Source organism: Electrona antarctica (assembly GCF_951216825.1).
Source record: "Electrona antarctica genome assembly, chromosome: 21".
In the NCBI taxonomy this organism is placed as follows: Eukaryota; Metazoa; Chordata; class Actinopteri; order Myctophiformes; family Myctophidae; genus Electrona; species Electrona antarctica.
The window spans coordinates 1,664,805-1,726,821 of record NC_136802.1 but is presented as its reverse complement, the minus strand read 5'-3'; the positions used below and the strand labels follow the sequence as shown (position 1 = coordinate 1,726,821).

The window sequence follows — 62,017 nt, the reverse complement described above, 5'->3', positions numbered from 1 at the left end:
TCACTATTATGGCTATATAGCTATATAGGCCGAAAATGCTTTTCTTTTTGCAATTTTCTGCCGAATATTTTCTGCAGCCGAATATTCAGTGCATCACTACATCGAACAGAACAGAACATCAACAGACCCATGAGGCTCAAATGATTCACAGAAAATCATGGGTACAAACATTCCTCATCAGATAAGACCGCAAATAAATATTGTATTTACGTATTACGACAAAATAAGTATATTTATTTGTGTAGTTCTTCCTTCTTCATCATGTATTTATTGTATATCGGTCATCAACTTGTGTGAAATAAACGTGTGACGAACGATTTGAATCCTCACGTGAGAATCAATGCGGTGAGAAACGTTATTGACAGAAGAGTTCATCTCCAGACAGAAAGACTGTTGTTGTTATTGTTGTTGTTATTGTTATTGTTATTGTTATTGTTATTGTTGTCCAAACATCTTCCATCTATTCTAAACTGTGTCTGCTTCTATACTACTCCAGCCAGGCCGAATGCCAGGTGTGTGTGTGTGTGTGTGTGTGTGTGTGTGTGTGTGTGTGTGTGTGTGTGTGTGTGTGTCTTGTAGCCTTGGAGCGCTCAGCTCTCTGAAATGAAACTGCAAATGAGCAGGTTCTCTCTCCACAACATGTGAATGTGAATCTAAATGTGCGTGTGCATGTGCGCGTGTGCATGTGCGCGTGTGCGCGTGTGTGCACAATCAGTGCAACCGTAGAAGGATTGAACAGTGTGTAGAACATTTTAGGCAAGAAATGTCCAAGATACAAGTGAGTCAACTAAATCTACAGTTGATTAAGTCTGCTGCCATTTTAAAATCTTTGAGAAATGACAGAGTTACCGTGTGGGGGTCCCCAGCTAGGGGGGGTCCCCGGAACACACCCGGGTGAGGGTCCCCAGCTAGGGGGGGGGGGGTCCCCGGAACACCGAGCCCCCCCTCCCAGGAACACGCCCGGGGTGCCGGCCCAGTTCGTGCCGGCCTTGGCGTGTCCGAAACGGTGGAGAGATGACAGAGTTAGCGCTCAAAAAGACCTCTTACACAAATATGTGATTACGTGACTAAGTGGGAACGTCGTGGCTTTCCAGAAACGTGTCGTAACTGTACGTGACTCTAGTCCAGACCCCCCCCCCCCCCCTCTATCCCCCCTTTACCGCCCCCCCTCCCCTTCCCTCTCTTATCTAATCTAGACTCTATATACGGTGAGTCACTCTGTCAAAAATGAGCTTTCTTTCCAAATAAGAGAATTCATTCATCTGGCCAACAATGTGACACGGTGAAACAGAATACAATGTGACACGGTGAAACACAATTCATTTTTTTATTCAGCAGCAGCACAAAAAAAATAACGTTTCGACATTGTGACTAACCGCAAAACGTTAGGAAATTATTCTTTCTGCTGCCGCTGAGTAGGAAGACAAAGTTCATGCAAGCCCGCTTTGCCCCACGAAAAGTAAATCCACCTCTCCGAGAACGGTGGATTAATTTTAAAATATCTCTTTGCACTTTTAGAATTTCCATTTTCTAATAAGCAGCGTGCTTTGAATTTGTGGGCGGTAAAGACGAGACAGACAGACAGACAGACAGACAGACAGACAGACAGACAGACAGACAGACAGACAGACAGACAGACAGACAGACAGACAACACAATTAAGAGAATGTAGAATAATTGTTATTTTGATCAACGTTTGCCTGTTATCTCTTCTAATGGTACCGACATCAATACAGCATGGTGGACCCAATCTTATCCACAACGACAACAACAATATTCTTTAGTTTTGTCTACTGTTTAACCCATTTCGGGCAGGAACCCCTTTGTGTTTTAAGCATTATGTTATACTTTAGCCATTGAAAAATAGCAGATCTACAAGTTAGATGGGATAGTGCGGCACCGAGTGCCGCGCTATGAACTTGTAGGTCTGCTATTTTTGAAAAATCGTGAAAATGTATTGCAAATCTTTGAATATATATTCTTTCACAGCCAAAGTTTTTAACTCAAATCTTTGCTTCTGGGGGGTCCCTGGAACAACATACTTTCAGTTGGGGGTCTGCGGCCAATTACATATATTTTTGGGCGTCCTTGACATGAAAATGTTTGAGAACGACTGACATAGAAACATGAGGTTGTTCAGAAAACTGTCAGGATTTAGAAGACATTATTTTGTAGAATGGTTCCCAGGTCTTCCGTGGCTCAAATGCAGAATAAAACTAGAAAAAGTGCCCTTCTGGGCACAGGTCTCCACCAGGAGGATAAGACTGTGTGAGATGTTTGGCAAAATGTTTAGGAGTAATATAAACATGTTTGCCTTTGATGACAATTGGATGACTTGAGGCATTTTGTTCCAAAAATGTGTTGTGCAAAAATCAACCTGTTGGTGGCGCTATAACAGGCCAATGTGAAAAGGGTGGGATATATTCCTCAGCCTAGTAAGAAAATGTGTGAAAGATTTCACGTAAATTGCATGCTGCGTTCATGATTTGAGGCTTTTGTTCAAAACGGGGCAATCTTGCAAACTGTGAAAGCCAATTATAGCCAATTAGGATGGAATATGAAATATCGGACAGATCCGACTTGAGCACATGACCATAGAGATACTGTGTAAGGATTTGTGGACAGAATCTGGAGGAGTAATATCAAAAAATGTGTTTTACAAAAGTCGGCCTCCTGGTGGCACTATAAAAGGCAGATGCGGAAAATGAAGGTCAAAGGTTTGTCCTTGGCCTCTAGGGAGTGTGCATGCAACGTTTCACGCAGATCGGTGCAGTTTTAGGTAAAAAATGTGAAAAGCTGCCTCATGGTGGCGCTATAACAGGCCGTTCTGGAAAATGCGGGGCAGAGGTTCATCGTTGGCATCCAGGGAGTGTGTGTGCAGAGTTTGGCATCGACCGGGTTAACGGTGCCGGAGATTAGCTGTACACAGACGGACGGAAGGAAGGACGGACACACACACACACGGACGGACGGACACACACACGGACGGAGTGCAAAACATACTCTCTCCCCATGCCTTCGGCCTGGTGGAGACAATAATGGATCTCATCTCAGTATAAAGACTCATTCTGATTCTCCCACAGAAAGACAAAGACAGAAAGACAGAAAGACAGAAGCACAAATAAAAAATGTCCAGCAGCTCATTTAGACGTTCTCCTCGCTGACCTCGTTAGTGTTGTGCTTCCCCCCCACCCCCCCCCTCTCCTCTCTACCCCCACCTCCCTCCCTCCCTCCCTCCCTCCCCACCACGCCACCGAGTGGCGCGCTACGAGCTTGTAGGTCTGCTATTTTTGAAAGATCGAAGAACAACTGACAGAAACATAGCTTGTTCAGAAAACTGTCAGGATGTAGAAGACATTTTTAGAATCTGATCTCAGGTCAAAATGGGTTAAAGCACCAAAAGGGGTTCTGGTTCTGAATGTGTTAAACCCACACAGTGGACAGAAGAATGCAGGCCTGTCACTCTGTTATTTCAGAGAGTGTCGCTTCGCTCTGTGACTTAATTCAATTCAATTTAGTAAAGTGAATCTTTTTGATACAGACGGACAGTCATGGAGGCAAGACTAACTGTCCAGGAGAGGAGAAAAAACGGATTTTCTTTTTTTTAATGTAAAATGAGTTAATAGTACAGGGCAGACTCTTCACATTCTAGAGCATGTCTGAAATAAGTGTCAGAGCTGAAATGGACATGTCCCTGGAGCAACATACTTTCAGTTGGGGGTCGTCGGCCAATTACAGATATTTTTGGGGTTCCTTGACATGAAAATGTTTGAGAACGACTGACATAGAAACATGAGGTTGTTCAGAAAACTGTCAGGATTTAGAAGACATTATTTTGTAGAATGGTTCCCAGGTCTTCCGCGGCTCAAATGCAGAATAAAATAATGGATCTCATCTCAGTATAAAAACTAAGGATTTAAAACCACACTTTTATTTATGTACGCTATTTATTATTTATCTTAAAATGTAAAGCTCTACAAGGGTCCATTTGGTTACCAACTCTCCATCATTTCGGGGACCACCACCTGGCTGGAAGTCCCCCGGGTGGTCCCCAGAGGTACCTCTGGTTGAAGTTTTCAACAGGGGTGTTCTAAGCATTATGTTATACTTTAGCTATTGAAAAAATAGCAGATCTACAAGCTCGCGGTACGAGCTTGTAGATCTGCTATTTTTGAAAATGTGGTGCAAATCTTTGAATATATATTCTTTCAGAGCGAACATTTTTACTCAAATCGTTGCTTCTGGGGGGGGGGCTGGACCAACATATTTTCAGATGGGGGTCGGAGGCCAAATACGTGTAATTTTTGGTGGTCCTTGACATGAAATATTGAGCACCATACTGACATAGAAACATGAGGTTTTTATTAAGTGGTGCAACCACTTCCTTAAGTGACTATGTGTGTGGGTGGGTCTCTGGCTGGCTGGGTATGTATGAGCACGAAAACAGCATGGTTGTTTTTCACCACCTGTGCGCAACCTAACACACACACAAACACACACGCACATATTAACTGTATATATGGTGATTGTGGGTGTGCCAGTACAGTACAGTACAGTACAGTACAGTACAGTACAGTACAGTACAGTACAGTACAGTACAGTACAGTACAGTACAGTACAGTACAGTACAGTACAGGGACCCCCACACGGTAACTCTGTCATTTCTCAACCGTTTCAGACGCGGGGCGGTTCGCCGGAATCGGGCCGGTAACCTGGGTGCGTCCCTGTGGGTCTGGAACTCCCTCCCCCCCCCCCCCCCCTGGGGAACCCCACACAGAGTTGCACCACTTACTTCACACGGGTGTGATTTTTCAGAATTCTGTCAGGATTTAGAAGCCTTTTTTTTTTTTTTTTAATCGGCCTCAGGTCTAAATGTGTTAACGATCCTTCACATACAGTAGAAGAACATGAAATGGAGCCTAATTCAGCAACTTAGTTCAAGTTAAATCAATTAGAGGCTGCGCTGCGATAAAGATGATTGTTATTTTTATTTTCCTTAACCGCGCGCACGCACACGCGCGCGGCGCGCCCTCTGGTATAATCATCAGAAGTATAAGCCACTCCGTGTCAACAAAGCCACGCCCCCCTGGCGCCCCGTGCTATTGGTCATTAGCAGAGGAATGGATTTAACACGTCGACTGGAGTTAAGAAGCTTTAACAACAAAAGATTGAGAAACAAAGAGAAATGTTAAACGCCTTTCTCGTCTCGTGCCCTTTACGGACCGCGACCATCGGCCGAGGCACGGACCTGCGGCCCGTGGGGGGGGGGAGCTCACGGTTTCAGGCGGTGTCTTTGCTCGTGGACACTTGGAGGAGGAGAAGCCGGGGAATCGACGCGTTGTGAGCTTGTAGATCGGCTATTTTCAGCATGCATTCTCCTCTAGTGAAAAACTGTAATTTGCGCGATGGCAGGCTCTCAAAAATCTGAGAATCGCGATCTCAATAATTTGTTGTGGAGGAAAAATCGAGCTTCACATTTTGAGCGAGAATCGTGGGTCAAATGAGAAACGAGTCAGGAATATCGTTCCACTGAACCAGAGCCATAGAGGAAGAGAGTTACGACAACTACGTTCACTTCATGGGGCTTCAGTCCAATGGAGGCTCTCCTACATAGACCTCTATTGGCTTCAGTCCAATGGAGGCTCTCCTACATAGACTTCTATTGGCTTCAGTCCAATGGAGGCTCTCCTACATAGACTTCTATTGGCTTCAGTCCAATGGAGGCTCTCCTACATAGACTTATATTGGCTTCAGTCCAATGGAGGCTCTCCTACATAGACTTCTATTGGCTTCAGTCCAATGGAGGCTCTCCTACATAGACTTCTATTGGCTTCAGTCCAATGGAGGCTCTCCTACATAGACTTCTATTGGCTTCAGTCCAATGGAGGCTCTCCTACATAGACTTCTATTGGCTTCAGTCCAATGGAGGCTCTCCTACATAGACTTCTATTGGCTTCAGTCCAATGGAGGCTCTCCTACATAGACTTCTATAGGCTTCAGCCCAATGGAGGCTCTCCTACATAGACTTCTATAGGCTTCAGTCCAATGGAGGCTCTCCTACATAGACTTCTATTGGCTTCAGTCCAATGGATGCTCTCCTACATAGACTTATATTGGCTTCAGCCCAATGGAGGCTCTCCTACATAGACTTCTATAGGCTTCAGTCCAATGGAGGCTCTCCTACATAGACTTCTATTGGCTTCAGCCCAATGGAGGCTCTCCTACATAGACTTCTATTGGCTTCAGTCCAATGGAGGCTCTCCTACATAGACTTCTATTGGCTTCAGTCCAATGGAGGCTCTCCTACATAGACTTCTATTGGCTTCAGTCCAATGGATGCTCTCCTACATAGACTTCTATTGGCTTCAGTCCAATGGAGGCTCTCCTACATAGACTTCTATTGGCTTCAGTCCAATGGAGGCTCTCCTACATAGACTTCTATTGGCTTCAGCCCAATGGAGACTCTCCTACATAGACTTCTATTGGCTTCAGTCCAATGGAGGCTCTCCTACATAGACTTCTATTGGCTTCAGCCCAATGGAGGCTCTCCTACATAGACTTCTATTGGCTTCAGTCCAATGGAGGCTCTCCTACGTAGACTTCTATTGGCTTCAGTCCAATGGAGGCTCTCCTACATAGACTTCTATTGGCTTCAGTCCAATGGAGGCTCTCCTACGTAGACTTCTATTGGCTTCAGTCCAATGGAGGCTCTTCTACTTATATTGGCGAAGAGTGACAAATAAGTCCTGGACCGGAAGTTGGCAGAATGCACTGGACTCAGGGCAACAGCCCAGCTTTAATGATCTTAAATCCCTTTATTTTAGATTGTTGATTGTAGATTGTTTTTAGTAATAGTACAACATAAACATTACAGAGACTTGTGTTGCACACATGCCTAAAAATGCTGACATTTGTTGAAAACAAATGTCGTTGAAGACAAAACAATGCATTTCCAACTCCATCTTGTCCCTCTCCAACTCCATCTTGTCCCTCTCCAACTCCATCTTGTCCCTCTCCAACTCCATCTTGTCCCTCTCCAACTCCATCTTGTCCCTCTCCATCTCCATCTTCTCTCCATCCAGGCTGCATGAACAGTGCTCGAGCGCTCAGTCTGTCGTAACTCTGTCTACTCTGTGGCTCTGAGCTATACTGGAGGGTCTGGTACTAAACTATACAAACTTCCTCTCTGTTATAACTTCAGTGTGTTTACCGTTCTGAAGCCCCTCGGGGGGGAAACAAGGTCTTTCCGCTTTGTGACGGACGGCGACTGAAGTCTTTTTGCAGCGACACTAAACATTACTTCCGGACGGACGGTGGAAAGAATGATGAGAATTCTTGTGTGTTTTTCCTCCAACGGGGGCCTCCAATTAGCAGCTCTGCAGACTAATTGGACCCCGTTCGTTAATAGGAGGTTCCCCCCGGCTAGCACAGCCGCACAATGAGCAGGTTTTTAGGTCCCCCCCCCCGGGAACGACGACGACAACAACAACACTGCATTCCGTCTGCCAATCAGCTTTTACTCTGCACTGAAACGTCTGTAAACATTCTTTATTTCAATTGTTTTGTCGGGTGACAAAAAACAAGAAAAGAGCATGATGTGCTACTAGCACTGAGAGGTAATATTCATGATGTGCTACTAGCACTGAGAGGTAATATTCATGATGTGCTACTAGCACTGAGAGGTAATATTCATGATGTGCTACTAGCACTGAGAGGTAATATTCATGATGTGCTACTAGCACTGAGAGGTAATATGCATGATGTGCTACTAGCACTGAGAGGTAATATTCATGATGTGCTACTAGCACTGAGAGGTAATATTCACAGCTGCATTAACTTAGAGAGAACAGTAGTAGCGTGCACACGCACACACACACACACACACACACACACACACACACACACACACACACACACACACACACACACACACACACACACACACACGCACAAGCACACACACACACACACACACACACACACACACACACACACACACACACACACACACACACACCAACGTGCGCAGCCTGATGACTGTAAGGTATGGAACTTAACGCCTCTTTGATAAACGCCTCCTTCTGTGTGTGTGTGTGTGTGTGTGTGTGTGTGTGTGTGTGTGTGTAGGAGTAATTGTTTCCAGGTCCTGCTAGACGTGCGTGTGTACGCACACGCGTGTGTGTGTATACGCGCGCGTGCGTGTGTGGAGGAGTAATTGTTTCCAGAAGTCCTGCTAGACAGACGTGCGTGCGTGCGTGCGTGCGTGCGTGCGTGGCTGTCATGGGGAGGGAGCAGGTTTTGAACCTTACATGTCATAGTCAGTGTTGCCAGGTTTTTTGCGAGAGAAACCAGCAATTGGGTCAATGAAAACAAACCCAATAGAATAGACTATGAGCACTGTATAAAATATGAATCTACATACACAATAACGGCTATTTGGAAAATAGCAGATCTACAATGCCTGCCTGCCTGCCTGCCTGCCTGCCTAACTGCCTGCCTGCCTGCCTGTCTGTCTGTCTGCCTGCCTGCCTAACTGCCTGCCTGCCTGCCTGCCTGCCTGCCTGCCTGTCTGTCTGTCTGCCTCGTAGTGTACTAGCTGTGACAGAGTTGCTTCCAGCAGACAGACAGGTTTGTCACTAGCCGCAATTTGCAACTCTAGATTTTTTTGTATAAAAAGGGATGACTCTAGAGTTGCAATACCCTCCATTGACTCCCCATTCATCCAATTTGCGTTTGCGATCTTCTTGTATTAAACAACGTTAAACTCACCAACATCTGCCAAGCTTTTGTTTCATAAAAATCCACCCTAGACATGTTGTTATGAGATACTATCTGTCAAGACATCCTCTGCAGGTGATTCTTTTTCTAAGTGTTGCAGTTTGGAAGCACTTGTTTTTATTAAGGGGTCGCGCTGCTGCCTCCTGCATTATGTGCAAATGTGAAACAGGTGGCACGCAGGGCCGTTCAGTGACTTACGACGAGTGCTTCAAAACTCCAGCACTTGAGAAAGAATCACTTGCACAGAATTTCTTGACAGAAAGTATCTCATAACAATCATGTCTACGGTGGATTTTTATAACACAAAAGCTCTGCAGATTGAAAGAGGATCATTCAAGCTTGGCCTAGAGCTGCAATGTTGGTGAGTCGTTTAATACAAGCAGATCGCAAACGCAGATTGGATGAGTGGGGAGTCAATGGAGGGGATTGGTGATGAGTGGGGAGTCAATGGAGGGGATTGGTGATGAGTGGGGAGTCAATGGAGGGGATTGGTGATGAGTGGGGAGTCAATGGAGGGGATTGGTGATGAGTGGGGAGTCAATGGAGGGGATTGGTGATGAGTGGGGAGTCAATGGAGGGGATTGGTGATGAGTGGGGAGTCAATGGAGGGGATTGGTGATGAGTGGGGAGTCAATGGAGGGGATTGGTGATGAGTGGGGAGTCAATGGAGGGGATTGGTGATGAGTGGGGAGTCAATGGAGGGGATTGGTGATGAGTGGGGAGTCAATGGAGGGGATTGGTGATGAGTGGGGAGTCAATGGAGGGGATTGGTGATGAGTGGGGAGTCAATGGAGGGGATTGGTGATGAGTGGGGAGTCAATGGAGGGGATTGGTGATGAGTGGGGAGTCAATGGAGGGGATTGGTGATGAGTGGGGAGTCAATGGAGGGGATTGGTGATGAGTGGGGAGTCAATGGAGGGGATTGGTGATGAGTGGGGAGTCAATGGAGGGGATTGGTGATGAGTGGGGAGTCAATGGAGGGGATTGGTGATGAGTGGGGAGTCAATGGAGGGGATTGGATGAGTGGGGAGTCAATGGAGGGGATTGGTGATGAGTGGGGAGTCAATGGAGGGGATTGGTGATGAGTGGGGAGTCAATGGAGGGGATTGGTGATGAGTGGGGAGTCAATGGAGGGGATTGGTGATGAGTGGGGAGTCAATGGAGGGGATTGGTGATGAGTGGGGAGTCAATGGAGGGGATTGGATGAGTGGGGAGTCAATGGAGGGGATTGGTGATGAGTGGGGAGTCAATGGAGGGGATTGGTGATGAGTGGGGAGTCAATGGAGGGGATTGGTGATGAGTGGGGAGTCAATGGAGGGGATTGGTGATGAGTGGGGAGTCAATGGAGGGGATTGGTGATGAGTGGGGAGTCAATGGAGGGGATTGGTGATGAGTGGGGAGTCAATGGAGGGGATTGGTGATGAGTGGGGAGTCAATGGAGGGGATTGGATGAGTGGGGAGTCAATGGAGGGGATTGGTGATGAGTGGGGAGTCAATGGAGGGGATTGGTGATGAGTGGGGAGTCAATGGAGGGGATTGGTGATGAGTGGGGAGTCAATGGAGGGGATTGGTGATGAGTGGGGAGTCAATGGAGGGGATTGGTGATGAGTGGGGAGTCAATGGAGGGGATTGGTGATGAGTGGGGAGTCAATGGAGGGGATTGGATGAGTGGGGAGTCAATGGAGGGGATGGGGTATGAGTGGGGAGTCAATGGAGGGGATTGGTGATGAGTGGGGAGTCAATGGAGGGGATTGGTGATGAGTGGGGAGTCAATGGAGGGGATTGGTGATGAGTGGGGAGTCAATGGAGGGGATTGGATGAGTGGGGAGTCAATGGAGGGGATGGGGTATGAGTGGGGAGTCAATGGAGGGGATGGGGTATGAGTGGGGAGTCAATGGAGGGGATGGGGTATGAGTGGGGAGTCAATGGAGGGGATGGGGTATGAGTGGGGAGTCAATGGAGGGGATGGGGTATGAGTGGGGAGTCAATGGAGGGGATGGGGTATGAGTGGGGAGTCAATGGAGGGGATGGGGTATGAGTGGGGAGTCAATGGAGGGGATGGGGTATGAGTGGGGAGTCAATGGAGGGGATGGGGTATGAGTGGGGAGTCAATGGAGGGGATGGGGTATGAGTGGGGAGTCAATGGAGGGGATTGGTGATGAGTGGGGAGTCAATGGAGGGGATTGGTGATGAGTGGGGAGTCAATGGAGGGGATTGGATGAGTGGGGAGTCAATGGAGGGGATTGGATGAATGGGGAGTCAATGGAGGGGATTGGTGATGAGTGGGGAGTCAATGGAGGGGATTGGTGATGAGTGGGGAGTCAATGGAGGGGATTGCAACTCTAGATTCATACCATTATTTAAAAACATCTAGTGTTGCAAATTGTGGCTAGTTTGCACTAGTAGTTACCTATAGTGAATTGTCATGATTTAGACTAATTGGCTTCTGATATCTCACTGATATCTCACTGATATCTCACTGATATCTCACTGATATCTCTCTGATATCTCACTGATATCTCACTGATATCTCATTGATATCTCACTGATTTCTCACTGATTTCTCACTGATATCTCACTGATTTCTCACACGCCATCAACTGATTCCATAGGATATTAGCAGGCCTGCCTATTGATTGATTTTTGCAGAATGGCTACATTAGGCCTGACGTCGAAATAAAAAATAAGTCCTACAAGTCCTTTGTAAGTCCTACAAAACAGACCTACAAGCTCTGTAGATCTGCTATTTTTCAATAGCTAAAGTATTACATGATGCTTAGTTAAAACACCAAAAGGGGTTCCCGCCCAGAATGGGTTAACTACATTATATCAGGGGTGGGCAACTGCAAGAAAGCACAACTCAATACAGAGGCTGTTAACTGTGGACGACACTGGTTTACTACACGGTCCACCATGTTCAATTCATCACAACATTTAGAGACGTACAAATATATACACTTCTAGCCCATATCACAAAACAAACAGGAAATCCTCATAAAAGGAGGTAAAGAGGGAAAAGATAATATACAGTGAGGGGGAAAGGGGTGGGGGGCGGGGGGGAGCTTATGATAATAAGCCACAAAGTATAACCAACACTGCGTGCACACACACGCACACACACTGAGCGTGCGTGTCTGTCTAGGCGCATTGTGCCAGGCGAACACACTGATCTGACATTGCAACACGTTCACGTGTGGCGTGGAGACAAAAGTCAGCTTCCACACACACACACACACACACACACACACACACACACACACACACACACACACACACACACACACACACACACACACACACACACACACACACACACACACACACACACACACACACACACACACACACACACACACACACACACACACACACACACACACACACACACACACACACACACACACACACACACACACACTCGTCTAAAAAATAAAATAGGCGCTCAATGTTGAGTCAGTTGTTCATCTCATTTGTACATTACATAAAACATATGTTCATTTTCAACGACAATATTGGAACAACCGATGTGTGTGTGTGTGTGTGTGCGCGCGCGTGTGCTGTTCTCACCGTCCATCGCCGGCTGTGGGACCATCACCTCCAGACTGTGCAGAAATCCCAGCAGGCAGAAGAAATGAAGTAGCAATCCGTGTAGTGTCGCCAGCGGCATGTTGTTGGCTCTACCGGCGACAAGCGACATCACCACCATCACCATAGATATCACACTGTCTGGTCTGTGTTCACACAGAGAGCAACGTACGCGAAATCAAATGCGGCGATGCATCAATCAATCTGTTCTCTGGTCCACCAGTCTGTGAATTAAAGAAACGCTGGAGGTTTTGCAGACACAATATGTGTTATCCTGGCGAGGATATGATGAGGATGATGATGGTGATGGTGGGGAAATAAATGCGTCTTTACGCTTTACGGTGCGCAACGAGCGAATTAAACTGCTGTAACGCTGTTGTAGTCCGAAATGAAGAAGGTTCTTCAGTTCTCAACCAAAGCAAGGCTCCTCCAGATCCACATCCAGACAAACCGTTCAGAGAGCGGTCAGTCCAGCTCTGCAGCCCCGGGGTTAGGTGCCTGCCTGGCGGCTAGTGCTGCCTCCCTTCTGCGGGGTTTAGGTGCCTGCCTGGCGGCCACTGGGTGTCTGCCTGGCGGCCACTGCTGCCTCCTCTCTGCGGGGTTTAGGTGTCTGCCTGGCGGCCACTGCTCCCTCCTCTCTGCGGGGGTTAGGTCTCTGCCTGGCGGCTAGTGCTGCCTCCTCTTTGCGGGGCTTGAGTGTCTGCCTGGCGGCCACTGCTCCCTCCTCTCTGCGGGGTTTAGGTGTCTGCCTGGCGGCCACTGCTCCCTCCTCTCTGCGGGGTTTAGGTGTCTGGCTGGCGGCCACTGCTCCCTCCTCTCTGCTGGGTTTAGGTGCCTGCCTGGCGGCCACTGCTCCCTCCTCTCTGCGGGGTTTAGGTATCTCCCTGGCGGCTTACTGCTCCGGGGTTTGGGTGCCTGCCTGGCGGCTTACTACTGCCTCCTCTCTCCGCTCTAGTGTGGATGATCCATGCATGTATGGAGCCTCAGTTTAGTTGTAGACCCTCCACGGTGTGTCTGCTGGCTGTTAGCGGCTCTAAACACAGCAGGCTGTTGGAGGAGAACAGCATCAAAGCTACGCTACTGTAGTGTTTGTTGCTGCTTCTTGTTCTAATCCTCCTCCTCCAGATTCTGGTGAAGGTTTGAAGAGAAGGAAAGCAGAGCAGGAGGGGAAAAAAACTGTCGCCTCGACGCTGTGTTTGTTTAGCGTTCTCTCACTGAGGGCTGAGGAAGGAATGAGAGAGAGAGAGAGAGAGAGAGAGAGAGAGAGAGAGAGAGAGAGAGAGAGAGAGAGAGAGAGAGAGAGAGAGACTCCCAGCCAGCCACAGCAGTCCTCCCACCTCTCTCTGTGTGTGTGTGTGTGTGTGTGTGTGTCGCACGCACATGATTGAAATGAACGGAGCAGAGGACTCACGCACGTGTAGCGCGCGCACACACACACACACACACACACACACACACACACACACACACACACACACACACACACACTCAGCTGGCTGCGCGTGACGTCGACAGCATCCCTCCCCCCTCTCTGCTAAAAGCATTGTTTCATAATTTAGCTTTTTATTTTTTTTATAGCAGTGGTTATCAAACTTTCTCCACCCCCCACCCCCCCCCCCCCCAGAAAGAGAAGGTTATTATTTGTTTTGTACAATTTGTACAAAATGTTTGATTTCAAAGCAGCGTTGATTTTGACAGTTTTAGTCAGTCTTTGGGATCACCTGGGATGTTTTAGTCGACTAAATGTCACAAGATTTTAGTCGACTAAATCTACAGTTGATTTTGTCAACTGAAATGTATTTTGGCGGGGCTTTGATGCCGTCGAAATGAATGATTTTACACTTGCTGAAAATAGCCGATCTACAAGCTCTACAAGCTCACAACGCGTTGCATATACTGGATCTCTTCATAGTCCCTTCCTAACATTGTAAGTCTAGTTTTCATGTGTTGACGAAATTGTCAATATAATCAGTCTTAGCTTTATAGTCATCATAGTTTTCATTTAGTTTTCGTCAGAGAAAAAAGGTAGTCCTCATAGTATTAGTCGACGAAATCAACACCGAGCGTCAGAATGCAGAGCTGTGCTTTAGTTTAGACCAGAGCTTCTAGGTACTAGTACCACTGGTGGTACTTCAGCCCCCTCTGGTGGTACACAGAGGAGTCGCCCAAAAAGGGAGGAAAGTGGAATGAAACATTTATATTACTACAGGTAGTTCTTCTGATCAATTAAGCGATTGGTTAAAATAGGCTCTCCAGCCGTGCTGAAATGAGCATGAAGGCACACCTAGCTGTTAATAGAAGATCTGAGAATTAATTACATTAGAAATATTATCAGTTGTGCTGATTAGTGATTAGACAGAGTTTTGTCAGAGCAGCAGCATTATTGGCTTATAGGAATGGAACACAATGGGCAGGTCTACGCTGCTGTATTTTAACATCAGTTATTATAGGAATGGAACACAAAGGGCAGGTCTATGCTGCTGTATTTTAACATCAGTTATTATAGGAATGGAACACAAAGGGCAGGTCTACGCTGCTGTATTTTAACATCAGTTATTATAGGAATGGAACACAAAGGGCAGGTCTACGCTGCTGTATTTTAACATCAGTTATGATAGGAATGGAACACAAAGGGCTGCAGGTCTACGCTGCTGTATTTTAACATCAGTTATTATAGGAATGGAACACAAAGGGCAGGTCTACGCTGCTGTATTTTAACATCAGTTATTATAGGAATGGAACACAAAGGGCAGGTCTATGCTGCTGTATTTTAACATCAGTTATTATAGGAATGGAACACAAAGGGCAGGTCTACGCTGCTGTATTTTAACATCAGTTATTATAGGAATGGAACACAAAGGGCAGGTCTACGCTGCTGTATTTTAACATCAGTTATGATAGGAATGGAACACAAAGGGCTGCAGGTCTACGCTGCTGTATTTTAACATCAGTTATTATAGGAATGGAACACAAAGGGCAGGTCTACGCTGCTGTATTTTAACATCAGTTATTATAGGAATGGAACACAAAGGGCAGGTCTACGCTGCTGTATTTTAACATCAGTTATTATAGGAATGGAACACAAAGGGCAGGTCTACGCTGCTGTATTTTAACATCAGTTATTATAGGAATGGAACACAAAGGGCAGGTCTACGCTGCTGTATTTTAACATCAGTTATTATATGAATGGAACACAAAGGGCAGGTCTACGCTGCTGTATTTTAACATCAGTTATTATATGAATGGAACACAAAGGGCAGGTCTACGCTGCTGTATTTTAACATCAGTTATTATATGAATGGAACACAAAGGGCAGGTCTACGCTGCTGTATTTTAACATCAGTTATTATATGAATGGAACACAAAGGGCAGGTCTACGCTGCTGTATTTTAACATCAGTTATTATAGGAATGGAACACAAAGGGCAGGTCTACACTCCTGTACTTTAACCAGTGGTGGAAAAAGTACTCAATTGTTTTACTTAAAGGGATAGTTAAGATTGTTTTAACTTACGCTGTATGAAATACTTGCCATTAATATAGTGGTTGCTACTGTATTAATTGATTGCCCGAGTCCTGTGGTGGGAGTTCTGCTCTAGTTCCGGTCATTTTGTGGGGGGCACTGGGTAAAAGTAAATTAATTCACAAAACTAACGTAATTTGTATTGTTGACCTATTTCTAAAATATTAGCGCAACTTTCGTTCAACTTTGACCCCTCTATCACATTTGGGCGTAGTGATATGGACACAACAAACATAGTTCCGTGTGATAGAGGGGTCAAAAATGAACTCCCACCACGGGACTCGGGCAATCAATTAATACAGTAGCAACCACTATATTAAAGGTAAGTATTTCATACAGCTTAAGTTAAACAAACTTAAAAAATCCCTTTAAGTAAAAGTACCAATACTGCAATTTAGAAGTACTTCTGTAAACTGTAAACTGTACTTCTGTAAACTGTAAACTGTTAGTAAATATATTTCAATCAAACAATCAATCTCCGGTTTTTATTTCTTTTTAATGTATTTCGGGTTCCAAAATGCTTTTATACCATGTCTTTTTTGATTGAATTGATTGAAATATTTATTAACAGTTTGCAGAATAACAGTTTGCAGAATTACAGGGTCCACCTTGTTCAATTCATCAAAACATTTAGAGACGTACAAATAGACACTTCTATATAGCCAAAGAACAGAACAGGAATTCATCATAAAGGAGGTAAAAAGGGAAAAGAAACATATACAGTGAGGGGGAAAAAGGGGGGGGGGGATTCCGATTTTACGGGGGCCGCAGCCGTCCGTAGGTGCCCTTTGAGAGCGGTTTTGAAGGAGTCAAGGGATTCACATGTCTTAATGACTGTTGGTAGGGCGTTCCACATTTTGGTGGCATAGGAGCGAAAATAATTTAGTCCCTTGTTTGTGCCGAATCTGGGTTGTTGCACTATCTGGGTATCTGGGTTTGTTGCACTCCCTCTGGTGTTGTGGGTGTGGATTCAAGAGGTTCATGGGTATCTTGGTGGTGTATCGAATCTTGTGGACCAGACCCATTGCAAGATGCTGTACTCTGTCGTCGACCCTAAGCCATTCCAGCCTGTAAAAGTGGGCAGGGGTGAGGTGGGTTCGGGGGGTGAGGCCAAGTAGGAGCCTGACCAGTTTGTTTTGGGAGGTCTGGAGCCTTGTTTTAAGGGCCTTTGAGGTGCTGTGGTACCAAGAGGTGCATGCATAGTCGAAGAAACCTTGTATGAGGGCTCCTGTTAAGGTCTTCAAGGTGTTTTTGTTGACCAGTGAGGAGATCCTGTAAAGGAATCTTGTTCTTTGATTAACTTTTTTGATTACGTTGGTGGCCATTTTATCACCGGAAAGATTAGCCTCCAGGATGGAACCTAGGTACGTAATTTCATCTTTTCGTGTGATAATATTGTCACCCACTCTAACCAAGAAGCCATCTATCTGCCTTGCTGAGATTACTATTTGATCCGAAGAGAATGGATTCAGTTTTTCCCAGGTGTAAGGATAGTTTGTTATCAGCGAGCCAGGTGCAGATTCTACTGAGTTCCGTTCACCTCCACCATCTGTTCTCTCCCCTCCAGGTAGGATTGCATCCAGCTCACTGATGTGCTATCAAAACCAATTGCTTTTAGCTTGTTAACCAGTATATGGAGTGGTTCACGGTGTCAAAAGCCTTTTGGCGGTCCAGCATGACCATGCTGCAGTATTTGCCAGCATCCACCTCATGTTTGATGTGGTCGCTCAAATAGAGGAGGTGTCAGTGGAGTGGGATGTTCTGAAACCAGATTGGAACTCGTACATTCATGCATTAGTGGCAAGATACTTTTCAACCTGTTCATAGACTATATTTTCCATCACTTTCAAGATGGAGCTTAGAATAGAAATAGGGCGGTAGTTGCCGGGTTCTAATGTGTCAAAGTGAAATAAATAGTGTTGGGTCTTATAGCTGAGGTTGTTTTGAAAAAAATTATAACAAGCATTGTTAGGTAAACACTTTGTGAATATTTAGATTTTTCCTTTATAAATCACAATTACAAATGGACAAATCAATCAAGTTCAATCAGGTCAATCACGGTCTTACCTTAGCTCTGGCGTTGTTCGTCAAATTCTCATGCACAGAAAAGGTCCAGTATAATCCATTGTCTTTTCAAAACCAGCTCATATCAAAGCAAGAATTACCTAAATTGGAATATTTAGTGTTGGATGATGTCATGATGACTAGCGTCTCTCCATAACTGCTGCATCATGCCGCATGTTACCCAACATGTTACCCAGCTGGCCCTGGACGTCAGTATAACATTAGAACATGTTACCCAGCTGGCCCTGGACGTCAGTATAACATTATATAACATGTTACCCAGCTGGCCCTGGACGTCAGTATAACATTAGAACATGTTACCCAGCTGGCCCTGGACGTCAGTATAACATTATATAACATGTTACCCAGCTGGCCCTGGACGTCAGTATAACATTATATAACATGTTACCCAGCTGGCCCTGGACGTCAGTATAACATTAGAACATGTTACCCAGCTGGCCCTGGACGTCAGTATAACATTATATAACATGTTACCCAGCTGGCCCTGGACGTCAGTATAACATTATATAACATGTTACCCAGCTGGCCCTGGACGTCAGTAGAACATTATATAACATGTTACCCAGCTGGCCCTGGACGTCAGTAGAACATTATATAACATGTTACCCAGCTGGCCCTGGACGTCAGTAGAACATTATATAACATGTTACCCAGCTGGCCCTGGACGTCAGTAGAACATTATATAACATGTTACCCAGCTGGCCCTGGACGTCAGTAGAACATTATATAACATGTTACCCAGCTGGCCCTGGACGTCAGTAGAACATTATATAACATGTTACCCAGCTGGCCCTGGACGTCAGTATAACATTAGAACATGTTACCCAGCTGGCACTGGACGTCAGTATAACATTATATAACATGTTACCCAGCTGGCACTGGACGTCAGTATAATGTTATATAACATGTTACCCAGCTGGCCCTGGACGTCAGTAGAACATTATATAACATGTTACCCAGCTGGCCCTGGACATCAGTATAACATTAGAACATGTTACCCAGCTGGCCCTGGACGTCAGTATAACATTAGAACATGTTACCCAGCTGGCCCTGGACGTCAGTAGAACATTAGAACATGTTACCCAGCTGGCACTGGACGTCAGTATAACATTAGAACATGTTACCCAGCTGGCCCTGGACATCAGTATAACATTATATAACATGTTACCCAGCTGGCACTGGACGTCAGTATAACATTATATAACATGTTACCCAGCTGGCCCTGGACGTCAGTATAACATTAGAACATGTTACCCAGCTGGCACTGGACGTCAGTATAACATTATATAACATGTTACCCAGCTGGCCCTGGACGTCAGTATAACATTAGAACATGTTACCCAGCTGGCACTGGACGTCAGTATAACATGTTACCCAGCTGGCCCTGGACGTCAGTATAACATTATATAACATGTTACCCAGCTGGCACTGGACGTCAGTATAACATTAGAACATGTTACCCAGCTGGCCCTGGACGTCAGTATAACATTAGAACAACGTTGAACTCTAACGTTGGATATAAATTGTATTTTGGTTGAAAGTAAAAGTTTGATTAGTTATTATCCAACGTTGTCCTGATGTTAATCAGTGATGTTATGTAGACATTGTTAATCAGTGATGTTATGTAGACATTGTTAATCAGTGATGTTATGTAGACATTGAATTAATGTTGGGCTCCAACATTGGATACAAGTTGTAATTTAGTTGAAAATAAAAATCTGATTGACGTCATTACCAAACATTGGCTTGACGTTAATCTTGGTTGGGCTCAAACGTTGAATACACATTATATTTTAGTTGAACATTAAAAATGGGTTGACATCATAACCCAGCATTGGCTTGATGTCAACCTACGTTAGATGCTGAGTTTTGGTTGGCCTCTTAACGTTATAGGCCACATTGTGTTTCAGTTGAGAATGAAATGTCAATCCAATGTTGGCATGATGTCGTTTCCCAGTGGGCACAGGACATCTGGAGGACAGATTAACATTTGTTTTACAAAGTTTTAACATGGTGAAAATACAATAGCACACAATATTATTTGACAAAGTTTAATAGAACATTATTAAATATTTCTTTAAACATGTAATTGGCACATTGGAATAAGTATGCAGGTAATAGTCAAATTGTTGTCCAAAGAGTTACAGGTTTCGTTAATAGGTTCATAGCCCAAATTGCATTTGTAGGAAAACCAATTATTCAATTTGTGAAACTTTATTATTAAACAATACGAATGGATAAAAACAATATAGTGGCATGTAGCAGTGGCATTGAGGCATGTAGCAGTGGCATTGAGGCATGTAGCAGTGGCATTGAGGCATGTAGCAGTGGCATTGAGGCATGTAGCATGTAGCAGTGGCATTGAGGCATGTAGCAGTGGCATTGAGGCATGTAGCAGTGGCATTGAGGCATGTAGCAGTGGCATTGAGGCATGTAGCAGTGGCATTGAGGCATGTAGCATGTAGCAGTGGCATTGAGGCATGTAGCAGTGGCATTGAGGCATGTAGCAGTGGCATTGAGGCATGTCTATCAAATATGTACCAAAGGCAAAAACGTCAACGCCAATTTCCTATCCATCAGGTTCTTGAGCTCTGCAGTGTTGTCAGCCAAGCTGTCGCACCGCAGCACGTCTACATAGGTGGTATGCTTCTTTCCCCTCCTGGCTTTGCCCTGGGTTGGCTCCCATAGGGTCAATTTACTTGCCCCAAGTTCTGGGTGCCTGACGCAGTGCCCTGCCAGCCAGCCTCATCCTTCTCTCTCTGACTTTGTCCGTGCACCAAACCGTGCAGAACAACAACCAGGAACCATATGCAGATGGAAGGCAAGGACTGTCTAAAAAGCATGAGACGCGAAGACCGTACGGGTGACGCCATGTTGCTCCATGGAAGGAAAGAAACATGCGCAGTCTAGACCAGGAAGTTGTACATGCCCAGATTTGTGCATGTACAACTTCCTGGTCTAGACTACGCATGTTTCTTATATGATATGAGGCCACTAGAGGAGCGATATGTGGCTGTATGAGGCCTCTAGAGGAGTGATATGTGGCTGTATGAGGCCACTAGAGGAGCGATATGTGGCTGTATGAGGCCACTAGAGGAGCGATATGCGGCTGTATGAGGCCGCTAGAGGAGCGATATGTGGCTGTATGAGGCCGCTAGAGGAGCGATATGTGGCTGTATGGGGCCTCTAGAGTGATATGTGGCTGTATGAGGCCTCTAGAGGAGCGATATGAGGCTGTATGAGGCCTCTAGAGGAGCGATATGCGGCTGTATGGGGCCGCTAGAGGAGCGATATGTGGCTGTATGAGGCCCCTAGAGGAGCGATAAGCGGCTGTATGGGGCCGCTAGAGGAGCGATATGTGGCTGTATGAGGCCCCTAGAGGAGTGATATGAGGCTGTGAGGCCCCTAAAGGAGTGATATGTGGCTGTATGAGGCCGCTAGAGGAGTGATATGTGGCTGTATGAGGCCCCTAGAGGAGCGATAAGCGGCTGTATGGGGCCGCTAGAGGAGCGATATGTGGCTGTATGAGGCCCCTAGAGGAGCGATAAGCGGCTGTATGGGGCCGCTAGAGGAGCGATATGTGGCTGTATGAGGCCCCTAGAGGAGCGATATGTGGCTGTATGAGGCCCCTAGAGGAGCGATAAGCGGCTGTATGGGGCCGCTAGAGAAGCGATATGTGGCTGTATGAGGCCACTAGAGTGATATGAGGCTGTATGAGGCCACTAGAGTGATATGAGGCTGTATGGGGCCGCTAGAGGAGCGATATGTGGCTGTATGAGGCCCCTAGAGGAGCGATATGTGGCTGTATGAGGCCGCTAGAGGAGCGATATGTGGCTGTATGAGGCCCCTAGAGGAGCGATATGTGGCTGTATGAGGCCGCTAGAGGAGCGATATGTGGCTGTATGAGGCCCCTAGAGGAGTGATATGTGGCTGTATGAGGCCCCTAGAGGAGTGATATGCGGCTGTATGAGGCCCCTAGAGGAGTGATATGCGGCTGTATGAGGCCTCTAGAGGAGCGATATGTGGCTGTATGAGGCCTCTAGAGGAGCGATATGTGGCTGTATGAGGCCCCTAGAGGAGTGATATGTGGCTGTATGAGGCCCCTAGAGGAGTGATATGCGGCTGTATGAGGCCTCTAGAGGAGTGATATGTGGCTGTATGAGGCCTCTAGAGGAGCGATATGTGGCTGTATGAGGCCCCTAGAGGAGTGATATGTGGCTGTATGAGGCCTCTAGAGGAGCGATATGTGGCTGTATGAGGCCCCTAGAGGAGTGATATGAGGCTGTATGAGGCCTCTAGAGGAGCGATATGAGGCTGTATGAGGCCTCTAGAGGAGCGATATGAGGCTGTATGGGGCCCCTAGAGGAGTGATATGAGGCTGTATGAGGCCTCTAGAGGAGCGATATGAGGCTGTATGAGGCCTCTAGAGGAGCGATATGAGGCTGTATGGGGCCCCTAGAGGAGCGATATGAGGCTGTATGAGGCCCCTAGAGGAGCGATATGAGTGGCTGTATGAGAGTGATCAACGCAAGACTTACGACATATTGAAGCTGTGCCACAGCGCAATGTAAACACAACCTAACAAGACTACAACTCGAAATTATTATGGAGATATCATATTTTTGTCCCGCTGCTTCCGGGTTCATGGTTTCTGCCTGAGAGATCCCAGATGCAGGCAGGAGGAGAGAACTGGTGAACTCAGTACTGAGAGATCCCAGATGCAGGCAGGAGGAGAGAACTGGTGAACTCAGTACTGAGAGATCCCAGATGCAGGCAGGAGGAGAGAACTGGTGAACTCAGTACTGAGAGATCCCAGATGCAGGCAGGAGGAGAGAACTGGTGAACTCAGTACTGAGAGATCCCAGATGCAGGCAGGAGGAGAGAACTGGTGAACTCAGTACTGAGAGATCCCAGATGCAGGCAGGAGGAGAGAACTGGTGAACTCAGTACTGAGAGATCCCAGATGCAGGCAGGAGGAGAGAACTGGTGAACTCAGTACTGAGAGATCCCAGATGCAGGCAGGAGGAGAGAACTGGTGAACTCAGTACTGAGAGATCCCAGATGCAGGCAGGAGGAGAGAACTGGTGAACTCAGTACTGAGAGATCCCAGATGCAGGCAGGAGGAGAGAACTGGTGAACTCAGTACTGAGAGATCCCAGATGCAGGCAGGAGGAGAGAACTGGTGAACTCAGTACTGCCGCAATGTGGCGGAGTCAGGAGAAGCATGAACATGCTTGAGTATATCTGACTGAACTAACTCTGCAAGCTGCAAATCATTCCTTGCGGTCTTGTTTCCATTCAGGCCCAAATTAATGCAATCAATTCATAGACATGAAGAAGAACAAAAGTCACACTTGTGGTAAGGTCTTATCATCATACATCACATTCCATGCTCAGCCAATCAAATCATCAAAAATGTCATTCCGGCCAATCACTTTTGGCGTCATCATATGTCCACCAGCCAATCAAATCATCACTATGGGGTGATGATCAGCCAATCAAATCATCATGTTTGTGTTCACACAAAGACAAAGCCCAGTAGGAGGAGCTAGCGCCCCTCAACAAAAAATCAATATCATCAAAAACAACAACAAAATATATCATTACAGTAAATAATACAACACTAAATGTACAGAGTGGGAGAAAGTTAGGAGGGGGCGTGGTCACCTGTTTAAAGGAGAAGTGATCATTTCCTCTTCATATGTATATGAAGAGGAAATAAGTCACTTATATGTAAGTGACTTAGGTCACACCGTCTACAGTGTTATGTATTGTCCTGTGAGAACTGTGTGGCTCAGGAGGTAGAGCAGGTCATCCAATGATCCATGGGTCGGCGGTTAGAATCCCGGCTCCTCCTTTCTACATGTCGAAGTGTCCTTGGGCAAGACACTGAACCCCAAATGGCTCCCGATGTGCTGGTTGTACCTTGCATGGCTTCCGCCGCAATCGGTGTTTGAATGGGTGAATGGAATGCACAATCTATGTAAAGTGCCTTGGATAAAGGCGCTATATTGACATTTTACTGTGGATACGAAGGTGTCTCTTCAGATGACTTGAACGGTTGAAACTCTTGTCACAATGTTTACATCGGAAAGGTTTTTCTCCAGTGTGGACACGAAGGTGCTTCTTCAGGGAACCTTTCTCACTGAAACTCTTGTCACAATGTTTACATCGGAAAGGTTTTTCTCCTGTGTGGACACGAAGGTGTCTCTTCAGATGACTTGAACATTTGAAACTCTTGTCACAATGTTTACATCGGAAAGGTTTTTCTCCAGTGTGGACACGAAGGTGTCTATTCACACTACCTGAATCCATGAAACTCTTGTCACAATGTTTACATCGGAAAGGTTTTTCTCCAGTGTGGACACGAAGGTGTCTATTCACACTACCTGAATCCATGAAACTCTTGTCACAATGTTTACATCGGAAAGGTTTTTCTCCTGTGTGGACACGAAGGTGTCTCTTCAGATTACTTGAAATGTTGAAACTCTTGTCACAATGTTTACAGTGGAAAGGTTTTTCTCCAGTGTGGACACGAAGGTGTCGCTTCAGGAGAGATGAGTGACTGAAACTCTTGTCACAATGTTCACAGTTAAAAGGTTTTTCTCCAGTGTGGACACGCTGGTGCTTCTTCAGGGAACCTGAGTCCCTGAAACTCTTGTCACGCCGTTCGTCATCATCGTCTTCACTGGTCTCCTCCCAATCATCACTGTCTTCAGTGACTTCAGTGTCAGATTCAAGTTCAACATCAACCTCAGAGCAGTGGGAAGATATGTCTTCTTCTTCATCATCATAATTTTCTTCTTCACCTTTCACTGCTAGTAATGTCAACGTTGACCCAACAGGTTCCTCTGGTCTTTGAAGTAGCTCCTCCTGTTCATCTTTAAGCTCCTCCTGTTCCTCTTTAATGTGTGTAGACTCTGGTTCCTCCTGGAGCAGACTGGGGCTCCTCTCCTGTTCAGGAGAAACCGCCTCTTTACACACAACCATGTGCAGGATGTCTAGGAGCAGAAACATAACATGATGGTCAACACTGGATTCCTAAAATGTAAATCCATTCTTCTTCCATGTTTCATGTACAAAATGAGCTATTACCTACCAAGATAGGATTGACTAAACTGTTACTAACTACAGGTTATTACTGTTCTGAAAGATTTTTGCAAAATACAAAAATAAGTAGTGTGAAATAATATATTTAGTTACTTTGACAGTACACCAAAAACCAAAATGAATAATAATGTTACAGCAAATATTTAATTTGAATCATGAAATTCTAAAACAAAATTTAAAACATGTTACTAGCTCTGATTTGGTAGTAAATTAGTCATGCCACTCAGTGCATGACGTTATGAAACAGAAGCACTTCTGACAATGAAAGCTTGAAATGTGGAGCAATGGTAGCTTAACAATCTATATAAAAGATTTCTACTGCGTAGCTCTGTACGTCTGGAAATGTGTCTGTACGTCTGTAAATGTGTCTGTGAGTCTGTGAATCTGTACGTCTGTAAATGTGTCTGTGAGTCTGTGCGTCTGTAAATGTGTCTGTGAGTCTGTACGTCTGTAAATGTGTCTGTGAGTCTGTGAATCTGTACGTCTGGAAATGTGTCTGTGAGTCTGTGCGTCTGTAAATGGGTCTGGGCTAAGCTTGCAAATACTTGTTTGAAAGTTGCTAACCACTTAAAACACTCTATACTTAGTGAACCAACCCTCTGTACTTAAACATTCTATACTACTCTGTACTTAAACACTATACTTAGTGAACTAACCCTCTGTAATTCAGGAACTAATACTTCGGGGATGTATGTATGGTCAACCATCAGCTATGCAAGCAGGTGTGTAAATGATGACAATTAGGAGAATGGAAACAGGTGTTCCCAATCTGATTAGCCGGAGGAGGCAAATCTACATCCACACACAACACACAGACAAGAGATACCAAGGTGCTACGCTTCTTTCCCCTCCTGGCTTTGCCCAGGGTTGGCTCCCATAGAGTTAATTTACTTGCCTTCAAGTTATGTGTGCCTGACGCCCTACAGAACAGAAAATGATTAACCCATTTAGACAGAGAACGCATCTGTGTCACCGTAGCTTTTAACCGTTATTTTAAAACTATTCGTTTTTCTTTTCTTTCTTTTTTTTAACTGAAATCTTTGCTTCTGGGGGTCCCTTGGAACAAAATGTTTTCAGATGTTCAAAAGACTGTCATGATCTAGAAGACATTTGTAGAATCTGGTCTCAGGTCTTAATGGGTTAAAGAAAGGAAGAGAACATGAAACTTACTGAGGTGTGGCTGGTCTTCAGCTTCCTGTTTAATAGAAACGTCTTCAGCTTCCTGTTTAATAGAAACGTCTTCAGCTTCCTGTTTAATAGAAACGTCTTCAGCTTCCTGTTTAATAGAAACGTCTTCAGCTTCCTGTTTAATAGAAACGTCTTCAGCTTCCCGTTTAATAGAAACGTCTTCAGCTTCCTGTTTAATAGAAACGTCTTCAGCTTCCTGTTTAATAGAAACGTCCCTGGCTGAGTCTGGAGAGTTCATCTTCACCTGGGAGTGATGCATCATGGGTATTGTAGTTCTTATGAGTCTGGAGAGTTCGTCTTCACCTGCAGTCTGGACTCCGGTCTGAAATCAAGAGAATAAGGAAGGACTTTAACCATTTAGGAAGGAAATACATCTGTGTCGCTTTAGCGTTTAACCACTATTTTAAACTTTGGCCTCTGAAAAATAGCAGATCTACAAGCTCGTATCGCGGCACAGAGTGCCGTGCTAGTAGCTGGAATTGTATTTTATTTCATTTAATCATTGATTAGTCACCTTTACAATGTCAGATTTTGGTTATATTTTGTATTCTTTAAAACAGTTTGACGGCCGCTATTTGTTTAATGCGTTTAATTCGCTGTTTTAAAATAATTAAAAAGAAACAGCGGATTTATCCGGGAGCTGATGACGAGGCCGTCGCGCTATGATGACGAAACCGGAAATCAAGTCATCATCTGGGCTGCTAGGGCTTCTGGGAAATTGAGCTCAATGTAAGTGGACATGGGGTTTGTTTGGACTACAATGCCTCATAGAGGCGGACCCTGTACCGCATTGTAATGGCCGCTGGTGTGGATGATCATAACATGCCGACGGACCATTCTTGGCCGGATTTTCGCGGATCAAAAGCCCAAATACTTCAGCGTATGCTCTAAAGGTAATAAAACAATCTCGGCAGCGTAGAATATTTGATTAAAATGCGGGTAACGCGTGATAAGCACTAGAACTCTTAATGTATAATGTGCTGAACTTGGGTTTCCAATGTATTTGACCACAGAAGTAGTTAATTCAGGTGATTTCCGGTAGATTGGCCATATATGATGGTGTCTTGGTAGATGCTCACTAGCGCAGAGCACATCCGTGAGAGGGATGTTTGTAAGCCAGGTGGTGAAGCTGGCAAGGTATAGTTGATTCTGACACACGTGCGATCTCATTTCTAAATGATGGCGATTCTATGACGTCATGCTGAATGTGTGTATTGTTTTTATCATTAGTTTTGCTTCTGAATAACAACTTGCTATGTCAATCATACTTAAACGATGTAAGGCAAAAATAGGCTATTATTGGAGCATTAAACTAACATGATGGCTTTAGTGTCCCGTATGTCTCCTCATGCCGCTGATATGCCAGGAACACCGTTGCTACGGTAACCCCACATTGAACTGACTGCAACAAGTGTGGGTGGGGCTAGCAGCAGGACGTTTACAGTCAGGAGGTGGATTAGCATTAGCAGCAGACGAGCGGTGGAGTAGAGTGGCGATAAGAACAAGAGAGAGAAAGAAGTACAACAATAAAACAAAGATGAGCGACAACGAGGTGCAACTTCCTTAAAGAGGAACAGGAGGAGGAGGAACTCACTGCTGCCACCAGCTGGTGGAGTCAGGTTACAGTTGGCTGTCCAGTGTCCAATTCATTTTATTGTGTTTTTGCTACAAGATACTTTTTAAAATTTTATCCCACGATTTTGTAACCCATTCTTTCACCCAGTGTCAATTATCTGGGGGGCAGCGGACTTGACCTCATGGTAAATGGTAAATGGTGCATTTATATAGCGCCTTCATAGATTGTGCATTACATTCACCCATTTACACACACATTCATACACCGATTGCAGCGGAGGCCATGCAAGGTACCAACCAGCACACCGGGAGCAATTTGGGGTTCAGTGTCTTGTCCAAGGACACTTCGACATGTAGACAGGAGGAGGAGCCGGGATTCGAACCGCCGACCCATGGATCATTGGACAACCTGCTCTACCTCCTGAGCCACAGTCGCGCTTCCTTCTATGCATGAGGAGTCCAAGATGCTTCTTTTCACCTGACAGAGTTTCCCCGGCCTGACGTAGCGCGTGGAAGGAACACGTTATTCCGACTAGTTCCTTTCCCCTCCATCAGGCACCCCGGCTGGCCAGGGGGAGGTAGTTTAGAGACCAGGATTACTGCATGTTTTTGTGAGGGTACCTACCCTAGGGGACACGGGGAGAACCATGTGAGGGTACCTACCCTAGGGGACACGGGGAGAACATGCAACCAATCTCCACACAGAAAGGCCCTTTCGCCATCCCCGCCTCGGGTATGGGCACTGATGACGCGGAGGAGGGAACACGCCCCCAGCGCCCCCAGCGGGAATCGAACCCAGGACCTTCTAGCTGTGAGGCGACAGCACTACCGACTGTGCCACCGTGACTGTGCCAAGAGACTTTAAGAAGTTTAAATCAAGCAATTTGTTTAAAGACACAGTAGTACACTGTCCAATTATTTCATTTTAGTTACTCTTAGTCTTGTGTTTTTGCAACAAGAGAGATTATTAAGAGAGAAGTCAAGCACTTTGATGTTGTCTCACATGTCCAGTTTAGTGTTTAAAGCCTAGTTGCTCCAGGGGCCACATTGTGAATCTTTTACAGGCTAAAAACAATAAATATTTTCATTGGAAAAATGAGAATCGTGTGAGAATCGAGATCTCAATTCTTATGGAGGAAAACTGAGGTTCACATGAACCGTGCACCCTTGAAGCTGATCACCAGGCTGTGCAGATTGGCTATTTTAATAAGCTAGTTAATTGACAGTTGACTTTTACGTCTTTTGCAGTGCAGTGGCATGATGTCATTAATAGAATACACCTGTGTATTCTATAAACATTTTAAATGGCTTTCATATACTTTTAATAGGCTATATTTCTTTTTTGTTTTGGCAATTTTCTGGTGTTAATTTAACCGAATTAATACGTTAATCAAGAACACTTTAACAAGATAAAATACAATGTAGATCGGGTGATTTTTAACTGTTAAATCTGTTAATTGAAAATAGCTGATCTGCAAGCTCACTACTAGTTTGTAGATAGATTACAATTATATATTATTATAAATAAAATCGTAGAAGTTAGACACCCAATCATGACCAGCTAGACACCCAATTAAAATCTCATAGATTATATAAATGTGTATGTGGCTTAATTAAATGACGAGTGCTTGGCTGTAGTCTGTTATGCATCCACGGTTCTGTGCGCCGTCAGTGCACATTTGCTCGATACTTTGTTTTGATTGTTTTGACTTTGATTGTTTTGATAGAAAGTTCAGACAATACAATCCTTCCTTCTAAAGTCCTTCTGTTATGGGTTATGGCACAAGTATGAACTGAGCAAATCTGCACCATTCTAAGTGAATAAAGTAGTATGTAATGCCATGGAAAAGTCACTGTTTACAAGCTCGTCATGTCACACAACAGGGCTCCCAAATGACAAATGTTAACGCCCTCCCCCCATATTCTGCTGGACCCTCTTGTAAACAAGTGTAAGGCTATATTATGGTGTCGTCCACAGTTTTTGCTTTGAGTTACTGTGCTTGAAATGTACCTATTCTGCATACAGTTAATAAACACTTCAATCAATCAAAAGCATCTCGGTAGCTTAATGCTAGCTGACCACACGTCCAGTGTGTCGGTTTGTAATTAAATCAGATTAACTTGAAATGGCGCCATCCGCCGCCGTAGAAACGAGCAGATGTTCTAACGGCGACAGGATGCGTAGCTGTCCTCGCAAATGGCACTTTTTTTCTGTCACAATGCCAAAACATACCCAATCCGATCCGATCCTTGGGCAGACGGACACTCACATTGCATTGTGGATGTGGACCTTAGCCTATGTTTTGTCGGGGGTGCATACTTAGTATAGACTAGTCATTGGTTAGACATGTGTTAAGGTTAGGTTTAGGTGTGCTGCCCCGTGGGAGGGTTAGGTTTCTGGTTTAAGGACTTCAGTGTTTTGTACCAAACTATTGTATGAGTACCGAACAAAGAATGTTTGCTTTCGCCATCTTGGTTGAAGAAGAGTCTGGGCAATTAAGTTTTAGTCTTAAAAAATGTCTCAATCTTATATTTAGTTTTAGTCCGGCTTAATCTAGTCGTATACCTCTGAGGTCAACGATTAAAGTGTTGATTGATGATTCAACCTTGATGATTAAACCTTTGAGGGGATTAAGTCCACCCATCAAGCCCATTAGTGTCAACCTCAGACCAAGATGGTCTGATTTTGAATCTGAATGGCTTTGTGTTACTGCTATTGTCCTGGCCTGCTCTAATTAAGAGCCATTTAGGAGTTTAGCATTTAAGGGTTTGTTTACTATCCTGTTCCCTGTAGGCCTATTGGATTGGTATTGTTTAAACCGTGTGGAAATTTGGTGTTTAATTTTAAAATCCACTGCTTCTCTGCATATCTCCTTTCCCCCTCTGTCCAGGTTTGATTAGATTCTAATCCACAAACCTCCAAGGCACTAATCCCATGGGTCATGAAATGTTGAACAATTAATAAAGTTGTTTCTTTTGCATTATTTATATTATATCTATGTTGGTTTAGTCTATCTGCTATTGTGTTTCTAGTTTCACCCACATATTGTAGGTTGCATTTGTTGCATGTAATTAGATAGACACAGTTACTAGTATTAGCCTGTATGATTTGATTTATTCCCACCATTCTCATTGTGGTTCTATTTTTCACTTGTTGTTTAGGTCTGAAGTAATCCGGTTTCTTGCGTATCGGTCTGTCTGTCTCCTTTAGTTTGCTATGTACAAGGTAATCTTTCAAGTTTTTGTTCTTCCTATATGCTGGTATAATTTTGTATCCGTTAAGTAGGTCATCCGTCCTATTTGCAAAATTCCTCTTTATTTTCATGTTTGTTAATCTGTTTAGGGTCGAATAGGTTTGAGATAGGTTGTAGTTGTAGGACTAATGACTGGTCTAACCCAATGACTAGTCTAAACCAGGTAGATAGGTTGTAGGACTAATGACTGGTCTAAGCCAATGACTAGTCTAAACCAGGTAGATAGGTTGTAGTTGTAGGACTAATGACTGGTCTAAGCCAATGACTAGTCTAAACCAGGTAGATAGGTTGTAGTTGTAGGACTAATGACTGGTCTAACCAATGACTAGTCTAAACCAGGTAGATAGGTTGTAGTTGTAGGACTAATGACTGGTCTAACCCAATGACTAGTCTAAACTAAGTACTGTCTAAACTAAGTACTGCACCCGTGGTTATTAAACAGGAAGACAACCCCGTCTTCCTGTGACTGTATCTCCAACAGAAATGCAACCATCACCATTGGAGTATACAGTATACAGTATGCAGCCCATGTAATGCATCAAAATAAACGTATCGATGAATGAATGAATAAATAAAAAAACGGATTCGAACCCCTCCGTTTGTCAGCATAAAGTTTACGAGACACGGAGCGTACTCCAGCACGCCATTCCTAGCGACGATGTTGTGCAATCATAATCAAATCATCTAAACCGTGCAGCCATGGAAACAAAATGGACATGGGGACCTAGATTAAGTTGAGATCTCATTAACATCAGGAACATTTATTTCCTGTTTAATACAGATTAGTTGCCAACATCTCCAACCATCATCATCATCACATAAATTCACCATTATTTATAAACAGGCTACTCAGAAATAGTAAATATGACGATAGGTTAGATTTGTTTTACAAACATGAGACTAAATAGGCTATGCATGGAAAAGTGTCTGAAATGCCAATGTGCTACAAATGATTGAATATTGACCAAATTATTGAAGGTAATGTTAAATTTGTTCTTTGATTAATAATATTTGTAGGCCTATTACAAGTCAGGCACAAAATCTGTGTCAATTCACATCTGCATGACTGCACACACAGTATCACGTCAATACAAGGTACACACGACAACTTTCCATCACCAACACAGGGTCGTTATTCTTGCCCATCCTATAAATGTTTTGTTTTTATAAACATTGACCCTACAAACAGTCCATAGACTTTGGCTGGGATGGGACATTTATAATTAGGCTCTTGACAAACATTTAAAATCCATACACTTGGCTGGCCTATGATGTAATTTCAGAAAGCCAGGCCTTGGAGCGTCCATCAGAAAGTGAGAACAAATAAAATATAAAAAACGTTGTAGCCTATAATCTTGCTTTTTGAAAACAAAGAATGATGCCAAAGACCAAATAGAAATAGAGAAGGAAAGGCAGACAGAGGAGAAGAGAGAGAGCCACAGGGGCCTCAATCATTCAGTGGTGAATGACATCTCAAGTTAATCTAGGTCCCATGTCTGTTGTTTTGAGTTGTGATGGCTTGCTTTTATACTATATATTTGATTAAGATTACACAGTGTCGTGGTCACAATGGCGCACTGTAGTCGATCCATGACTGGGAAACTTTATGCTGACAAACGGAGGAGTTTGAATAACGTCCGAAACAAACGTTAATTTATTTACAGTGTATTTATGCGTGTATTGACGCATTACATGGGCTGAATAGTTAATGTGACACATATGTTTACTCAGAGTTGCATTTATAAAACGTATTGTTGTACATATGTCACAGGAATTATTTTCGCTCCTATGCCACCAAAATGTGAAACACCCTACCAACAGTCATTAAGACATGCAAATCCCTCGACTCCTTCAAAACCGCTCTCAAAGGGCACCTACGGACGGCTGCAATTCGAAACTGGCCTCCGTAAAATCTGAATCCCCCCCCCCCCCACGCCTTTTCCCCCTCACTGTATATGTTTCTTTTCCCTTTTTACCTCCCTTATGATGAATTCCTGTTCTGTTCTTTGACTATATATAGAAGTGTCTATTTGTACGTCTCTAAATGTTTTTGATGAATTGAACAAGGTGGACCCTCTTGTAAACAAGTGTAATGCTTAATTGGGTTGTCCACTCACTCACAGTTAACAGTCTTTGTATTGAGTTTGTGCTTGAAATGTACTGTAATTCTGCAAACTGTTAATAAATAGTTCAATCAATCAATCAAGGAAGAAGGCGAATTGTCTTCCTGTTTCTCAACAACATCAGATCGGTATGTTTTGTTTAATTTGACATTGACGACGACAGCTACGCAGTGTAGGGTCCGTGTAGGACCATGGTGGAACATCTGCAGTTACTAGGACGATGGAGACGCCATTTCAAGTTAATCTGTTTTCATTACAAACCGACACACCAGACCCTTGTTAGCTAACGTAGCATTTCCAAACCACTCCATATTCGGTCAGAATGTTAATCTGAACACAAACAAGATATCATAACAATGCGTTCAACCATTCAGGAGCATCAATACTCATTTTGTACCTGAAAAGTGTAGATTTCAATGAAGCTTCTGGAACACCGTCTCTTAGAGCTGAATTCCAAAGCCACTCGGTCAGTCCAGCATGGCGGTGTGACGTCACGGTGATATTGGTGACCTGCTGAAATGTGTGACCAGCGTCTCTAGACGTCACGTGACGTCAGTGTCCGAACGTAAACCACTGCGGTTTGTTTATCAGCCGAGTTCAACCTAGCGGTATTTAGGCAGGCTCGTATTTAAAGATCACCATGTGAGTTATTTATTATGTCAAGTCCACAAGACGGTCACATATTTCGTCGGGTCACCAAGTTCACCGTAACACCTCTCTCTGCGGGCCTGACCGATCATTGGATCAACAAGACCTAACGAGCAGATCACAGATTCACTGATATTTCTCTCCGTTGATCCTTTTCTAGATGTTTTAAACTCTTTCATGGGACTTCTGTTCTGTAAATAGTTCTCTCTCACACACCTTTTAGTTGTAGTTTTATTATTAAAGTGTTTTCAAACCACACTGCTAACAGCTGTGTGTGAACACACATAGAGGGTTGTGCACATGCGCACCAGCCCTGCTGCAGCCTGGAGCACGCACCATAAACGGTCACTAGGGGGAGCCATGGTACAGTGTAATACAGTGGGGAACAGCTAGACAGGGCTGCACACAACTTTTTTGGTCTAGTACTCAGAGGAGCACCAGGAGAAGTTACTTGGTACTTCAAAATGCGGCGACCCGTCTCGCCGGATGGATAAAAGAGGGATGCATGAATAACTTATAGAAAAACTATATTTATTGGATAGGTGGGGACTGGTGAGTCAATGGAGGGTATTGCAACTCTAGATTCATACCATTATAAAAAAGAATCTAGAGTTGGAAATTGCAGCTAGGTCCATGTGTGGTCCAGCCCTAAATGCATATTCTAATAAAAACAACTTAATACTTCCTAAGGATAATATGTGCATCAAAGCAATATTTAGGTACTTTAAAAAAAATATATATATATATATTTAAATAGCCGATCTACTAGCTCACAACGTGTTGCGGAGGCGACACGTTGTGAGCTTGCAGATCAGCTATTTGTTTAACATACACGTCGTACGGCGAAGCATACGTCAGGCTTCCCTTTTGTTTTTACCGAGGCAACGTACAGTCAGACTCAGACAGTCAGACACACATGGCTCCTCGGTGCAAAAATAAACAGTGTACACTACCCGACTACGATAATAAGGGACAGTATGTCGGGACACGGTGTTGTCATGTTGATAAGCTTCATGTTGTGCAGGCTGCAGCAGCAGTGCCAGTCCGCAATGCTTTGCACTCTTCCCACTGTCGGAACTAAAACCTGTACCCGTAAAAAGTCAGTGGCCAGTGCCTATAAGCCAGACCGAATCACGACAGTGTGATTTGAGTCTGGCTTATTAGCCAGGCTACGGTGCCTAGGCTGTGAGAGACGGCATCGCACACGAGCAACTTGCTCCAGCACCCGGAAAACAAACATAAGCACAGCGGCGAATGGGAAGAGTGCAAAGCATCCAAAGCGTCGCCTTTTACAACTTTTACTTTTTAGTTTGCTCCACATCTGAAACGGAGAAGCCGAACCATTTGTGTCAGGATTTCTCAGTAGTAAACTCCTGTCAACCGAACCGCCCTCCTCCCAGCAGCGAGCAGCGAGCAGCTTGGAAATGAAAATGGATCCTCCCTCGTTTGAGTAAGGACGCGCTGTGATTGGCCACAATGGCCAGTGCACTTGTGCAAGACGTACTTTGATTGGCAGTCGGTGGGAAATGCTCTCGCTACAGATTTTACTAGTATTCTGGCCATAATAATCATTCTAGGCGGCCCCAGCAGGCGGTACGCAGAAGCGCTTCCCGGCGCTTGATTGACAGCGCAGAATTCATTTTGACGACGCATGCGCACTGGCCTGTGTGCAGCCCTGGCTATAGAGCTGAAAACTCTCCCATAGAGATTTACTAAAATATTTATTTAAATTATTCTGAGCCTAGAATCAGTCCATCCAGGATCAGAGTCATGACCATAACACCTCTGATTCTGTGAGAAAACAAACAAACAACAAGATTGCATATTTAATTATATGATTTACTACATTTAATAAATGCTCTTTGTTTAGCGTTTTTCATTTATTCACAGAATCAGAGTTTTTATGGTCATGATTCACCAGGATCCTGGAAGGCTTGATTCCAGGCTTAAAATAATGCATATAAATATTGTAATACATTTAAATATAAACATTTTTAAATACACTTTGTGTAAATATTTGTGTAAATCTCTATGAAAAAAAAATGAATGGCCGATTTTTTTCAGTGGGTCCAGAATAATAATCAGCCCTCTGGAACTATAGTGGCCCTCTGGTAATTTTAAATATAAACATAGAACCATTTGATGAATCAAATCGAACAATTCAATGTCAGTCTCTTCCACAAACACTACACATACACTTTACATTTCTAATAACATGTATTTTTACTTTTTCATTTATACTGTGTATCCATTGTTGAATTATTTATGTGGGTGGCTGTTGCTCAGGAGGTAGAGCGGGTCATCCAATGATCCCTGGGTCGGCGGTTCGAATCCCGGCTCCTCCTCCTGTCGAAGTGTCCTTGGGCAAGACACACTGAACCCTACATTGAGTAGGTCGGTGTGAGCTCGCCACCATTGGTGTGTGAATGTGGGAAGTGAGGACGCTGGCGTCGACTGTTCGCCGCTTCACCTCCCAATGTATGAATGAATGAACCATTGTAAAGCACTTTGAGCACTTGGAAAAGCGCTATAAAAATGCAATTCATTCATTATGTTCACAATATGTTGTTGTTCCAATTTGTGTTGTTTTAAAATGTGCGAATAAAAAAATAAAAAGAATCCTATGCATCATAGGAATTGTATTATAGCGAATACATTACACCAATATTCCCTTTATTCTAACTCCAGCTAATCCATCTCTTTGCATTCCGTCCTTTCTTCTGTATACTTACAGTACAGAAGCATACAGATTTCTTGATGAATTGAAAATGGAGTAAGCATGGAGAGTAAGCATGTTTATTTGTAGATTTCAACAAGGAAGGCAGTGTGCTTTACAAACAAAACATTAAGAGCAATGTAAAGTGTTGATGTATTCACAATAAAGAGACTTTTGAAAACAATCAAAACTATTGGTTTAGAATAGAAAAATAATAATAAAATAAAAAGCAAACTAAATACAGACCCATAAACCTCAGTAAAAGGCAGCAGTAAACAGAAATGTCTTGGGCTCCTTTGACAGGAGTTGGGTTAGGTAGAGGTTCAGCCAGACTGTTGAACACTCAACATTGTGACAGGAGTTGGGTTAGGTAGAGGTTCAGCCAGACTGTTGAACACTCAACATTGTGACAGGAGTTGGGTTAGGTAGAGGTTCAGCCAGACTGTTGAACACTCAACATTGTGACAGGAGTTGGGTTAGGTAGAGGTTCAGCCAGACTGTTGAACACTCAACATTGTTGAACAACATTGTTTTACTTACTTTATTTTTTAATTCAAGACATTTTACCACACATTGTTAAAAATGAATTTTCAAAACTTCCACCAAAGTATTTTATCTAGGGATGGACAATAAATCGGTCATCAAATCGGTATGGGCCGATATTGGCCTTATGCAATCAATTTAAAATAGCAGAACAACAAAAATCACACGGTGTGAAGTGAGGGGCGCTCTTATCACATCATACATCACATTCCATGTCAGAAGCGTTTATATGGCGGCAGCGTCGTGGTAGAAAGGCACAAATTAAACCGAAATGGTCAGCGATCCAAGAATCCGAGTTATGGCGGTTTGAAAATCCTCCTTTCAACTGCTTTGCACTGTGAATATATTTGCAATCCCATAGTTGGAACGGAGGGGCGTTGCTATAGGAACCGGACCAATGTTAAAGGCTTCCGTAGGCCTCGACCATTATATAGACGGAGTATACATTGGGGTACGTATATATACGGACCTGGGATATGACGCCACCTAGAGTCAACGTACGTATATACAGACTTGTGGGGGGAAGGGTTAAAAGATGTAGGTGATCTGCATTTTTGAGGGAAGGGGTCAGGGCATTCCAAGCCTGGGTGGCCGTGCTGTAGAAGAATTTACCCATATTTGTTTTGAAATATAGGAGCAGGATAATCATCCATAATATTGTCCTTGTCTATCGACCTCCCTACGAACATACAGCTGTTTAATTTGATCCACCCAGCGAGCTCATTTATAGTGGAATCTTGTGAAGGCAATGGTGTCCTAGAAAGTGACCCGAGTTATTTAAACTTTGGTCACACCGTTTACAATGGACATCTTTTTATGTCCTGTGAAAACTGTGGACACGATGGTGGTGTCTCTTCAGATTACTTGAATCACTGAAACTCTTGTCACAATGTTTACAGTGGAAAGGTTTTTCTCCAGTGTGGACACGAAGGTGCTTCTTCAGGGAACCTGACTCATTGAAACTCTTGTCACAATGTTTACAGTGAAAAGGTTTTTCTCCTGTGTGGACAAAAACGTGTGATTTCAAATTACCTAACTGACTGAAACTCTTGTCACAATGTTTACATTGGAAAGGTTTTTCTCCAGTATGGACACACTGGTGCTTCGTCAGGTCACCTGACTCATTGAAACTCTTGTCACAATGTTTACAGTGGAAAGGCTTTTCTCCAGGGTGGACACGAAGGTGCTTCTTCAGGGAACCTTTATCACTGAAACTCTTGTCACAATGTTTACATTTTAAATGTTTTTCTCCAGTGTGGACACGCTGGTGTGTTTTCAGGGAAGATGATACTGTAAAACTCTTGTTACAATGTTTACAGTGAAAAGGTTTTTCTCCTGTGTGGACACGAAGGTGTGTCTTCAAATTACTTGAATCACCGAAACTCTTGTCACAATGTTTACAGTGGAAAGGTTTTTCTCCTGTGTGGACATAAAGGTGTGCCTTCAAATGACTTGACTGTCTGAAACACTTGTCACAATGTTCACAGTTAAAAGGTTTTTCTCCAGTGTGGATACGCTGGTGTGTTGTCAGGGGAGATGAGTCTCTGAAACTCTTGTCACAATGTTTACATTGGAAAGGTTTTTCTCCAGTGTGGACACGAAGGTGTCGCTTCAGGACAGATGATTTACTGAAACTCTTGTCACAATGTTCACAGTTAAAAGGAGGTTTTTCTCCAAGGTGGATACGCTGGTGCTTCTTCAGGGAACCTGAGTCACTGAAACTCTTGTCACGCCATTCGTCATCATCGTCTTCACTGGTCTCCTCCCAATCATCACTGTCTTCAGTGACTTCAGTGTCAGATTCAAGTTCAACTTCAACCTCAGAGCAGTGGGAAGATATGTCTTCTTCTTCATCATCATAATTTTCTTCTTCACCTTTCACTGCTAGTAATGTCAACGTTGACCCAACAGGTTCCTCTGGTCTTTGAAGTAGCTCCTCCTGTTCATCTTTAAGCTCCTCCTGTTCCTCTTTAATGTGTGTAGACTCTGGTTCCTCCTGGAGCAGACTGGGGCTCCTCTCCTGTTCAGGAGAAACCGCCTCTTTACACACAACCATGTGCAGGATGTCTAGGAGCAGAAACATAACATGATGGTCAACACTGGATTCCTAAAATGTAAATCCATTCTTCTTCCATGTTCCATGTACAAAATGAGCTATTACCTACCAAGATAGGATTGACTAAACTGTTACTAACTACAGGTTATTACTGTTCTGAAAGATTTTTGCAAAATACAAAAATAAGTAGTGTGAAATAATATATTTAGTTACTTTGACAGTACACCAAAAACCAAAATGAATAATAATGTTACAGCAAATATTTAATTTGAATCATGAAATTCTAAAACAAAATTTAAAACATGTTACTAGCTCTGATTTGGAAGTAAATTAGTCCTGCCACTCAGAGCATGACGTTATGAAACAGAAGCACTTCTGACAATGAAAGCTTGAAATGTGGACCGATGGTAGCTTAGCAATCTATATAAAAGATTTCTACTGCGTAGCTCTGTACGTCTGTGAATGTGTCTGTACGTCTGTAAATGTGTCTGTACGTCTGGAAATGTGTCTGTGCGTCTGTAAATGTGTCTGTGCGTCTGTAAATGTGTCTGTACGTCTGTAAATGTGTCTGTGAGTCTGTACGTCTGTAAATGTGTCTGTGAGTCTGTACGTCTGTAAATGTGTCTGTGAGTCTGTACGTCTGTAAATGTGTCTGTACGTCTGTAAATGTGGCTGTGCGTCTGTAAATGTGTCTGTACGTCTGTAAATGTGTCTGTGAGTCTGTACGTCTGTAAATGTGTCTGTGAGTCTGTACGTCTGTAAATGTGTCTGTGAGTCTGTACGTCTGTAAATGTGTCTGTACGTCTGTAAATGTGTCTGTACGTCTGTAAATGTGTCTGTACGTCTGTAAATGTGTCTGTACGTCTGTACGTCTGTAAGTCTGTGAATCTGTACGTCTGGAAATGTGTCTGTGAGTCTGTACGTCTGTAAATGGGTCTGTGAGTCTGTACGTCTGGAAATGTGTCTGTGAGTCTGTACGTCTGTAAATGGGTCTGTGAGTCTGTACGTCTGTAAATGTGTCTGTGAGTCTGTACGTCTGTAAATGGGTCTGTGAGTCTGTACGTCTGTAAATGGGTCTGTGAGTCTGTACGTCTGTAAATGGGTCTGTGAGTCTGTACGTCTGTAAATGTGTCTGTAAGTCTGTGCGTCTGTAAATGTGTCTGTGAGTCTGTACGTCTGTAAATGTGTCTGTGAGTCTGTGCGTCTGTAAATGTGTCTGTGAGTCTGTACGTCTGTAAATGGGTCTGTGAGTCTGTACGTCTGTAAATGGGTCTGTGAGTCTGTACGTCTGTAAATGGGTCTGTGAGTCTGTACGTCTGTAAATGGGTCTGTGAGTCTGTACGTCTGTAAATGGGTCTGTGAGTCTGTACGTCTGTAAATGGGTCTGTGAGTCTGTACGTCTGTAAATGGGTCTGTGAGTCTGTACGTCTGTAAATGTGTCTGTGAGTCTGTGCGTCTGTAAATGTGTCTGTGAGTCTGTACGTCTGTAAATGTGTCTGTGAGTCTGTGCGTCTGTAAATGTGTCTGTGAGTCTGTACGTCTGTAAATGTGTCTGTGAGTCTGTACGTCTGTAAATGTGTCTGTGAGTCTGTACGTCTGTAAATGTGTCTGTAAGTCTGTGCGTCTGTAAATGTGTCTGTGAGTCTGTACGTCTGTAAATGTGTCTGTGAGTCTGTACGTCTGTAAATGTGTCTGAGTCTGTACGTCTGTAAATGTGTCTGTGAGTCTGTACGTCTGTAAATGTGTCTGTGAGTCTGTACGTCTGTAAATGTGTCTGTAAGTCTGTGCGTCTGTAAATGTGTCTGTGAGTCTGTACGTCTGTAAATGTGTCTGTGAGTCTGTAAATGTGTCTGTGAGTCTGTACGTCTGTAAATGTGTCTGTGAGTCTGTACGTCTGTAAATGTGTCTGTGAGTCTGTACGTCTGTAAATGGGTCTGGGCTAAGCTTGCAAATACTTGTTTGAAAGTTGCTAACCACTTAAAACACTCTATACTTAGTGAACCAACCCTCTGTACTTAAACATTCTATACTACTCTGTACTTAAACACTATACTTAGTGAACTAACCCTCTGTAATTCAGGAACTAATACTTCGGGGATGTATGTATGGTCAACCATCAGCTATGCAAGCAGGTGTGTAACTGATGACAATTAGGAGAATGGAAACAGGTGTTACCAATCTGATTAGCCGGAGGAGGCAAATCTACATCCACACACAACACACAGACAAGAGATACCAAGGTGCTACGCTTCTTTCCCCTCCTGGCTTTGCCCAGGGTTGGCTCCCATAGAGTTAATTTACTTGCCTTCAAGTTATGTGTGCCTGACGCCCTACAGAACAGAAAATGATTAACCCATTTAGACAGAGAACGCATCTGTGTCACCGTAGCTTTTAACTGTTATTTTAAAACTATTCGTTTTTCTTTTCTTTCTTTTTTTTAACTGAAATCTTTGCTTCTGGGGGTCCCTGGAACAAAATGTTTTCAGATGTTCAAAAGACTGTCATGATCTAGAAGACATTTGTAGAATCTGGTCTCAGGTCTTAATGGGTTAAAGAAAGGAAGAGAACATGAAACTTACTGAGGTGTGGCTGGTCTTCAACTTCCTGTTTAATAGAAACGTCTTCAGCTTCCTGTTTAATAGAAACGTCTTCAGCTTCCTGTTTAATAGAAACGTCTTCAGCTTCCTGTTTAATAGAAACGTCTTCAGTTTCCTGTTTAATAGAAACGTCCCTGGCTGAGTCTGGAGAGTTCATCTTCACCTGGGAGTGATGCATCATGGGTATTGTAGTTTTTATGAGTCTGGAGAGTTCGTCTTCACCTGCAGTCTGGACTCCGGTCTGAAATCAAGAGAATAAGGAAGGACTTTAACCATTTAGGAAGGAAATACATCTGTGTCGCTTTAGCGTTTAACCACTATTTTAAACTTTGGCCTCTGAAAAATAGCAGATCTACAAGCTCGTATCGCGGCACAGAGTGCCGTGCTAGTAGCTGGAATTGTATTTTATTTCATTTAATCATTGATTAGTCACCTTTACAATGTCAGATTTTGGTTATATTTTGTATTCTTTAAAACAGTTTGACGGCCGCTATTTGTTTAATGCGTTTAATTCGCTGTTTTAAAATAATTAAAAAGAAACAGCGGATTTATCCGGGAGCTGATGACGAGGCCGTCGCGCTATGATGACGAAACCGGAAATCAAGTCATCATCTGGGCTGCTAGGGCTTCTGGGAAATTGAGCTCAATGTAAGTGGACAGGGGGTTTGTTTGGACTACAATGCCTCATAGAGGCGGACCCTGTACCGCATTGTAATGGCCGCTGGTGTGGATGATCATAACATGCCGACGGACCATTCTTGGCCGGATTTTCGCGGATCAAAAGCCCAAATACTTCAGCGTATGCTCTAAAGGTAATAAAACAATCTCGGCAGCGTAGAATATTTGATTAAAATGCGGGTAACGCGTGATAAGCACTAGAACTCTTAATGTATAATGTGCTGAACTTGGGTTTCCAATGTATTTGACCACAGAAGTAGTTAATTCAGGTGATTTCCGGTAGATTGGCCATATATGATGGTGTCTTGGTAGATGCTCACTAGCGCAGAGCACATCCGTGAGAGGGATGTTTGTAAGCCAGGTGGTGAAGCTGGCAAGGTATAGTTGATTCTGACACACGTGCGATCTCATTTCTAAATGATGGCGATTCTATGATGTCATGCTGAATGTGTGTATTGTTTTTATCATTAGTTTTGCTTCTGAATAACAACTTGCTATGTCAATCATACTTAAACGATGTAAGGCAAAAATAGGCTATTATTGGAGCATTAAACTAACATGATGGCATGCCGTATGTCTCCTCATGCCGCTGATATGCCAGGAACACCGTTGCTACGGTAACCCCACATTGAACTGACTGCAACAAGTGTGGGTGGGGCTAGCAGCAGGACGTTTACAGTCAGGAGGTGGATTAGCATTAGCATTAGCAGCAGACGAGCGGTGGAGTAGAGTGGCGATAAGAACAAGAGAGAGAAAGAAGTACAACAATAAAACAAAGATGAGCGACAACGAGGTGCAACTTCCTTAAAGAGGAACAGGAGGAGGAGGAACTCACTGCTGCCACCAGCTGGTGGAGTCAGGTTACAGTTGGCTGTCCAGTGTCCAATTCATTTTATTGTGTTTTTGCTACAAGATACTTTTTTTAATTTTATCCCACGATTTTGTAACCCATTCTTTCACCCAGTGTCAATTATCGAATGTAATCCTGGGCGCTACACTTCCTCTGCCAAACTGGGGGGCAGCGGACTTGACCTCATGGTAAATGGTGCATTTATATAGCGCCTTTATCCAAGGCGCTTTACATAGATTGTGCATTACATTCACCCATTCACACACACATTCATACACCGATTGCAGCGGAGGCCATGCAAGGTACCAACCAGCACACCGGGAGCAATTTGGGGTTCAGTGTCTTGCCCAAGGACACTTCGACATGTAGACAGGAGGAGGAGCAGGGATTCGAACCGCCGACCCATGGATCATTGGACGACCTGCTCTACCTCCTGAGCCACAGTCGCGCTTCCTTCTATGCATGAGGAGTCCAAGATGCTTCTTTTCACCTGACAGAGTTTCCCCGGCCTGACGTAGCGCGTGGAAGGAACACGTTATTCCAACCAGTTCCTTTCCCCTCCATCAGGCACCCCGGCTGGCCAGGGGGAGGTAGTTTAGAAACCAGGATTACTGCATGTTTTTGTGAGGGTACCTACCCTAGGGGACACGGGGAGAACATGCAACCAATCTCCACACAGAAAGGCCCTTTCGCCATCCCCGCCTCGGGTATGGGCACTGATGACGCGGAGGAGGGAACACGCCCCCAGCGCCCCCAGCGGGAATCGAACCCAGGACCTTCTAGCTGTGAGGCGACAGCACTACCGACTGTGCCACCGTGACTGTGCCAAGAGACTTTAAGAAGTTTAAATCAAGCAATTTGTTTAAAGACACAGTAGTACACTGTCCAATTATTTCATTTTAGTTACTCTTAGTCTTGTGTTTTTGCAACAAGAGAGATTATTAAGAGAGAAGTCAAGCACTTTGATGTTGTCTCACATGTCCAGTTTAGTGTTTAAAGCCTAGTTGCTCCAGGGGCCACATTGTGAATCTTTTACAGGCTAAAAACAATACATATTTTCATTGGAAAAATGAGAATCGTGTGAGAATCGAGATCTCAATTCTTATGGAGGAAAACTGAGGTTCACATGAACCGTGCACCCTTGAAGCTGATCACCAGGCTGTGCAGATTGGCTATTTTAATAAGCTAGTTAATTGACAGTTGACTTTTACGTTTTTTGCAGTGCAGTGGCATGATGTCATTAATAGAATACACCTGTGTATTCTATAAACATTTTAAATGGCTTTCATACTTTTAATAGGCTATATTTCTTTTTTGTTTTGGCAATTTTCTGGGTGTTAATTTAACCGAATTAATACGTTGATCAAGAACACTTTAACAAGATAAAATACAATGTAGATCGGGTGATTTTTAACTGTTAAATCTGTTAATTGAAAATAGCTGATCTGCAAGCTCACTACTAGTTTGTAGATAGATTACAATTATATATTATTATAAATAAAATCGTAGAAGTTAGACACCCAATCATGACCAGCTAGACACCCAATTAAAATCTCATAGATAATATAAATGTGTATGTGGCTTAATTAAATGACGAGTGCTTGGCTGTTATGCATCCACGGTTCTGTGCGCCGTCAGTGCACATTTGCTCGATACTTTGTTTTGATTGTTTTGACTTTGATTGTTTTGATAGAAAGTTCAGACAATACAATCCTTCCTTCTAAAGTCCTTCTGTTATGGGTTATGGCACAAGTATGAACTGAGCAAATCTGCACCATTCTAAGTGAATAAAGTAGTATGTAATGCCATGGAAAAGTCACTGTTTACAAGCTCGTCATGTCACACAACAGGGCTCCCAAATGACAAATGTTAACGCCCTCCCCCCATATTCTGCTGGACCCTCTTGTAAACAAGTGTAAGGCTATATTATGGTGTCGTCCACAGTTTTTGCTTTGAGTTACTGTGCTTGAAATGTACCTATTCTGCATACAGTTAATAAACACTTCAATCAATCAAAAGCATCTCGGTAGCTTAATGCTAGCTGACCACACGTCCAGTGTGTCGGTTTGTAATTAAATCAGATTAACTTGAAATGGCGCCATCCGCCGCCGTAGAAACGAGCAGATGTTCTAACGGCGACAGGATGCGTAGCTGTCCTCGCAAATGGCACTTTTTTTCTGTCACAATGCCAAAACATACCCAATCCGATCCGATCCTTGGGCAGACGGACACTCACATTGCATTGTGGATGTGGACCTTAGCCTATGTTTTGTCGGGGGTGCATACTTAGTATAGACTAGTCATTGGTTAGACATGTGTTAAGGTTAGGTTTAGGTGTGCTGCCCCGTGGGAGGGTTAGGTTTCTGGTTTAAGGACTTCAGTGTTTTGTACCAAACTATTGTATGAGTACCGAACAAAGAATGTTTGCTTTCGCCATCTTGGTTGAAGAAGAGTCTGGGCAATTAAGTTTTAGTCTTAAAAAATGTCTCAATCTTATATTTAGTTTTAGTCCGGCTTAATCTAGTCGTATACCTCTGAGGTCAACGATTAAAGTGTTGATTGATGATTCAACCTTGATGATTAAACCTTTGAGGGGATTAAGTCCACCCATCAAGCCCATTAGTGTCAACCTCAGACCAAGATGGTCTGATTTTGAATCTGAATGGCTTTGTGTTACTGCTATTGTCCTGGCCTGCTCTAATTAAGAGCCATTTAGGAGTTTAGCATTTAAGGGTTTGTTTACTATCCTGTTCCCTGTAGGCCTATTGGATTGGTATTGTTTAAACCGTGTGGAAATTTGGTGTTTAATTTTAAAATCCACTGCTTCTCTGCATATCTCCTTTCCCCCTCTGTCCAGGTTTGATTAGATTCTAATCCACAAACCTCCAAGGCACTAATCCCATGGGTCATGAAATGTTGAACAATTAATAAAGTTGTTTCTTTTGCATTATTTATATTATATCTATGTTGGTTTAGTCTATCTGCTATTGTGTTTCTAGTTTCACCCACATATTGTAGGTTGCATTTGTTGCATGTAATTAGATAGACACAGTTACTAGTATTAGCCTGTATGATTTGATTTATTCCCACCATTCTCATTGTGGTTCTATTTTTCACTTGTTGTTTAGGTCTGAAGTAATCCGGTTTCTTGCGTATCGGTCTGTCTGTCTCCTTTAGTTTGCTATGTACAAGGTAATCTTTCAAGTTTTTGTTCTTCCTATATGCTGGTATAATTTTGTATCCGTTAAGTAGGTCATCCGTCCTATTTGCAAAATTCCTCTTTATTTTCATGTTTGTTAATCTGCTTAGGGTCGAATAGGTTTGAGATAGGTTGTAGTTGTAGGACTAATGACTGGTCTAACCCAATGACTAGTCTAAACCAGGTAGATAGGTTGTAGGACTAATGACTGGTCTAAGCCAATGACTAGTCTAAACCAGGTAGATAGGTTGTAGTTGTAGGACTAATGACTGGTCTAAGCCAATGACTAGTCTAAACCAGGTAGATAGGTTGTAGTTGTAGGACTAATGACTGGTCTAACCAATGACTAGTCTAAACCAGGTAGATAGGTTGTAGTTGTAGGACTAATGACTGGTCTAACCCAATGACTAGTCTAAACTAAGTACTGTCTAAACTAAGTACTGCACCCGTGGTTATTAAACAGGAAGACAACCCCGTCTTCCTGTGACTGTATCTCCAACAGAAATGCAACCATCACCATTGGAGTATACAGTATACAGTATGCAGCCCATGTAATGCATCAAAATAAACGTATCGATGAATGAATGAATAAATAAACGTCTGTTTCTGACGGGATTCGAACCCCTCCGTTTGTCAGCATAAAGTTTACGAGACACGGAGCGTACTCCAGCACGCCATTCCTAGCGACGATGTTGTGCAATCATAATCAAATCATCTAAACCGTGCAGCCATGGAAACAAAATGGACATGGGGACCTAGATTAAGTTGAGATCTCATTAACATCAGGAACATTTATTTCCTGTTTAATACAGATTAGTTGCCAACATCTCCAACCATCATCATCACATAAATTCACCATTATTTATAAACAGGCTACTCAGAAATAGTAAATATGACGATAGGTTAGATTTGTTTTACAAACATGAGACTAAATAGGCTATGCATGGAAAAGTGTCTGAAATGCCAATGTGCTACAAATGATTGAATATTGACCAAATTATTGAAGGTAATGTTAAATTTGTTCTTTGATTAATAATATTTGTAGGCCTATTACAAGTCAGGCACAAAATCTGTGTCAATTCACATCTGCATGACTGCACACACAGTATCACGTCAATACAAGGTACACACGACAACTTTCCATCACCAACACAGGGTCGTTATTCTTGCCCATCCTATAAATGTTTTGTTTTTATAAACATTGACCCTACAAACAGTCCATAGACTTTGGCTGGGATGGGACATTTATAATTAGGCTCTTGACAAACATTTAAAATCCATACACTTGGCTGGCCTATGATGTAATTTCAGAAAGCCAGGCCTTGGAGCGTCCATCAGAAAGTGAGAACAAATAAAATGTAAAAAACGTTGTAGCCTATAATCTTGCTTTTTGAAAACAAAGAATGATGCCAAAGACCAAATAGAAATAGAGAAGGAAAGGCAGACAGAGGAGAAGAGAGAGAGCCACAGGGGCCTCAATCATTCAGTGGTGAATGACATCTCAAGTTAATCTAGGTCCCATGTCTGTTGTTTTGAGTTGTGATGGCTTGCTTTTATACTATATATTTGATTAAGATTACACAGTGTCGTGGTCACAATGGCGCACTGTAGTCGATCCATGACTGGGAAACTTTATGCTGACAAACGGAGGAGTTTGAATAACGTCCGAAACAAACGTTAATTTATTTACAGTGTATTTATGCGTGTATTGACGCATTACATGGGCTGAATAGTTAATGTGACACATATGTTTACTCAGAGTTGCATTTATAAAACGTATTGTTGTACATATGTCACAGGAATTATTTTCGCTCCTATGCCACCAAAATGTGAAACACCCTACCAACAGTCATTAAGACATGCAAATCCCTCGACTCCTTCAAAACCGCTCTCAAAGGGCACCTACGGACGGCTGCAATTCGAAACTGGCCTCCGTAAAATCTGAATCCCCCCCCCCCACTGCCCACGCCTTTTCCCCCTCACTGTATATGTTTCTTTTCCCTTTTTCCCTCCCTTATGATGAATTCCTGTTCTGTTCTTTGACTATATATATAGAAGTGTCTATTTGTACGTCTCTAAATGTTTTTGATGAATTGAACAAGGTGGACCCTCTTGTAAACAAGTGTAATGCTTAATTGGGTTGTCCACTCACTCACAGTTAACAGTCTTTGTATTGAGTTTGTGCTTGAAATGTACTGTAATTCTGCAAACTGTTAATAAATAGTTCAATCAATCAATCAAGGAAGAAGGTGAATTGTCTTCCTGTTTCTCAACAACATCAGATCGGTATGTTTTGTTTAATTTGACATTGACGACGACAGCTACGCAGTGTAGGGTCCGTGTAGGACCATGGTGGAACATCTGCAGTTACTAGGACGATGGAGACGCCATTTCAAGTTAATCTGTTTTCATTACAAACCGACACACCAGACCCTTGTTAGCTAACGTAGCATTTCCAAACCACTCCATATTCGGTCAGAATGTTAATCTGAATACAAACAAGATATCATAACAATGCGTTCAACCATTCAGGAGCATCAATACTCATTTTGTACCTGAAAAGTGTAGATTTCCATGAAGCTTCTGGAACACCGTCTCTTAGAGCTGAATTCCAAAGACACTCGGTCAGTCCAGCATGGCGGTGTGACGTCACGGTGATATTGGTGACCTGCTGAAATGTGTGACCAGCGTCTCTAGACGTCACGTGACGTCAGTGTCCGAACGTAAACCACTGCGGTTTGTTTATCAGCCGAGTTCAACCTAGCGGTATTTAGGCAGGCTCGTATTTAAAGATCACCATGTGAGTTATTTATTATGTCAAGTCCACAAGACGGTCACATATTTCGTCGGGTCACCAAGTTCACCGTAACACCTCTCTCTGCGGGCCTGACCGATCATTGGATCAACAAGACCTAACGAGCAGATCACAGATTCACTGATATTTCTCTCCGTTGATCCTTTTCTAGATGTTTTAAACTCTTTCATGGGACTTCTGTTCTGTAAATAGTTCTCTCTCACACACCTTTTAGTTGTAGTTTTATTATTAAAGTGTTTTCAAACCACACTGCTAACAGCTGTGTGTGAACACACATAGAGGGTTGTGCACATGCGCACCAGCCCTGCTGCAGCCTGGAGCACGCACCATAAACGGTCACTAGGGGGAGCCATGGTACAGTGTAATACAGTGGGGAACAGCTAGACAGGGCTGCACACAACTTTTTTGGTCTAGTACTCAGAGGAGCACCTGGAGAAGTTACTTGGTACTTCAAAATGCGGCGACCCGTCTCGCCGGATGGATAAAAGAGGGATGCATGAATAACTTATATTATTATTTATTTATTGGATAGGTGGGGACTGGTGAGTCAATGGAGGGTATTGCAACTCTAGATTCATACCATTATAAAAAAGAATCTAGAGTTGGAAATTGCAGCTAGGTCCATGTGTGGTCCAGCCCTAAATGCATATTCTAATAAAAACAACTTAATACTTCCTAAGGATAATATGAGCATCAAAGCAATATTTAGGTACTTTAAAAAAAAAATATATATATATATATTTAAATAGCCGATCTACTAGCTCACAACGTGTTGCTGAGGCGACACGTTGTGAACTTGCACATCAGCTATTTGTTTAACATACACGTCGTACGGAGAAGCATACGTCAGGCTTCCCTTTTGTTTTTACCGAGGCAACGTACAGTCAGTCTCAGACAGTCAGACACACATGGCTCCTCGGTGCAAAAATAAACAGTGTACACTACCCGACTACGATAATAAGGGACAGTATGTCGGGACACGGTGTTGTCATGTTGATAAGCTTCATGTTGTGCAGGCTGCAGCAGCAGTGCCAGTCCGCAATGCTTTGCACTCTTCCCACTGTCGGAACTAAAACCTGTACCCGTAAAAAGTCAGTGGCCAGTTTTACTTTTTAGTTTGCTCCACATCTGAAACGGAGAAGCCGAACCATTTGTGTCAGGATTTCTCAGTAGTAAACTCCTGTCAACCGAACCGCCCTCCTCCCAGCAGCGAGCAGCATGGAAATGGAAATGGATCCTCCCTAGCCTCGGTCCCAGGCTCACTTAACTGCGAAAAAGAAGAGCCTGGTCACAACCTAAGGCAGAAAAGCTATCGAAAGCCCCCCCCGGAAGTTAACGTTTTGACCAATCGCAGCGTTGTGTTCCCGAAAATGTATTCCCGCTGAAATGATCATTGGGTGGGGACTAGTAAACACAGCCGCACCGCGTGACGTAGTTATCTTACACGCAACACTTCCGCCACTTCCGCTGATAGTCTTTTCAGGGTAGGTCTTGCCCAGGGTGGATCCTCCCTCGTTTGAGTAAGGACGCGCTGTGATTGGCCACAATGGCCAGTGCACTTGTGCAAGACGTACTTTGATTGGCAGTCGGTGGGAAATGCTCTCGCTACAGATTTTACTAGTATTCTGGCCATAATAATCATTCTAGGCGGCCCCAGCAGCCCCACCAGAATTAATTTTGACGACGCATGCGCACTGGCTGAAAACTCTCCCATAGAGATTTACTAAAATATTTATTTAAATTATTCTGAGCCTAGAATCAGTCCATCCAGGATCAGAGTCATGACCATAACACCTCTGATTATGTGAGAAAATAACAACAAGATTGCATATTTAATTATATGATTTACTACATTTAATAAATGCTCTTTGTTTTTAGCGTTTTTCATTTATTCACAGAATCAGAGTTTTTATGGTCATGATTCACCAGGATCCTGGAAGGCTTGATTCCAGGCTTAAAATAATGCATATAAATATTTTAATACATTTAAATATAAACATTTTTAAATACACTTTGTGTAAATATTTGTGTAAATCTCTATGAAAAAAAAATGAATGGCCGATTTTTTTCAGTGGGTCCAGAATAATAATCAGCCCTCTGGAACTATAGTGGCCCTCTGGTAATTTTAAATATAAACATAGAACCATTTGATGAATCAAATCGAACAATTCAATGTCAGTCTCTTCCACAAACACTACACATACACTTTACATTTCTAATAACATGTATTTTTACTTTTTCATTTATACTGTGTATCCATTGTTGAATTATTTATGTGGGTGGCTGTTGCTCAGGAGGTAGAGCGGGTCATCCAATGATCCCTGGGTCGGCGGTTCGAATCCCGGCTCCTCCTCCTGTCCACATGTCGAAGTGTCCTTGGGCAAGACACACTGAACCCTACATTGAGTAGGTCGGTGTGAGCTCGCCACCATTGGTGTGTGAATGTGGGAAGTGAGGACGCTGGCGTCGACTGTTTGCCGCTTCACCTCCCAATGTATGAATGAATGAACCATTGTAAAGCACTTTGAGCACTTGGAAAAGTGCTATAAAAATGCAATTCATTCATTATGTTCACAATATGTTGTTGTTCCAATTTGTGTTTTAAAATGTGCAAATAAAAAAATAAAAATAATCCTATGCATCATAGGAATTGTATTATAGCGAATACATTACACCAATATTCCCTTTATTCTAACTCCAGCTAATCCAGCTCTTTGCATTCCGTCCTTTCTTCTGTCTACTTACAGTACAGAAGCATACAGATTCTTGATGAATTGAAAATGGAGTAAGCATGGAGAGTAAGCATGTTTATTTGTACATTTCAACAAGGAATGCAGTGTGCTTTACAAATGTAAAGTGTGATGTATTCACAATAAAGAGACTTTTGAAAACAATCAAAACTATTGGTTTAGAATAGAAAAATAATAATAAAATAAAAAGCAAACAGAATACAGACCCATAAACCTCAGTAAAAGGCAGCAGTAAACAGAAATGTCTTGGGCTCCTTTGACAGGAGTTGGGTTAGGTAGAGGTTCAGCCAGACTGTTGAACACTCAACACTGTGACAGGAGTTGGGTTAGGTAGAGGTTCAGCCAGACTGTTGAACACTCAACACTGTTGAACAACATTGTTTTACTTACTTTATTTTTTAATTCAAGACATTTTACCCACACATTGTTAACAATGAATTTTCAAAACGTCCACCAAAGTATTTTATCTAGGGATGGACAATAAATCGGTCATCAAATCGGTATGGGCCGATATTGGCCTTATACAATCAATTTAAAATAGCAGAACAACAAAAATCACACGGTGTGAAGTGAGGGGCGCTCTTATCACATCATACATCACATTCCATGTCAGAAGCGTTTACATGGCGGCAGCGTCGTGGTACAAAGGCACAAATTAAACCGAAATGGTCAGCGATCCAAGAATCCGAGTTATGGCGGTTTAAAAATCCTCCTTTCAACTGCTTTGCACTGTGAATATATTTGCAATCCCATAGTTGGAACGGAGGGGCGTTGCTATAGGAACCGGACCAATGTTAAAGGCTTCCGTAGGCCTCGACCATTATATAGACGGAGTATACATTGGGGTACGTATATATACGGACCTGGGATATGACGCCACCTAGAGTCAACGTACGTATATACAGACTTGTGGGGGGAAGGGTTAAAATATGTAGGTGATCTGCATTTTTGAGGGAAGGGGTCAGGGCATTCCAAGCCTGGGTGGCCGTGCTGTAGAAGAATTTACCCATATTTGTTTTGAAATATAGGAGCAGGATAATCATCCATAATATTGTCCTTGTCTATCGACCTCCCTACGAACATACAGCTGTTTAATTTGATCCACCCAGCGAGCTCATTTATAGTGGAATCTTGTGAAGGCAATGGTGTCCTAGAAAGTGACCCGAGTTATTTAAACTTTGGTCACACCGTTTACAATGGACATCTTTTTATGTCCTGTGAAAACTGTGGACACGATGGTGGTGTCTCTTCAGATTACTTGAATCACTGAAACTCTTGTCACAATGTTTACAGTGGAAAGGTTTTTCTCCAGTGTGGACACGAAGGTGCTTCTTCAGGGAACCTGACTCATTGAAACTCTTGTCACAATGTTTACAGTGAAAAGGTTTTTCTCCTGTGTGGACAAAAACGTGTGATTTCAAATTACCTAACTGACTGAAACTCTTGTCACAATGTTTACATTGGTAAGGTTTTTCTCCAGTGTGGACACGAAGGTGCTTCTTCAGGGAACCTGACTCATTGAAACTCTTGTCACAATGTTTACATTGGAAAGGGTTTTCTCCAGTGTGGACACGAAGGTGTTTCTTCAGGTTACCTGACAGACTGAAACTCTTGTCACAATGTTTACAGTGGAAAGGTTTTTCTCTAGTGTGGACACGAAGGTGTCTCTTCAGACTACTTGAATCACTGAAACTCTTGTCACAATGTTTACATTGGTAAGGTTTTTCTCCAGTGTGGACACGAAGGTGCTTCTTCAGGGAACCTGACTCATTGAAACTCTTGTCACAATGTTTACAGTGAAAAGGTTTTTCTCCTGTGTGGACAAAAACGTGTGATTTCAAATTACCTAACTGACTGAAACTCTTGTCACAATGTTTACATTGGAAAGGTTTTTCTCCAGTATGGACACGCTGGTGCTTCGTCAGGTCACCTGACTCATTGAAACTCTTGTCACAATGTTTACAGTGGAAAGGCTTTTCTCCAGGGTGGACACGAAGGTGCTTCTTCAGGGAACCTTTCTCACTGAAACTCTTGTCACAATGTTTACATTTTAAATGTTTTTCTCCAGTGTGGACACAATGTGCTTCTTCAGTATCCCTGACTGTATGAAACGCTTGTCACAATGTTTACAGAGGAAAGGTTTTTCTCCAATGTGGATACACTGGTGTGTTGTCAGGGAAGATGATGCAGTAAAACTCTTGTCACAATGTTTACAGTGGAAAGGTTTTTCTCCAGTGTGGACACGCTGGTGCTTCTTCAGGGAACCTGAGTCTCTGAAACTCTTGTCACGCCGTTTGTCATCATCGTCTTCACTGGTCTCCTCCCAATCATCACTGTCTTCAGTGACTTCAGTGTCAGATTCAAGTTCAACTTCAATCTCAGAGCAGTGGGAAGCTATGTCTTCTTCTTCTTCTTCTTCTTCTTCATCCTCATCATTTTCTTCTTCACCTTTCACTGCTAGTAATGTCAACGTTGAGCCAACAGGTTCCTCTGGTCTTTGAAGTAGTTCCTCCTGTTCTTCTTTAAGCTCCTCCTGTTCCTCTTTAAGCTCCTCCTGTTCCTCTTTAATGTGTGGAGGCTCTGGTTCCTCCTGGAGCAGACTGGGGCTCCTCTCCTGTTCAGGAGAAACCTCCTCTTTACACACAACCATGTGCAGGATGTCTAGGAGCAGAAACATAACATGATGGTCAACACTGGATTCCTAAAATGTAAATCCATTCTTCTTCCATGTTCCATGTACAAAATGAGCTATTACCTACCAAGATAAGATTGACTAAACCGGAAAGTTTGCTAAGATTTTAGCAAACCAAAATGAATAATGATATTAAAGCAAATATTTAATTTTAAACATGAAATTCTGAAACAATTAAAAAAAAAACATGATACTTCACACCCAAGCTTAGATTTGGTAGTAAATTAGTCATGCCACTCAGTGCATGACGTTATGAAACAGAAGCACTTTTGACAATGAAAGTTTGAAATGTGGACCGATGGTAGCTTAACAATCTATGTAAAAGATTTCCACTGCGTAGCTCTGTACGTCTGGAAATGTGTCTTGAGTCTGTGAATCTGTCTGCCTGTGAGTCTGTAGGCCTGTGAGTCTGTGAATCTGTCTGCCTGTGTGTCTGGGGCAAATCTCACAAACTACTGTAGCGATCAAATCTCACAAACTACTGTAGCCATCAGCGCTAAATGTCTTGTTCACGCTGCCAGTTGGCCAAGCAACTATTTTTCCACACCTGTATGAAATTGCGTCTCACATAATGGTAATGTCTGTTTTGTAAAGAGTAAGAAAGTGCAGACACTAAGCTTGCAAATAGTTGTTTGAAAGTTGTTAACCACGTGAAAACGTGTGAAGTGATTAATTACTGTGTGCTGCGAACCCCGTGATTTCTCGTGGTTCTCGTTTTGTATTAATATGTTTAGATTAACTCGGTCCGCACCTCTGTCTAAATGCCTGAGTTTAAATTCGAACTACAATACCCAGAAATCCCGTGTCACGTGACACACGTGTATGTTTTGCTATAGAAACTGCCCCCACCCCCAGTGAACAGTCGTAGGCAGAGCCGGAAGAGACTGAGAGTCCGCTCAGCCAGATTTGCGGTCCCTGCAAACAAAACAAAAAAAGTTGAAAGCAGTCATATTTATCTGAGCGAGTTTTGCGGTAGTAGTAATGATCCATCCGTGTCCCAGTGGCCTTCTCCAGTCCCAGCCCCACCAGCCCGGTGGCTGGGACCGGTGGCTGGGCTTAGAACCGGAGCGGGGTTAGTATCCGGTCGTTGAGATGGACAGACGTGTTTCGTTTCGCTCTTGCACCAAGTCACAGAATGTTGACAAAAAAGCGTATTTTCTCGCTCATTTTCTTTTTCTACTCCTGTGGATTATGGACTTCTACTCTAATTCACCCTGGTTCTACCATCACGTGGATATGAGGAAAATGGATTACGAGAACAACACCAGCGTAACCAACAAACAACACAGCGCGTTCCGGCTAGAAGAAACAAAACCCTGCTTGGCAAGATCGACAGCCGACTGTTTTGTTGTATAATCTTGTTAATGGCAGGAGACATCCAACCTAATCCTGGTCCTGTATTCACTAGACTTCAGGCGAAGAAATTATTTTGCAGCCAGGAGAACACGGACGCAAGGACAACACAAGAGATGGTCGCGGCCACACAGCCAACGCAAGGTACGGCCACGGAGCTGACTTGGGGACCCAACGCAAGGACAACACAAGAGACGGTCACGGCCACAAAGCCAACTCAAGGTACGGCCACACAGCCGACTTGGGCACCCAACGCAAGGGCAACACAAGAGACGGCCACACAGCCAACTCAAGGTACGGCCACAGAGCCGACTTGGGGACCCAACGCAGCTCCTCCAAGGCAAACAAACAAAGGAACGGAGCTGAACGTGAATCTCCCCCCCCCCCCACCCCCACCGAGTATGCCCGCTCCCCTTCCCTTCCCCCTATTCAACCCAATGCTACTGAAAAAGACAATGGACCTGATCAACTCTTCTCAACTGCTGACATCAACAACTCAATCCTCAACAACAATGGTATTCACCTTTTTCATCCCAATATAAACAGCCTTTATTCCAAACTGGCCGAAATTAGAGAATTATTACTTACCGGCAAGGCAAACATTTTGTGTTTTTCTGAGACCAAACTAGATGAATCCACCAGGGACGCTGAGATTGAAATTGAGAACTACTCAGTAGTCTGAAATGATAGAAACCGTAATGGGGGTGGTGTTTGCATGTATATCCACAAAGATACTGAATTCATTACCCGTACTGACTTACAGCATGTTGAAATTAAAACTGTGTGGGTTGAATTAATTTTCAAAAATGCGAAATCAGTACTAGTTGGCACAGTCTACAGACCTCCTGACCAGCAAGGCTTTTATGATATTCTTGAGGGATGCTTAGCTGAGGAGGAGGGTGCAGAGAAAATCCTGATGGGCGATCTGAATACAGACATACAGCATAAAGAGGCGCCTGTTTTCAAATCATTTAGTAGGTTTTGTGATCTGCATAGTATTCGCCAGCTTATTACCCAACCCACTAGAGTGTGTGTTTCTACTCAAACTGTCATTGATCTCATTCTGACCTTGGACAAATCCAGAATCTCCAAGAAAGGTGTTATTGTATGCGGGCTTAGTGATCATTTCATGATATTCTGTACCCGCAAAAAACAAAAACTAAAGTCTGGCTGCCACAAAGCATTCAAATCAAGGGACCTCAAAACCTACTCTAGTGAGGTCTTTAACCAAGAATTGGAGAGTCTGGATTGGTCCGATGAGCTTAAAAGCACACTTGTCGAAGAAGCTTGGCTTGGCTTCAAAACCAAATTTACATCAGTACTGAACAACATGGCTCCTTTGTGAACCATCAGGGTCAAAACCCGCTCTGAGCCATGGATGAATTCGGACATACTGACTGCAATGAAAGCCAGAGACAAAAAATGCTCTGAATTTCTAAAATGCAAGTCAAAGCTAGCCAAGATCTTCGACAGTGTTCGCCAAGCTCGTTTGAACAACCTAAATACCCAACGAATCAAGCTAAGAAACAGTGTAACTGCCATGACCAAATCAGCTAAAAGTAACTTCATCAATGATAAAGCACAGGAAAACAAAAACAATCCTCGTGAGCTCTGGAAGCTACTAAACAATCAACTAGGCAGCGGTCAGAAACTAAAAACCAGGTTTTCAAACATAAACATCAAATCGGACAACACTCTCATCACTGACAACCTTGAAGTGGCCAACTACTTGAATATCTTCTTTACAAACATAGCAACAACTCTGGTTAACAAACTGCCCTCCCACTCTGGGCTCTTTGGTGTAGAGCACATTACAACCTTCTACAGAAACCTAGGTGTTTGTAAAGACGATTTTAAACTAGTTATGGTAACAACTGATAAGGTAATTAAGAAACTGAGTGCCCTCCAACCCCACAAGACCACAGGCCATGACAATATTCCCTCCAAATTTCTCAGAGACTCAGCCATCTCTATAGCTCCAATCATCACCCACATAGTAAACCTCTCCATCAAACAGGGACAGGTCCCCCAAGATTTCAAACTGGCCAAAGTAACCCCCTTGCACAAGAAAGGGAGTAAATTAGACCCCGGCAACTACCGCCCTATTTCTATTCTTAGCTCCATCTCGAAAGTGATGGAAAAAATAGTCTATGAACAGGTTGAAAAGTGTCTTGCCACTAATAAATTAATGTACGAGTTCCAATCTGGCTTCAGAACGTCCCACTCCACTGACACATGTCTTCTCTATTTGAGCGACCACATCAAACATGAGGTGGATGCTGGCAAATACTGCGGCATGGTCATGCTGGACCTCCAAAAGGCTTTTGACACCGTGAACCACTCCATACTGGATAACAAGCTAAAAGCAATTGGTTTCGATAGCACATCAGTGAGCTGGATGCAATCCTACCTGGAGGGGAGAGAACAGATGGTGGAAGTGAACGGAACACTGCCCCCCCCCCCCCCCCCCCCCCTCCCAGTGAGCTGTGGCGTTCCACAAGGAAGCATAGTAGGGCCTCTACTGTTCCTAATATATGTAAACGACATGACTTCAGCTTGTGACTGCAACTTGTTCCTGTTCGCAGATGACTCGGCACTGCTGGTCTCGGACAGTAACAAACTGCAGGTTGAAAATGCCCTCAGCTCTGAACTCGGTAGAATCTGCACCTGGCTCGCTGATAACAAACTATCTTTACACCTGGGAAAAACTGAATCCATTCTCTTTGGATCTAATAGTAATCTCAGCAAGGCAAATGGCTTCTTGGTTAGAGTGGGTGACAATGTTATCACACGTAAAGATGAAATTACCTACATAGGTTCCATCCTGGAGGCTAATCTTTCCGGTGATAAAATGGCCGTAATCGTAATCAAAAAAGTCAACCAAAGAACAATATTCCTTTACAGGATCTCCTCACTGGTCAACAAAAACACCTTGAAGACCTTAACAGGAGCCCTCGTACAAGGCTTCTTTGACTATGCATGCACCTCCTGGTACCACAGCACCTCAAAGGCCCTTAAAACTAGGCTCCAGACTTCCCAAAACAAACTGGTCAGGCTCCTACTTGGCCTCACCCCCCGAACCCCTGCCCACTTTGACAGACTGGAATGGCTTAGGGTCGACGACAGAGTACAGCATCTTGCAATGGGTCTGGTCCACAACATTCGATACTCCACCAAGATTCCCATGTACCTGTCTAGATACTTCCTTAATGTTAACGAAGTCCACACCCACAACACCAGAGGGAGTGCAACGAACCATGTACAACCCAGATTCGGCACAAACAAGGGACTAAAGTCTTTTCGCTCCTATGCCACCAAAATGTGGAACGCCCTACCAACAGTCATTAACACATGCAAATCCCTTGACTCCTTCAAAACCGCTCTCAAAGGGCACCTACGGACGGCTGCAATTCGAAACTGGCCCCCGTAAAAATCTGAATCCCCCACCTTTTTTTCCCCTCACTGTATATGTCTCTTTTCCCTTTTTACCTCTATCATGAATTCCTGTTCTGTTCTTTGACTATATAGAAGTGTCTATTTGTACGTCTCTAATTGTTTTGATGAATTGAACATGGTGGACCCTCTTGTAAACAAGTGTAATGCTTAATTGGGTCGTCCACTCACAGTTAACAGTCTTTGTATTGAGTTTGTGCATGAAATGTACTGTAATTCTGCAAACTGTTAATAAATATTTCAATCAATCAATCAATCAAAAAAAACACCTTGAGCCGGCCGGATCACACTCAGCCAGGTACCATGGATCATCTCCCAGCCACTAGCCTGTCCCCAGCCGGCTGCTGTTAGCCTGTTTCCATCTGCCCGGCCTGACTCCCCCCTGCAACGTCCACCCACACGGATTACACGTGGGTGGACCAGCTGGCTAATGGCTGGGCTATTAGCCAGCTGGCTATGCTAATGGCCCAGCAGATAACATTAGCCACGATCACACATTGTGGTGTCCTTCTCGCGTCGCCATATTATTTTATCGTGATCTGACTGCAATTATACAAGCATCTATTTGTAGCGATCATCTTATGATTTAGCCTATAAACAACGGTACAATAAATTAATTTGATCGCTAGCAGCAGGGTAAAAAATAACCCATGCCAATACAGAATGGCCGTTTGGCTACAATTCAACAACAAATGTGATTGGCAAAATGTGTATGCATTAGGTTACACCAAAGGATTGTAATAGTAGCGCGCACTACAGCTAAATTATTTTTATATATTTAGAACTGGCATCAGATGAGGAGGAAGATGCAGACGACTGGCGTAAAGATGATGAAGAGTCAAGACTGCGATAGCTACTGCCTGGGCTAACTTTCTTTTTTGTTATCCTAGAAACACTACAGGAGTGTAAATGCAGGCTCTTTTAAATGGATTCCAACACAAAAACTAAACATTTTTATCAACTTGGTTGATAAAATGGTTGGTTGATAGGTTTTCCTGGAAGCAGACAAGTCAAGCTTCCACGCCCCATTGATGTAATAATTTGTTCAAAAGTAGCCCAGACCAAGTATTAACTGCATACATTAATATTGAGATTATATGAAAGTTTCACTTTTTGAATTATTTTACGGAAGAAAATGAACTTTTACAAAATCTACAATTACTTGAGATGGACCTGTATATAAGGCAAAAATGTCATGATACCGATTCCAAGCATGTCACATGCTACATAAAGCATAATGACATTATGGAAATCTTGCCTTATATAGATTGTCAATGGTATGGTCACATAGGCTATAGAGCGTCGCAGTCCCGCCCCCTACCATGGACCAGGAAATGATTCTCTGTTCATTTTCCTCATAGACATTTCAGAAAGTATTTATTTAAAGACGTTTACGCCGCGGACAAAGCCAACTCGAGTCGTGACAAATCATGACAACGAACACAATTTTTTGGGCCGAACAAATAATTAGAAAGAAGAAAAAAAACGGCAAGTTACAACACTTTTTTTGTTGTTTTTCTTCTTTGTAATTATTTGTTTGGTCCAAATATTGTTTGTGTTGTCATGAGTTGTCACGACTCGAGTTGGCTTTGTCCGCGACGTAACCGTCTTTAAATAAATACTTTTTGAAATGTCTATGGGAAAAATGCATTGGGATTCATTTCCTGGTCCATGGTAGGGGGCGGGACTGCGACGCTCTATAGGCCTATCCCCTATAAAAAATAATTGCTCAATACCGTCAGCCGGTCAGCAAGTGGATTCATGAATGTATGTAGCTAACCCTAACCCTAGGCCTATTTAGACAATATTTTAGGAAATAAAAATAATAACAATGCTTTATGGTGTTGTCCACTCACAGTTAACAGTTTTTGTATTGAGTTGTGCTTGAAATATAATTCTGCAAACTGTTAATAAATACTTCAATGAAGTTCATTGAAGTATTCAATCAATCAATCAATCAATCCCTGTGGCAGCGGTGGCCGAACGGATAGCGGCGCGGTCTAGATACCGGAAGGTTCCCAGTTCGAATCAGCCGTCCGACACGTTAAAATTACCACCGCTGAAATGCCCTTGAACAAGGCATCAACCACTACGATGAAATGTGTTCTATGAGCAGGGCCTGGCTGGAAACAAGTTCTTGAGCTTAGCCCAGATACCCTGGGTAAATATAGATTTCATTTCATTTCATTTCCCTTTGGAGGAGCTAGTTATGGCAGGGTATTTTTGCAGGGTACAATATTTATGCCTCCGTTTTGCCTATCTCTATGTCTATGGATGCGGTGTATTCAGGAATATATGAAATGTATGATCACAGACATTCTAGGGCTAAATAATACTCGTCATGAGATTAAGATGAGTCAATCATATAAAAGATAAATGTAGTAAAAACAAGGTGAATCAGTTAATCTTACCTGCTGTGTTTCAGGGTTGAGCTGCTTAACGACCAC

General features: G+C 43.4%; 3 protein-coding genes across 3 annotated transcripts in view; all 3 read right to left on the bottom strand.

The window, feature by feature from the left end:
• Positions 1–13,446, bottom strand: part of LOC306913789 (low-density lipoprotein receptor-related protein 1-like) — a gene marked incomplete at its 3' end in the record, with an annotated part of 277,756 nt that extends 264,310 nt beyond the window's left edge. Inside the window, exon 1 of the mRNA XM_079490601.1 lies at positions 12,346–13,446. Coding sequence (XP_079346727.1) covers positions 12,346–12,490 — 145 coding nt within the window. The 5' untranslated portion in view covers positions 12,491–13,446. The remainder of the gene's footprint in view (positions 1–12,345) is intronic.
• Positions 13,447–22,278: 8,832 nt separating this feature from the next.
• LOC306914084 (uncharacterized protein) lies at positions 22,279–33,665 on the bottom strand. Its single transcript, XM_079490986.1, has 3 exons — positions 33,618–33,665; positions 26,251–26,590; positions 22,279–24,971 (listed from the first exon to the last, which is right to left on the bottom strand). The coding sequence occupies exons 2-3, from the start codon at positions 26,528–26,530 to the stop codon at positions 23,977–23,979; spliced, it is 1,275 nt and encodes a 424-aa protein (XP_079347112.1). The 5' UTR covers positions 26,531–26,590; positions 33,618–33,665; the 3' UTR covers positions 22,279–23,976.
• A 3,123-nt stretch (positions 33,666–36,788) lies between these two features.
• On the bottom strand, positions 36,789–49,184 carry LOC306914165 (uncharacterized protein). Its single transcript, XM_079491110.1, has 3 exons — positions 49,063–49,184; positions 41,763–42,021; positions 36,789–39,194 (listed from the first exon to the last, which is right to left on the bottom strand). The coding sequence occupies exons 1-3, from the start codon at positions 49,081–49,083 to the stop codon at positions 37,942–37,944; spliced, it is 1,533 nt and encodes a 510-aa protein (XP_079347236.1). The 5' UTR covers positions 49,084–49,184; the 3' UTR covers positions 36,789–37,941.
• Between the last annotated feature and the right edge of the window lie 12,833 nt (positions 49,185–62,017).

What these genes read in the sequence shown, in the direction of transcription:
- LOC306914084 (XM_079490986.1), bottom strand. Translation starts at nt 26,530, where the DNA reads ATGATGCATCACTCCCAGGTGAAGATGAACTCTCCAGACTCAGCCAGG. An exon ending in TGAAGACCAGCCACACCTCA is followed by an intron (nt 24,972 to 26,250) that starts GTAAGTTTCATG and finishes TTCTGCTCCTAG; the next exon opens with ACATCCTGCACATGGTTGTG.
- LOC306914165 (XM_079491110.1), bottom strand. Translation starts at nt 49,083, where the DNA reads ATGGAAATCTACACTTTTCAG. An exon ending in TGGAAATCTACACTTTTCAG is followed by an intron (nt 42,022 to 49,062) that starts GTACAAAATGAG and finishes TCTTGATTTCAG; the next exon opens with ACCGGAGTCCAGACTGCAGG. An exon ending in TGAAGACCAGCCACACCTCA is followed by an intron (nt 39,195 to 41,762) that starts GTAAGTTTCATG and finishes TTCTGCTCCTAG; the next exon opens with ACATCCTGCACATGGTTGTG.